General features: G+C 42.3%; 1 long non-coding RNA gene across 1 annotated transcript; it reads left to right on the forward strand.

The window, feature by feature from the left end:
* The first annotated feature begins 1,429 nt into the window (after positions 1 to 1,429).
* Positions 1,430 to 32,794, forward strand: LOC132363657 (uncharacterized). Its single transcript, XR_009502632.1, has 5 exons — positions 1,430 to 1,685; positions 7,574 to 7,769; positions 8,397 to 8,544; positions 12,917 to 13,174; positions 32,755 to 32,794. It is a non-coding gene; the product is annotated as an uncharacterized LOC132363657 (long non-coding RNA).
* The last annotated feature ends 39,295 nt before the right edge of the window (positions 32,795 to 72,089 follow it).

The raw sequence follows: 72,089 nt of genomic DNA on the forward strand, positions 1-72,089 counted from the left end.
AATATGGCCTTTGACTTCACGCCATATATAGCTGTTTCCTACCCTAAAGCTGGAACCACCTCACACTAGCTTTCTCAGAAGCCAACCACAGGACTCCTGGGCCAGGACTCAGAGCACAAAACTCCTTGGATTTTATCATCTTTCCCCTCCCCCAGCTTCCTACCTGTTTTCAAGAATCACAACCCTTTCCCCAGTTCTCCAGAGGTTAGGAATGGAAGCTGGGGAAGTCAGAGCTATAATTCTCTATTAAAATATGAATTATTGATGCTTCGCCTCCCATCCTACTCTAGAAGTGAAAGACAGCCACCCACTTCAAGGGTCTCGCTCAATGCAGATCTGTGGACACAGAGAAGCACTCCTAAGGGACTGCTTAGGGGTAGGGGTAACTAATCTGCAGATGGTCTCATTCCTGCCTGGCACCTTTCCATTGTGTGGTCCTACCCGGGCTTACCTAGGCCACTTGATTTTATATAGGAACCTATCATACTCTGAGTCCCCCCTGTGATTTACGTTTTTAAAATATCTTCTAACATGTAATTCACTTATTTATTAGGTATGTTCTTTATTTTCTTTTTCCTCCATGAGAATGTAAATTCTTATGAGGGCAAAGATGTTAGGTTTATTCACTGGGGCCGTGCCAGGCACATATTAGGCACTCAGTAAATATTTGTGGAATGAATGAATGAAAACTTCAGAGGAAAAAGCTTTCTATCGATCCTGGAAGGACCTTGTGGCCCTTAGCAAGGGCTCCAAAAAGCAAAATCAACCAAAACTTGGACAACTGACTGCGACTCTATCTTTCTTGCAAACAGGAAAGCAAAGATGGGGTGGAGGGGGGGGGTGTCCCCCAGCCCCTCTCCCCTTCTCCCTCGCAGAGGAGGCCAAGGCAGCGAAGGGAGGGCAAGGTCCTTCCCGATTTCTGGAATAGTGGCTGTGTTACCTGCTTGTCTTGCTCCCATTCTCTTGACAGCCCTATTCCTGGATTTTATACTGTGTGCCTGTTCTTTCCACATCATGGCTACTGTGAATAAATACATTGAAGAAGGATGAAGGCACCTTTTTTTTTTTTTTTTTTTTTGTCCTGCAGCATGACTAGCAGTTAGTGGGATTCGGTAGACAGGAAACACAAATATATTGAAACCGGGATTTGAAAGCTGCACCTTCAGTTGCAGGATCTCGTTCTTAAGAGGACGGATTGCAGACCGGAGGCGGGCGGGGCTGCGCGCAGGGATGCGGTCCCAGGCCTCGGAGTGCCGGGCGAGGGCGAGGGCGAGGGCGAGGGCAGGGGCAGGGGCAGGGGCAGGGGGCGGCGGGGGGAGAAGAGGGGAGCGCCGGCTCCGCACGTGTCCCCACGGCAGGGGGCGGCGGGGGGAGAAGAGGGGAGCGCCGGCTCCGCACGTGTCCCCACGGCAGGGGGCGGCGGGGGGAGAAGAGGGGAGCGCCGGCTCCGCACGTGTCCCCACCCCAGTTAGCTGGAAAAGGCCGGGTGTGCTGCACCTCCCGCGGTGGGTCGTCTCGGCTTAAAGCGGCAGCAGGCGACCAAGGAAGCGGATGGAGAGGCCGCGGGGAGCCGGGGATGGCAAAGCCGCTCCCTACCCGAGGGCTCGCTGCCCTCGCTGGCAAGGCGAGGGCTCACTCTGCAGAGGCGTCTCCGCGGCTTTTCCCAGTTTTGCTCCGAGACCCAGGTTGGTAGAGCGGGCTGGATGGGGGCGCGGGCTCCGCTGGCTGGGCGCGGCCGCAGAGGCGCCGCTGCGCTCTCCGCCCTTCTCCGCGCCTCGGCCGGCCGACTGGCCGGCTCCCCGGAGGCCCCTCCGCATACGCCGGTCTGCCCACCCCGCCCTTCGTGGCTCCCCCGTCCCTGAATTCCTGCAGCGCTTTCACAGTTCACACGGTCATTCATCTCTCAGTATGTGATATGTCTCCCCAGTTAAATTATAAAACACATAAACAGCCATATGCTCTTTTTTTAACCTTTCTCTTTTTCTGATTATAAAGTGCTTCTCTAGTTCCTGTTGTGTTCAACCCAAAGCGATGGCCAGCACAGGCCTCTAATTGCGTGACTTCAGGAAAACCCTTCTGGAATGGTTTTCTCATGTGCAAGATGAGATTTTTAAGGTCCCTTCCAGCTTTTAAATTCATGGACTTCCCAAGGAGAGCTAGAGTTGGTTTACTGGATAGAGCTGCTCTGGCTACAGTGGTTTGGGGTCCAAATGTTTTGTTTCTGGAGGTTACGGGTGGGTGGCATCTGTGAGTGGTCACCAGGAAGAGGAACCCACAGTGACTCCTGGCTTCTTCTCTCCTGGCCACTCACTATCTACCCAGCTCTTCTAAAACGGGGTCCCCAGGCCATACGCATGAGACCACTTTGATACTGACTGAGGGGTAGGAAAAATCCCTTCTCCTGTAAGTTCTATGCTGAAAAGGAAGAAATTTTTCAGAAAGGCTTTTTGCTAGGAAATTATGAGGTACAAAAACACAAAACCATGGAAGCATCCAGTCAGACCCCACATTCTTTGAATAACTTTGATAGAGGCCAAACATTTGTTAGCAAATTTTAGACAACCTTGAGCCCCACGTCATTGCCCTCAGCTGAACCATGAAGGAGAAGGTTGCTAAGCCAAAGATACTCAAACTTCCCCCCAACAGCCTATGTGGCCCCTTTCCAGACTCTGTACAGAGCACAGGGCATGGCTCTGGAATAATTCACATGGGAACTTGACTTCAGTTTTGCCTTTTTTTTTTGGCTGTCTGGCCTTGAAGAAGCTTCTTAACTTCTCTGATTCCCACTTTTCTTTCTATTCAGTAGGAATAATATCTTCTGTCTTGTTGAGTTGAGCGAATCTTAAATAAGCATGTTCGTGTATCATTCAGAGGTCTTCACTGAAACACGGGCTTACCCCAGTTGCCTTAATCACAACAGCAGTTTATTAAGACATGCAGAGGGACCACAATCTCTAGGAAGGCCTGGAGGCAATGAAACGGGAAGGCTTCCCAAATAACACTACCAGTGCTCCCGGGAGATGCCCAGGCCCCATCGCTTGACTAGTCCGAAGCCTGCAGTGCCTCATTAAGGCTTCTGACATCGCTGCTTCTGAGAGCTACACTTCTCAGGACACCGCCTTCGTTGCAGCCACGCCTTCCAAACCAAAGCCTCTTGTTCCCTCTGTTATCATCCCTGAAGATCTCTCTCTGGTCCTGGCAAGGCCCACCCTCTCCAACCCATTTTCCTCCATCTTGTTGTTAAGGCTGATTCTACCCTTGGATGAAATTCAAATTCTTCAAGAATAGAACAGTGTGACCTTGGCAGGAAGCACCGGTTTTTCCTGCAACCTCACCACTTTACCCCCTCACAGCCCTAAGTTAGTACCTTATCCCCCCCTGATATAAAACCTACACTATCTTTAGACTACCTGCTACATTGCCTTGTCTAGTCTGAGTCAAGTTCTGTTACCAGCTGAGCCACCACCTGGATGTTCTTTGATTCAAATTCAAATGCTTCCAAGGCCCAGACCAGTGGTTTTCAGCCGCTGGCTGCAGAATGAAGGAGGGTGGGACGCTGGGCCTTGGAGAGTCTGATTTAATTAGTCATGAGTGAGCCCAGATACAGGCATTTTTAACAGCTCCCCAGTTTATTTCAGCAGGGGAACTGTCTTCTAAAATCCCATCAAGGTTTTACTTAATAACACTGAAAGTTTTAAGCAAGGAGTAAAAATTGAAAGCATAAGATCAAACAAGAGTGGAAGAGGGTAATATACTCCCAGTCTCTAACAACTATCTGCAAATATTAACTTTTGAGTTAACAATTTTGCAAGTAGGGACAATGAATTAGGCTTTTGGGGCCATTTCAGCTTCTGGGTTTGAAATGTGAATTCTTCTTGGTCATTGTGTACCTATTAATATTGAATTTAAATAGAAAATGGGCGGGGGGAGAGAAGGAGTCTTTACAGGATGTGACACAATGCCTGGTAGTCTAGTCTAAGATAAGTGAGGAATGGCAGATTGTAAATTCTGTTTATCTCAAATGTTTGGTTCATTCAATAACAAGCCACCTTTTGACAAAGTGATTTGAGATAAATATATTGACAGCTGTGAGGATACCAGGGTGTTCATTACTCATCCCTGACTTCACATATCTCTTTTCAATAGATTTCCCTGTATATTCACCATTCTGAACTGTCAATTACAGTGATATGAAAGGAGCAGGAGGAGGGAATCAATATGCCTTCAATGATGGAATAGGTAAAATGTTATAGAAAAATGGAAATAACATCTCAGCATGACTCACATCATGTACCTGAATCACCAACATTGTGAAGGTGCAGGGTGGATAGCTGTGTGGATAACTATGAGAACAATTGTATTCTACTGCTGCTGCCATTGTGGAAAAACCATGAGAAGACTTACCCCAAACTGCCATTTGGTACACAACCAGGCAGAAGTGCAAGGGCTAAGGAACAGAAGGACCCCACCAGTTGTGGATACTTGTCATTCCTTTATGGCCAATTAACATTTTAAATCCGTGTCCCTATGGTTGGGAATCACCCATCTCCCACTATAGAAGCTGAGAGTGTCAGACACTTATTTTGCTTCCTGCCCTTGTAGCTAGAGCATGGGCATAGCTACCTGACCCAGGCCCCACCAATCACAGATAACCTCCAGACCTAGAATTAGAAGCCCAGTGATCAGAAGTGACATATGATGACATTAGGCAGTGGTTTTTAGCAGACGGGTCCAGCCTCAATGGCATTTGGAGCACAGGCTACAACATTGAGGGTGCAGTGCTGGCAGTGGAGAGACATACACTATGACAGAGCTGGCTTTTAGACCTCTCAGATATTTGATAAGCTACCCAATATTCTTTTAATAAAATTTTTCTTTTTTCCTTAAATGACCTTGCATTATTGCAGTCATGTAATTGCCACTCTACCTCAATCCTTGCCCCTCTGTAACCTATTCTCAATGGAGGAGCTAGAGTCTTCCCATGAAAACGTCAATCATAATATTTCTCAGCTCAGAACCCTCCAATGGCATCCCCTGTCACTCAGAGTAAAAGCCAAAGACTTAGAGTGGCCTAAAATGTTCTATGTGGCCCCTCTGACTATACTGTCATTACGGTCTCTCCCACTCAAATATGCTTGCCTCAAGGACTGTTCACTTGCTGAAATTCTCCCTGGAAAGTTCTTCCCCCAGAAATCCACATGACTCACTCCCTCATCTCCTTTAAGCCTTTGCTGAAATATGCCTTCTTGGTGAAGACTTCCTTGAAAACACTCTCCAAAAATGCAAATGCACCCCTTGACATTCCTTATATCCTTTCCCTGCTTTAGTTTCCTCCATAGAACTTATCAGCTTCTGTCATATTTTATACTTGCCTTATTTGTTTATGTTAATCTCTCAGCCCCCACTAGAGTGTAAGCTCCAAGACGGCAGGGATCTTTGTTTTGTTCACTGCTGCATCTACAGTGCCTGGAAGAGTGAGTGCATGGTGTAGATTAGGTCCTCAACAATTATTTGCTAGATGGATGGATGGATGGGTTGGCGGATGGATGGATGGATGGATGGAGAGGATGTTAATGATTAGTGAAAAGTATAAGTTTACCTGACAAAGGGAAAGCAGCAGGAATGAGAAGATGAACTTGCAGATGCAAACTAGAGCTCCACTTCCACTGGAGGGTACTGAGCTGAGAAATGTTATGCCATGTTTGATATCTTGTGAGGGATGGTCAAAGACATCTGAGGACTCTTTGCTTTTGCTTTTTAAGGAGTAGGCTGATTTTTGCTGGTTCACAAGGGCCAAGAGGAAACCAGCAATCAATCTTGGTTATCAGAAATTCTGATCATGGAACAACTGTACAAATTCATTTGAGGAAGATCTGGTCAGTATAATGGCAGTAATAGTAATAGTAGCTTACATTCATCGAGTGTTTACTGAATGCTGGGTACTTCTTTAAATGCTTTATGTAGACTATCTCATTTAATCCTTACAACAAATATATGAGGCAGGCACTACTTTTTTCTTTCCCATTTTGCAAATAAGGTAATCAGAGGCTAAACAATTTGCCAAAGGCCAGGTATCTAGAAAGATTTCATTTAATTATTTGGCTATGTTTTGAGATGAGACAAGAAAAAAAATGAGATTGATCTGGCTACCCAGGATTCTAAAAATGACCCTACAGAATGATAGATACCAAGTATGATGTTGTGGAACATGAGCAGGCAGATGGGGTTTGAACATCGGTTTTGCAACTCACTGTCTGCATGGCTTTAGACAAGTTACTTGTCTCTGAGTTGATTTCCTCATTTGTAAAATGTAAACTCATATGCTCCTTGCAGAGTTGTCAAGATTAAATAAAATCACACACGGAAACACATATAATGTCTGGCCCAGAGAAGGCACTCAAGAAATGACATTACTACTACTACTACTACTGCTAATACTATTACTATTATTACTGTTATTGTTATTATTGAAGGAATTCAGAGTCCATCCAGCCTCTTGGCTCCATACTTGTGAATGTCCCTGTGTGTGCTTTTCAAACATTAGCCAATAGCATTTAGAATCAACTAGACAACAATCTAAAAGTACAAATTCCTGAGTTCCACAAGTCTCACTCTTGGATGGAAAACTGACATTCTTTTAAAGAACTCTAGAAACAGAGAGAAACTCCGTGCCTCCTTTCTAATGTTGTATAAGCCAAATTCCTTATGGGAAACTGATGCCTCGAGCAGTGTGGCCTAATGGTTAAGGGAGTAGGGTCTGGAGTCCTACTGCCTTGGGGTCTTAGGTCAGATGGACCTCTTTGTATTTGCCTTTATGTGTAAAACTGGGATAATGATAACTCTTACCTCATAAAGATGAAGCTTAAAATAAACATGTAAAACAATTAGTAAGAGCTTGGCAAATATTAGGTTCAATAAAGGTTAACTATTATCATTTGAATTCATTTTCCATTCTTTGGGCTTCCACTGATGGAACAATTTAAAAAAAAAAAAAGTGGAGATTTTTCCACTCCCAAACTTTGCAAACAAGTATCCCTGTTTGGTCTTCACACGGAAAGAGACAACACGCTGAGCCCACTTCTGACAGGTCCTGTGCTGAAGAAGTTCAGGCCTGCTGAGCAGTTCCAGACTCATCTTAAAGAGCCTTTGCCAGTGTTTCATATATGTAAACTTAGGAAGGTATTCTTGATAGCTAAACTAAATCTTACAAATTAAAATTCCATATATGATAGTGTGTAGAAAAGAGCAGGTGCATTCGTCTTCCCAGTGCTCTGGGGATCCATCAGTTCCTTTCACTAGTCACTCTTACGTGCCAGAGGCCACTACAGTTTTGCTCTGCCCAGAATCAGGTCTGCATTCTTGGCATAACTGCTTTCCCTTATCAACTTTTAGAGGAAATGTGACCTCTGCAAAGACACCTCTCCCATACAGAAGAGTTCCTCTTACCCCTGCCCCACACCCAGATGGCTTCACCTTCACCCGACCATTTCCCCTCCCTCAGCCCTTTGTGTACTTCATAGCTCTCATCACAGTACATAATCACATAACTTATTTTCTGCTTTCTTGTTTCCAGGCTGTGCCCCTCCACATGCACACCTGTCTGTAGCTACCAAGAAGCCAGGGATCACATCTCTCTTGTTTCCTCCTTTGTCACCAGCATCTATCTCAGGGCTAGGTCTCAACACCTAGCAGCTCTCAACAAATATTGGATAAATAGTGAATGAATCTAAAGACGCATTTCCTCTGGACTCTTCTATCTGGAAGAAAAGGTGAGGGATGGACCTGAATAAACAGTAAAGGAACAAAAACATTAGACACAACCTCTGTAATTTCCCAGAGTGTGGCCATGAGTGAGCTTCATATCCAAACTTTTAAGATCCTTAAATGAAGACCTCCCACCTTAAATGTGAAAACCAGTAGCTACACAGAGGCTGGTGAAGTATTGAAGTCATTAGAAGGGATTATGTGTAAAATACAGTATGATCTTTTATTTTTTTTTTAAAAGAAAAAAGAAAAAACTTTGATGAAATCAAATCTAAAATCTCCTGATCTTTCTGAGAGGAGAGAAACTGGGTCCTTTCTTCTCTTTACCATTTTTGCCATTTTGATGTTTAAAGTCAAACTGTACCCTCGGCTTCCAGCTGAACCATCCTCTGTGCCCTGTCTGCCCTCATCCCCCTACCCAACCTATATGAATGAGTATTAGAGTTGGAGGGACTTTGAAAATAATCTTGTGCAATCCTCCTTTTTGTTGAAGAGGAAAGAAAGTCCAGGCCACACTGTGAGAGGGTCTCAGGAACCGGAAGGGGTCTCAGGTCGCTCGACTCCCCTGCTAACCCTCCACTCCTCCATGTCAGATTTATCTCACTTTGGACTTATCCCCTCTGACTCTCCAGGGCCGGATCCACCTTTCAGCCCCAGTACAATCATCCAGGAGGCAGCTAGTCAATATCCTGTCTACTCTGAAGACAAGAACAACCCCGCAGATGTCAGCCAGACCTTTCTTTTCTGGCAGCACTAAATGAGCCTTCCTTTCTCCAATCAGTAAGTCCAGCCAGAAAATTTCCAACCAGGAAGTGTTCCATCTCTGAAGACAGTTCTTTCACTCCTTAATCAATCTGGGTTCACTCTGTAAGTCTGAAAGGCAGTGAAAAGCCCCACAGTGTACATTCTAATCCTCAGAAAGCCTTGCTTTTCTCTCCCTGAGATGCCGAGGCCAGAACATTCTCAGTCCTCTTTTGCCCTACCCCCGCCTCCAGAAGGTGAGAGAACTCCCCCAAATGCTTTGGTGAAGAAAACAAGAGGTGTAAGTCCTGACAGGCCATCGAGAAGTTGAGGGAAGACAGAGTGCTCATGCACAGCCAGTCTGGGGCAGTGCCCTGGACCCACACAGACCCTGGAGTTTGGTGGACAGAGTTGAGTTGGTTAGTTCTGCCTTCCCCTCCTTTCTGTCTACCTGTACGGCAGAAACTGAGATGGGCTGAGAAATCCTTTGCTATAATCCTTTTCTCCCTAGAAACTCTGTTCACTCAACAACAAACCCCATGGGTCATTCACTTTTTTCACATGGTTTCATATATTGCCTAGTCCCAGTCTATTCTTGATTTTTTATCGGTTGGTTTGGGATTTTTTGGCCAGTGTGTTGGGAGGAGGCAAGGAGGATTTGATGATTTTTAAGACAAAGTGTCTCACCCTCATCTCAATCTCTAAAATTGTCTTTGAGCTCATTTTCCCTTTATCACTTGAGTCATCCACTCACCAGTACCAGTCTTTCAGTTGTTTGTTGATTTTATTGTTACTGTTGTTTATGGGTTTTTGTTTTTGTTTTGTTAATGTAAGAGAGTTATTGATTTTAAGATAAGGAGACCTCAGTCTCCAAAACTGCCTATGCCTGAAGTTATATTCTTCACAACACTCTAGTTTTTTAGTACCTTCACTGGTATCAACACCATGTTCCCTCAATCTGTGAGCTAAGATTATCTTTATCTCTTTTGTCTTTTCTCCACTTGGTCACCCATTCTTCTTAAAAGAGTTTCTCATAAGAACTTACTTTTGATAACTTCCAGCTTTGTATTAGTCATAAATTTTAGAAATTATTGGCATGAACTCTTGTCAAGATGGTGTTGTAAGTTCAAAATTTGAGGCTTTGTTTTGCTCCAAAGGCATTGTTGTGATACATAAAATAGAAAAAAAGGAAATAGAAAAGCATGGCCGGGACTTCCCTGGTGGCACAGTGGTTAAGAATCTGCCTGCCGATGCAGGGGACATGGTTCAAGCCCTGGTCCAGAAAGATCCCACATGCCGCAGAGCAACTAAGTCCACAAACTACAGCTACGGAGCCCACATGCTGCAACTACTGAAGCCCTCGCGCCTACAGCCCGTGCTCCACAACAAGAGAAGCCACACTGATGAGAAACCCATGCACTGCAATGAAGAGTAGCCCCTGCTCAACACAACTAGAGAAGGCCAGTGTGCAGCAACGAAGACCCAATGCAGCTATAAATAAATAAATAATTTTTTTTAAAAAAAAGGCATGGCCATGTTCCAAACAAGATAATTATCTCTATGAGCTATAATCAGAGGAGAAAAAGTGGAAAGTGGGACCATTGAGGTCTGAACCATAAGTGAGCAGAAGTGGCCAGGAGTTCTAGCTCCTGTGGGATAACAGGAACCAAAATACCCCTGAGAACCCAGGGACAGAAGCGAGGCCCCCTGCTGGTTACCAATCCACAGCCCCTTCTAAAGGGACAGTGCTAGGAAGCCATATTTTGGACCATATCACCCTGCCCTACTCCCTCCAAAACTGCTGACTGGACCAACGGTGGGCTCCTTACCCAAAGGCATCCAAGCCATAGGGCTTCTATGAGGGGCCATGAAATGAAAAGTTTCACCAGATGAAAAGGAACTGGCCCTATAAGATTCTGGACCCAATGAAGTTAAATTGGGAAATATGTGAAGAGGTAAACAATTTTCGGTGCGAACTAAAGCTGAAAGATCCTGAGACAGAGAGGAGACAAAAGGGCTCTGATGGATCACGATCAAGCCAAAGTCATGAGGAAGGAGAAACCCTGAGATCACAAAACTTACAAGCTTTAGAGTGGAAGATGAAGATGCAACTTGATAGCTGAAAGAGGAAACCAAACCCATAGAGAAATGTGGAGTCATGATAATGTAGGAAAGAAAGCAAAATCCTACAACTCGCACCACAGAGATCCAGAGGAGTGCTGGCGATTGCCGGGGTCTTTCTGATTTCAGCCTCCAGGAGACACAGCTCTGCGGTCATTTCTGCCCTTTCTCCCAGAGGCTGCTTGTTTGGCTCCACCTTGGTTACTATGAAGCTTGGCCCTGGGCTTGGACCTCTACTTCCCTGCTTTCACGCATAGCTTTCAGCTGTCTCCCTTCTGCCACTCCAATTACTTGAAGTTCTGTGTGTGAGACTATTCCTTACAAGCAAGAAAACTCAACCGAAACATATGTTAAGTCACTTAATCACCCCAACACCATAAGAGGTAGGAATAATATTCCCATTTTACAAATGAGGAAACTGAGGCTATAAACATTAAGCAGATGGATCACATAGCTCCTGGGCTGGTCATTTGCCTGTTTGCTCTCATACTTATTTCCTGGCCTTCCTCTGCTTTGCTGGCTGTGCAACTGTATTTCCTAGGTTTCCTTGCCAACTGGCTTCTGGCTCACAAAGAGGTTCACTGGCAAGAAATTGAAGAGCTGAAGGAAGGGAGAAGCCAGGATATTTTTCCCCCATGCTTTGGGTAGCATCTCTGGCAATAACTGCATCTTCTTCATGTCCCAGATCCCACAAGAGTGCCTTTCTTCCATGTTCCCAGTTCCCATCCTCCCTTTGACTCTTTAGGCTCCTACTTTTGCTATTCTTTGGGTGTTCTCATTGTCTCCTGTTTAGCTTTTTACTTCTTTCATTCCGTTTGTAATTTGTTTTCTGTATTAAGTCTCATCTAGTAACTGGCATGGCTCTGTTTTCCTGAAGGGACCCTGACTGATACAGCAGTTACTGAGTGGCTAAGTGAGGATTCGAGGTTCAGTCCGTTTGATTCCAGAACCCACACTCTGAAGAACACATAACACTGACAATTCAATGACAGACAGATTTCTCTGGACTTCAACTACAAACTAGTGAGGTTTCCTCCAGAGGAAGCTTGTAGAGAGGGCTTCTCCCTTTGTGTTTTTACTACTCAAAGTCACGTGCTAACTTTACAATGCCACCAATCCAAAAATCAAAATGCGGCCAGAAGAGTTCATTTCTAAGGGCTGCCTCTGGCACCACAACTCTTTAACTTGTTCTGTTCTGATTCTGTTCCCTAAACCCTCAGGGCCAGTCTAGTAGCTCTGGATTTGCTGCCAGAAGAGGAGTTCTCACAACACTGACTGTGCACCATTGAGGCAAGCTTAAATCTCATGTTGCGCAGTAGGTTTGCACTGCTTGAGAGCAATACAGTCTCTTCCTAACACTCTTAGTTTCTTGCCCCTTCCCTAAGCTTCAACCCTTGGAGACCCTATCCTTTCATGAAAATCTGTCCTCCTTGCACTCCCTACTTGGTCTAAGTGTTTTGTTTCTTCTCATTCTCCCTCTCTCTTTCTCTCTGTCACTCTCTGCTAGATTCCTGGATTTCTGACCATCTGATCTCCCAGGCCAGAACTTACCTGCTAAGGTAAATCATGTATCAATAGTCCTCTGTTGGTCAGTCATCAAGAACCACATTACTCCTGACAAGCCACCACCATCTGTTTAACATTGCACTAAGGTCTGCCTTACTGTACTGTATTGCATTTAGGGGAGCCTAGAAGTAGGTGAATATCAAATTTCTCAAAACTAGATACCCTGTCCAAGGGAGCAGAATGTTCAGATCATCTTCCCTGAAAAAAAAAAAAATCAAAGAAAGAATTCTCAACTTTATGGTCTTTAAATAAACCCATAATTGCTTCCCTAATTGTGAATGCCTCCTGCACTTGGTCTCAATCCTTTAAATACTAAATTTAGTCCATTCGTCTGTAAAGGTGGATAATTTCAGCATTCAAGTAACAAGTGTACGATGGAAAATATGCCAAACTCTTGAGGTTTGTACTACACAATATCCTGTAACGACTGACGAGTGACAGTCTATGTTTCACAGACCACAGTTGAACGGTCTGTACGATCATTTGTAAAAATAACTTAAGTCTTATAAAAATGGATGCTATCTTTGGCATCTCCCTCTTTCCTCCCTCCAGCTACCACCTCCCACATCCCAGCTGTCTCCTAATCCTATGAGGGTTCTTGTTTCCCCAAAAAGCTTCTGTGGCTTCTCTGTTCTTTCCCTTTCCCTCTCTAAGGGAATCTCAACATTACCAGGGACTAAAATGGATGGCCACATGTCACAGAGAATGAAATATCTTTTCCCAGCCCGTGTCTTCTGAGCTGACCTAGAAGCCTAGGAGCCATTCCACTGAGACAGACGAATGGACCACATGACCTGAGGAAGACTCCTCGCTAGCTCCTACTCACCAATCAGGTCTTGAGCAAAGAGTGACATCCTTGAAAAGATATTCTCCAACCTCCAGCCTAAGTCAGGGTCTTAAGAGTAATTATCTCAGTTTGTAAATATATCTTCCTCTGCATCATCTGGATAATTACTGTCTACCCCGGTAGGCTGTAAGAACCGTGAGTATTTACGTCCCAAATTGTATTTCACAAAAGTGGTATTAGTGGGGGTGTCTGTGGCAAGTAAATGTGGGAAGAGTCAAATTAAGCAAATTTCTTGACTGTAGGACTTCTTGGAGTCTTTAAAATGCTAATGTGTGTTATAACCACCAGTGTTTCACAAACCATACTCACCATGGAGCCTTTTCTCATAACGCACGTTGACATTTGGATGAACTAGTGTTCTGTGGAATATAGTTTGAGAAAAGCCAGTATAAAATGAATTACAATTTCTGCCTTTGCTCTAACATGACAGCAGACTGGTAATTGTAACTAGCACACAGGTTTCAAATGACCTTGGAAGCTACGGTGGAAAACTGTGACAAAATTTCATTTTTGTCACAGAAAGAGATAGTTGGGCTAAAGATAAGTTTGAGGAAGATACCCAAAAAAGGGAAGGGGGATAAGAAAGAAAGGTGGTTTACAGAATATGCAATAATGGAGTTTCAATTAAAGAAGAAATCATGCCAACTAGCTGAGTAAAAAGAGAACCGATAAGATTCTCCCCAGTACTTGATACTGATGAGTGAGAACTAGTATGGCACCTGCGGCTGGTCCAAGACAACAGGGAGAAGTGTGGGGACCTTGGGTCTTCTGGCTGGCCTTCACATAATAACTAGCCATATGGTCGACTTGTTCGTGATAATGTGAATTTCAAGTTCCATAGGGTTACATTATTCAGCAACACGGAAATGTACAAAATTACAGTTAACTTAAATAATATAAAATATATAAAAATATATTATTTTTAAGCTTTTGACAAAATCATTTAAATATTTTAAAAATGAAAACATATAAGTACTACTGTGAGCTATTGTTATATGTGTGACCTGGAGATAGATATTTATTGATATTCCAAAGGGCTGCTTCAGATCCTTTGTGGAAGTAGAGGTGTACACTTAATAAATAGATGCAGAAACAATTATTCTAAGCTTTGTGGCTAATAAAGTGATGTCTAGGAGGTTACTATGGCTACACATTATCTTTTAGAGTTAATCCAATGAGTAGAGATTTTCTTTTTGAATATACGTTCACAGCAAGACACGTGATCACATGTGAACAAAGCGAACTCAAAACCTTGTTTTGAAAATCAACTAGCATTTAGTTTTTCACTTTAGCCAATCAACTGAGAGGACAGTTCTTATGATGAGGACTCAAAACAGCATTAAGTAAAATTTACTTTTTTTTTTTTTTCATTATACAACTTTCTTATTTCATTTTTCTTGAATAATTGAAACACCAGTTTCAATTATGGAAACTGTTAGAAATTGGCAAAACAAGCTTGTGCATATTATTCTTACAACTTTAGAAATGATGCTAATCACTAGCCCCCATAAATCCCATATCTCAGTTAACCTTTCATGTGTATTCATATTGGTATATAATAAATACATATATGCTATTTAAATACAGTATACATAGTACTATCTGTAGTATATAAATACAGAATAAAGATGAAATTATACTATAAATGTTTTATAATCTATTTTTTACTTAATAATACATCATGACTATTGTTCCAGTTGACCAAGTTTTAAACTTTGAATACTCATAGCACTTGTTTTGCTTTGAATTACTCTCTTACTCTTTGCTACAGGTGTGTGATGCTTTCCAACTAGTATAAAGAGTGATTTAGGAGAAAAAAAGAGTGCTTTAGAAGCAAGATTTGGGTTGTGTCTTCCTAGCCCCTGATAGAGTGACAGGTACATTAAAGCTACCTAATAAGTGATTATAAAATTAAGTTAGTGAGTGGTTCAGTATATAGCTGACCACTATTTCATATTTGACTATTTCATATTTCATAAAGTATTAAGGTTTGGATATTTTACAAAGTCATCAAAAAGTCATATGGGCTATGTAAAACAAAAAAACCGGGTTTCCCTGGTGGCGCAGTGGTTGAGAATCTACCTGCCAATGCAGGGGACACGGGTTCGAGCCCTGGTCTGGGAAGATCCCACATGCCGCAGAGCAGCTAGGCCCGTGAGCCACAATTACTGAGCCTGTGCGTCTGGAGCCTGTGCTCCACAACAAGAGAAGCCGTGATAGTGAGAGGCCCGTGCATCACGATGAAGAGTGGCCCCCACTTGCCGCAACTGGAGAAAGCCCTCGCACAGAAACGAAGACCCAGCACAGCCATATATAAATAAATAAATAAAAATAAATCATTAAAACAAACAAACAAACAAACAAAAAAACCTAATTTGTTATAAACTCTATTCCCATTTGTATTCAGATTTTTATATACAAAAGTTAGTTCTAATGACTGCAACATTTACTACCTTTAACATCAATGGGAGCATCAATTATGTAAAAGGCTTAGTCTGGTGTAATTTTCAAAATCTGAAAATCTCTTGATGTTTTAAGGAGTTCCAATAAATAAAAATCAGGCTCACAAAGAATCAAATGGTCCAAAATACCAACACAATGCCAATGTGTTGGCAATGAATATTTTTCAGCAAACTATTTTCTGTAACAATATATTCTTCTTATTTTTTGACAAGGAGAAAGATTAGGAGAGAGACAAGTAGAGCCAACCTAGAACTGAGCTATCTCATAGACTTAATATTCTGGACCTCAAAATCTCATATATCCCACTAGAAACATTAAAACTTCTAAACCAGACAAATTTCTAACCCCAAAGTTAGCAGCTGCAAGGCCATAAAATTTACTTTTTTATGTATGAATAACAGAAAGAAAGACGTTAGCTGTTGGAGAGTCTGAAGACTTTCAGACATTTGCGTTATTGCTGAAAACAAACTTAATCCATAATTTAATGTAGACTATTTCTGGGTACATAAACACACATATATAGTGCAAAGGCAAAAAAAAGGAAGAGAACTTTGGAAAATGCTAAACAATGGGGATTAGGCTTTTCTCTGGTTGTCTTTTATGTTGACCCTGGAATCTATCTTCAATTTAAAAGATTAAGAGAGGTTTAATTCCAAAGGATGGTTGCCTTTTAAAAGGGTTCTTGGGTCTTGACACTTAGATGCAAAAGCAGAATTTGCATAGTCTGGACAAAGCAATGGTTAGAAGATTGTTTTAAGCCTCTGTGTTCCTGAGATCATGGCCATTTCGCTAAGTTCTGAATTGAGGAGACAGAATATTGGGTGAGAGGTCAGAGAAAGGTCACTGAGGAAGGGAATGAGGACACGTTGGTAAGGGGAGGAGGGCTGGCTGGCTGATCACGGGATCAAGTGCAAATCCAGTCCACTTTCTCGTGCTGCGGTCCCCTGTCTGCTTCTTCTCCATCTTCCCAGGCTCGGGGAATTCCCTCAGCAATCCCTTTTGGGTCCAGCCACTTCTACATCCCTGACTCAAGACCTATCCTCTATCAACCTTAACCCCTCCAGAGGGAGTACCCAGTTTAAACTTCCTCAAGGGGCCTGAAAACATGAAAGCTCTTTACTTCCCATCCCAGAGGTATATGTGTATGTTGGGCTGGGGAGGGGGCTGGGGGCGTAGCGGGGTGTTTTTCAGCACAGGCTGTTATGTGAGGGCCTTTCAGACTTTAGAAACATGGTACTGGCCTCTCTTTCCTGAGGGGGTGAGTAAAGAGACACTGAGACTGGTAAGCCTTCTCAACACCTCACTCTACTGTGTGAGGAATAAGACTTCTCTGTTCATTTGGTCCCAAGCCTTTAACCAGATTGCCTGCGCACTTAGCTGGGCTCCTGGGAACTTGCTGAACCAGCTGCTGTCCCAGTGCCTGCTCCACCTGCCTGCTCGCACTTTTTGCTCTTGCCTCCTCCAGCTTTTGGACATTGCCAGCTTGCTCCCATACACGCCTCAGGCCTGCTTGCTCTGAAGTTGTCCAAATGTACTCCTCTGGGCCTGGCCCCAGGATTCCAACTCTAACACAGTGCCAGAAAGGTCTCTCAGGCGCCAGGAACCACAGCCACCTTGGGACATTCTGGTTTCTTTCTGCGGAGGCAGACCAGATACCTTTCAGAAGACAGCCCCCAGAACCAGATGTGGCTTCTGCCTGTGTCTTCAGGGAAAGGAAATCTCTCCTTGAGGGTGACAGAGGCATGACTAATTTGATTTGTAGCCTTATTATCAGTTCCAGAGCATCCTGGGGACTTACTGTGGTCACCAAACCTTGGCCTCCTAACCCACTGCAGGAGAAAGTCAAGCTTCTCTCCTCCTCCTCTTAGGCTCAGCCTGGCTATTCACCCCAAAAGGGAAAGCTGGGGTTGGGGCCACAGGGCTTGAACCCAGCCTGGAGTTCTCCTTCCCATTTTCTATCTTTCTCACCCAAACCAGGAAGCTGCCACCAGTTGTGGAGAACACTGCCCCAGTGGTCTCCAATACGCCTTTCGTAGTCATGTAAGGCCTTTAGGTTTGACATCTCTTCGTGTAGGACACGTCACCATGGCAGAGCCCCTTCAGCTCAGCTGACAGTCATTTTACACACACTGTACACAAGCCATCATTGAAGATGAAACTTGAATTTCAACCAGCCCCCCATCTAGACCAGAGATGGGCCTGGGCACCCTCCCTGCCACAGACAGATGCCCAAGACAGGCAGGCAGCCTTATGCCCCACATCAGCCCTGGGCCGTCGTGAATCTCCTTACTCATCTTCAGGGCCTTTGTTTCAGCCCAGGGTGAGCAATAGATTTTTGTTCAAAGTTCAGTCAGTTCAGGAAAGTTATAGTATATCTTTATAAACTACCCTCTATTTCATTCAAAGTGAGCATGGCTTCATGGATTCCTGTCAGGGTGTGTATTCTTTCAAGTTAGTTTCTTTAATGAATAGGATAAAGCCAAAGGAAATTTGCCATGGGCTTTTTTTTTAAACATATTTTTATTTACATTTATGTATTTATTAATTTATTTAGTTTTGGCTGCATTGGGTCTTTTTTTTTTTTTTTAAGTTTTGCTTTCTTTTTTTTTTTTAATTTATTTATTTATTTTTGGCTGTGTTGGGTCTTCGTTTCTGTGCGAGGGCTTTCTCTAGTTGTGGCGAGCGGAGGCCACTCTTCATCGCGGTGCGCGGGCCTCTCACTGTCGCGGCCTCTCTTGTTGCGGAGCACAGGCTCCAGACGTGCAGGCTCAGTAGTTGTGGCTCACGGGCCTAGTTGCTCCACGGCATGTGGGATCTTCGTAGACCAGGGCTCGAACCCTTGTCCCCTGCATTGGCAGGCAGATTCTCAACCACTGCGCCACCAGGGAAGCCCCTGCATTGGGTCTTTGTTGCTGTGCACAGGCTTTCCTCTAGTTGCGGCGAGCGGGGGCTGCTCTTCGTTGCAGTGCATGGGCTTCTCATTGCGGTGGCTTCTCTTGTTGCGGAGCACGGGCTTTACGCATGTGGGCTTCAGTAGTTGTGGCTTGCGGGCTCAGTAGTTGTGGCTCGCGAGCTCTAGAGCGCAGGCTCAGTAGTTGTGGTGCACGAGCTTAGTTGCTCCGCAGCATGTGGGATCTTCCCAGACCAGGGCTCGAACCCTTGTCCCCTGCATTGGCAGGTGGATTCTTAACCACTGCGCCACCAGGGAAGCCCCGCCATGGCCTTTTAGACACCAAATGTTAATATTCACAAGTCTGAGAAGCAGCAATATGGAGACAACATTCAGATCTTTCATTCTGAAAGGCACTGTGGGCGCTGTGGAAAAGACAATGGGCCACTTTCTCCCTGCATACTGCCCATCGCTGGCCTGTGCTCAGGGACGACAAAGCTAGATCTCACATGGTTCCCAAGCCCCTGTTCGGGCCTTGTCTTCCTTCTCTAAAACTCCAAACTCTGAGGCATACTGGGGGAGACTTTGAGAATCAGGTACAGGCTTCCGGGACATCTGGGTTCGGGGCCAGGCCTGGTTCCTTCCATTCTTTATGGACCCTGAGCAGAAGTCGCACAGTCACCATTGAAGACCGGAAAGAAATATGTTACCAGGGAGAGCTTCGCCCTCCCTCTGTCCCTGGAGGGCCTACTGTGCACAAAAGGAGGTGTCCCCACGAGTTAAGGGAAGGAATGAGTCCTCCAAAGTGAGATTCCTGGATGTAATCTGACTTTTCCACTTAGAGTGATCCTCAGACTATCTTAATAAGTTTCCCAGTGTTTCAATTCATTTCATTTATCTTCTTAAGATAATGTGGAAAAAAGTTTTAAAATTACTTCAAGGCCCTATGCATCAACTAGATAAATGGTGAGGTCTGCAGAGGTTAATACCTTGTAGCATAATCTTGCTTTGGAATCCCATCAGGGCAATTGTGATCTGTTTAATATCAAGGGATGACTACAGGTCTCCAGGAAGGAGTTATCAACTAATTTCAGAATAGAGATAAAAGCCTGTGAAATATGCAAAGGCTCCTTTCTAATTAAATTATTCACTGAACAAATTTCCTTAAAATGTACTTTCCACATTTAGAACAAGTGCTATCCAACCCCTCAAGGAGATGGCAAGGGGAGTGACAAATGAGTCTTTGGTGATCAAATTTGGTGATTATCTGCTCACAGATGGTGTGGCAACAATCTGTAGGATTATTAAAAGGGGACTTTAATCATTTTTTATCGTGTTTTGGTCTCTGCCCCATCCATTCCACAAGCCCTTTAAAAAGATTTGACCCCAAACCATACCAGGGTAGTAAAAGGCTCTAGCTGCTTCCACTCAGGTCCAAGCTACCAGATCACTCTCCCAGATTATTGGAATAACCTTTTAAAGGGATTCCCTTCTTCTTTCCTTGTCTCCCTACAGTCTATTCTCAACATAGCAGTCAGAGTGATCTTGTTAAAATAGGAGCCAGATCAGAGAATTCCTCTACTCAAAATTCCCCATCTCACCCAAAGTAAAAGCCAAAACCTTCGTGGCCTTCAGGGCCCTTCCTAATCTGCATTCTACCCCGCAGCAATCTGACCTCACTCCTACTCTCCCCAGCCACCCCTCTCTCTTTGCCTGGTTTCTTACTTCCCACAGATTTTTCTAATCATCATCTCAATGACCCCTTCCCCTACCACCTTGTTTAGCATCACACCTCTCCAATTTTCTCTATCCTTCTTCCCTGTGGTGTTTCAGCACTTTTAGCCCTGTGGTGTAATATATACTTTGTATAGACATCTTATTTTATATTTTTCCCCTATCCCCTACCCCCGCCCCACCCCACTAGAACATAAGCTCTAGAAAGACAATCACTTTTGTTGGTTTCTTTACTGCTTTGTCCAGAGGGCCTAGATCAGTGCCTGCTACATGTTAGGATGACTTGGGGCACTTGGAGGCCGTGTGCAAGATGAGTGAGCAGAGGGCAGAGAAAGGAACACACATGGGTGGAGGGGGTGTGTGGAGCAGAGCAAAGAGAGACTATGAACCCTTGGGAGACAGAACAGTAGCCTTGATCCTCAAGTTACCAGTTCCCAATTCTGAGTCTGTTAGATCTCTGACATGTCATTTGTTTCCTGTCTTTGTATTGTCCACGTATGTCCACAGTATTACCCACTTTATCTTTACAGCAACACTCTTTAACTTGAACCAGTCTGAAAGGGAGACTAGAAGGAGACAACATTAGAAAAGGAATAGGACTAGAGCTAATCAATGAATTTGGTAAAGTAGCAGGATACAAAATTAATGCACAGAAATCTCTGGCATTCCTATATACTAATGATGAAAAATCTGAAAGTGAAATTAAGAAAACACTCCCGTTTACCATTGCAACAAAAAGAATAAAATATCTAGGAATAAACCTACCTAAGGAGACAAAAGACCTGTATGCAGAAAATTATAGGACACTGATGAAAGAAATTAAAGATGATACAAATAGATGGAGAGATATATCATGTTCTTGGATTGGAAGAATCAACATTGTGAAAATGACTCTACTACCCAAAGCAATCTACAGATTCAATGCAATCCCTATCAAACTACCACTGGCATTTTTCACAGAACTAGAACAAAAACTTTCACAATTTGTATGGAGACACAAAAGACCCCGAATAGCCAAAGCAATCTTGAGAACGAAAAATGGAGCTGGAGGAATCAGGCTCCCTGACTTCAGACTATATTACAAAGCTACAGTAATCAAGACAGTTTGGTACTGGCACAAAAACAGAAATATAGATCAATGGAACAGGATAGAAAGCCCAGAGATAAACCCACGCACATATGGTCACCTTATCTTTGATAAAGGAGGCAAGCATATACAGTGGAGAAAAGACAGCCTCTTCAATAAGTGGTGCTGGGAAAATTGGACAGGTACATGTAAAAGTATGAAATTAGAGCACTCCCTGACACCATACACAAAAATAAACTCAAAATGGATTAAAGACCTAAGTGTAAAGCCAGACACTATCAAACTCTTAGAGGAAAACATAGGCAGAACACTCTATGACATAAATCACAGCAAGATCCTTTTTGACCCAGCTCCTAGAGAAATGGAAATAAAAACACAAATAAACAAATGGGACCTAATGAAACATAAAAGCTTTTGCACAGCAAAGGAAACCATAAACAAGACCAAAAGACAACCCTCAGAATGGGAGAAAATATTTGCAAATGAAGCAACTGACAAAGGATTAATCTCCAAGATTTACAAGCAGCTCATGCAGCTCAATAACAAAAAAACAAACAACCCAATCCAAAAATGGGCAGATGACCTAAATAGACATTTCTCCAAAGAAGATATACAGATGGCCAACAGACACATGAAAGAATGCTCAACATCATTAATCATTAGAGAAATGCAAATCAAAACTACAATGAGGTATCATCTCACACCAGTCAGAATGGCCATCATCAAAAAATCTACAAACAATAAATGCTGGAGAGGGTGTGGAGAAAAGGGAACACTCTTGCACTGTTGGTGGGAATGTAAACTGATACAGCCACTATGGAGAACAGTATGGAGGTTCCTTAAAAAACTAAAAATAGAATTACCATATGACCCAGCAATCCCAGTACTGGGCATATACCCTGAGAAAACCATAATTCAAAAAGAGTCATGTACCAAAATGTTCATTGCAGCGCTATTTACAATAGCCAGGTCATGGAAGCAACCTAAGTGTCCATCATCAGATGAATGGATAAAGAAGATGTGGCACATATATACAATGGAGTATTACTCAGCCATAAAAAGAAATGAAATGGAGGTATTTGTAGTGAGGTGGATGGAGTTAGAGTCTGTCATACAGAGTGAAGTAAGTCAGAAAGAGAAAAACAAATACAGTATGCTAACACATATATATGGAATCTAAGGGAAAAAAAAAAAAAAAGGTCATGAAGAACCTATTGGCAAGATGGGAATAAAGACACAGACCAACTAAAGAATGGACTTGAGGATATGGCGAGGGGGAGGGGTGAGATGTGACAGGGTGAGAGAGTGTCATGGACATATATACACTACCAAATGTAAAATAGATAGCAAGTGGGAAGCAGCCACATAGCACAGGGAGATCAGTTCGGTGCTTTGTGACCGCCTTGGGGGGTGGGATGGGGAGGGTGGGAGGGAGGGAGATGCGGGAGGGAGGAGATATGGGAACGTGTGTATAAGTGTAGCAGATTCACTTTGTTATAAAGCAGAAACTAACACACCATTGTGAAGCAATTATACTTCAATAAAGATGTTTAAAAAAAAAAAGAAAGAAAAAGAAAAGGAATAGGCAGGCCAGAGCACCTAGGGCCTTGCAGGCCATTGTAAATACTTTGGCTTTTGCACTGTTTGAAATGGGAAGCTGTTGGAGCATTTTTTTGATCAGAATAGTGACTTGCTGATTTTCATTTTAAGGAGCTCCCTTTGACTGCTCTCTAGAGAGAACCATCATGGGGTGGCGGCGGGGTGTGGATTATTAGCCAAGGTTCTCCAGAGAAACAGAACCAATGGGAGAACATATATATATATACACACACACACACACACACACACAGAGATTTATTTTAAAGAATTATCTCACATGATTATAGGGACTGGCAAGTCCAAAAATCCATATTGCAAGTCAGCACCAACACCACCTCATACCTGTTAGGATGGCTACTATAAAAAACAAAACAAAAGAAAACCAACAACAACAACAAAATCGAAAATAACAAGTGTTGGCAAAGTTTAGAACCTTTGTGCAAAAAGGTACAGTCACTGTGGAAAACAGAATGTTGGGTTCATCAAACAATTAAAAATTGAATTACCATACAATCTATCAATTGCATTTCTGGGTATATATCCAAAGGAATTCAAAGCAGAGTCTTAAAGAAATATTTGTACGCACATGCTCATAGCAGCATTATTCAAAATAGCTAAAATGTGAAAGCAAACCAAGTATCCATAGATGGACGAATGGATAATCAATATGTGGTGTATACATTCATAATATACACATACAATTGACTATTATCCCGCCTTAAAAAGGAAGGAAATTCTGACACGTGCTAAACTATGGATGAAACTTGAGGACATTATGCTACGTGAAATAAGCCAGTCATAAAAAAGACAAATACTTATATGAAGTACTTAGAGTAGTCAAAATCATAGAGATAGAAAGTGTTTTCTAGGATCTCTGGGAAGGGGGGACTTAAGAGTTATTGTTTAATGGGTACTGAGTTTCAGTTTTACAAGATGAAAAGAGTTGTGGTAATATTACGGTGGTGATGGCTGTACAACATTATGAATGTATTTAATAACACTAAACTGTACACTTAAACTGGTTAAGATGGTAAATTTTATGTTATATGCATTTTACCCCAATTTTTTAAATTGGGGGGAATAAGAAAGGTAATGTTGCAGTTTTGAGGCCAAAGTTAGAAACTCAGGCAGAATTTCTGTGCTACGATCTGGAGGCATTCCCTCTTTTTCAGGAAGCCTTGGTCTTTGCTCTTAAGGCCTTCAACTGATTGGATAAAGCCCACCCACATTATGGAGAATCTGCTTTACACAAAGTCTACTGATTTAAATGTTAATCACATTTAAAAATACCTTCACAGCAACATCTAGACTGGTATTTGATGAAACGCTTGGGCACCACAGCCTAGCCAAGTTGACAAATAAGATTAACCGTCACAGAGGCCACAGGCCCTGCACAAGTGGGGAAATTGAATTGACTCCCTGGACAAAGCTGGAAGTTGAGGAAATCTTTGTCTGCAGTTCATAGACTTGGTTTGGAAGCAACTGCCAATCCCTGTTACTGGTAGAAGAGTCAGCCATGAAAAATCAGAGCCCCCACACTGCTGTGCATGGAGCTGTATGGCTAGACCTTTCCCTGCACACACACAGAGAGACAGACATAGACACAAAGAGAGAAGCACAGAGTTGAGAAACTGGCAAACATCTTAGGACCCTGTCAGGTGATCACAAAACAGAGCTGAAGGGCTCTCTCCATGACCCAGGTATGCATAGGACACTGAAGAAGATGATTTCCACTGTACATAAGCTGAAGCAAATAAGGAAATGCAGTTTGCTCAGAGATAACCAGCAGTGCAAAAACAGGAGAAATTATACCCAGAGAACTACAAGTATTAGATTAATCTGAAAGTGATTTTCAAACAAATATGTTTAAAATATTCATCAAGATGAGAAAAGATATAGAACTCATTAGGCAAAATGGGGCATTCTGAAGAAACGAGCACAGAGATTTGAAAGGGAGCCAAATAGAAAGGCAAATAATGAAAAAATATTTTTAAAAAGAGAATCTCTCTTATGGGGAAAGCAGCAGCAGCTAGAAAGGGTTTAAGTGCCACCCAAACAATAAACTACCAATTATTGATATAACTGGACTACTGAGGAGAAAACTCAGCTCACTGAGGCATAAACGTTAATTAATTTTTTTTTTTTTAGTTTTCCTAATTACTCCTAAATAGGCTCTCTTGATACCCTCCTTTCCTATTTATGGTAACTGGTCCATAAATGCCCCTTTGCCAGCTTCTCTCTGCTAACACTCTTAACCACCTATAGTGTTTGGAGCCATCTCAGTTTGATATTTAAGTCTCAATCTTACTTACTTTAAAACTTCATTCCAATCTCAGCTCTTCCTCTCCCCTCAGCTCTGGGATGAGAGTAAATGAAATCTGTTCTTCACACTGTTTTCTCTTTTTTTCTGCCTTTGAACCTTCTCCTTCTCCACCTTTCTGACTCCAGGCCATACTCTTGCCTACTGCTGGTGGCCTCTGCTAATGGGTGTTCTACACACAGATGGCACTCCAGGTTTTCCTAGGGTGGGGTTCTGCTTCACTCCAGCCCCTCCATTGTTGAACCTCTTTCCCCAAAGGGGCATCTGTATCTCCCTTGGGACCCACACACTGCGATTCTTCTGCTGGGTTGGGCATCCCATCATGTAACCCTGAGGCCACCTGGCAGCCCCACACCTCCTGCCTCTCCACTACCCTCTGAGCTCCTCTTTATGGACACAGGGATCCACTTCTACATCCTTCCAGCCTATAGATGGGGTGGAGGTTCCTTCTCTTTTCTTCCTAAGCATACTGACTGTTCGTGGAACTTGAAATGCAGAGTTCTTAGTGCCTACTGTGCTCACTTTTGCTTTCTCCAAAATCCTGGGACAACAGGAAAAGTCCCACGCAGCATCCTGAGCCCCCACACTGTGCCACATCCTGCACTGACAGAAAACCAGGGCTCAGGGAGGTTAAATAACCTGCCCGACTAGTTGCCCGGGGAACGTGGATCTTTCTGACCCCAACACCAATACTTTCCAGCATGTTTTGCTATAAAGGAGAGTATTCTAAGTCTAGAAAAGAGGTGGAGGAAATTAAACAACTTCCTACCCTGGGAGAGTTACCACAAAACTGCAGTAGGAGCAAAGCATTAGTAGAAAAAGCAAGGGGTGTGCAAGTCTTGGTCCATTGTGTCACCCAAGCTTCACCCCCAGAGTCCTCTGATCTGAGGAGTTTGGAGTAGTGAGATGACGGTAACGTGCAGGCACTGAGGCTCCTGGGGGAACAAGAGCAGGAGGAAAGAGGAGAGGACTGTCTTCGTCCTTTAAGGAGAGGATGCAGGGATCCCGGTCCCCCTGCTGTCTCTAGGCCTGAAGGGAGGAAGGAAAGGTCCTTCTGATTTTCTTCCAGGTTGTCTTCATAGCTCAGAGTACCAGGATTGGGAGGATGGGGCAGTCAGGAGTAAATAGTAGACCTCTGACTGGCATTTCCTTTAAGCTCTCATTCAGGAAGTTAGCAGGGCAAACCGGTTGCAGGAAGGTAAGAAACGACCATCTTCCTGATAGCCCAGAGCCCGTGGGTAGAGTGGGCGGATTCATATCCGTAATTTTCAGGTGAGGAAATCCAGGCTCAGAGAGTGAGCGTGACTTGCCCAGAGATGCACAGAGTCAGGACTTAATCCAGGTTGCCAAGACGAGAGTTTCACCCACTTTTCCAGGCTGGCTGCCTTCACTGCTTTACCTTCTGTCCTGTGTCCCTCTTAGGTTTTATTTCTTAGCAAAGGAGACATGGGGTGGGGTGGGGGGGAGTGTAAGGAACACAAGTGATACTCAAAGGAAATAATATATGTAAAAACACTTGGAAAACTGTGATGCAAGGAAGCATTGCTATTAAGTGTGGGAATGGTTTATAACATTTTCTTTCCCTGTTTTGACTAATAATTTTAATTCCCCACCTTCCCTGAGAATTGAACATTAAGGTAGGAGAAATGTGACTTAGGCTGGACAGAGGAATGCTGAAATTGGAACATGATAAAGAAAGATTGCAGAGACCTTCTAGCAAAGAAACTGGGGAAGGAGCCCATCTCTAGGTGCCTTCTCCTGAAAGCAAAATAGATCACGAAAACAGGTTGTGGAAGAAATTCGGATCATTCAATGAGGAGCTCTCAAAAATGGTTTTCCATGAAGGCAACTCTGATTTTTTAAAAGTGATCTACTTTGGGGGTACCACCCACCCAGCCAAGAAAGAGTATTGACGAGGAAAAATATGAAAGCTTCAGGAAGAATTTATCTGCCCTGTGAATGAACAACAGGCCTAATTTGGGGTCCTGTGTGAAAGAAAAAATAGCATGAACCCAAAGGGAAAGGCCTGAATCAAGAAAGTTCCTCACTTTCCCCCAGAATCCTCAGCCCCCTAGAAAGGGAAACAACACAATCCCATTTAAGAACATTTTAAGTGAGAAACAAGACCAATCATCATCTAGCTGCTGAGAACCATCTATTGAAGGAAATGGGGCATGTTTACCAGACTCAGACAAATGTGTGAGTGGTTATCTAAATGTGACCCCTAGTGTTCAACTTTCATGGCACTCACAGAGGAAAATCTAGGTGATTTGATGGGCTAGAAACCATAGAACCATGAAATGCTAGAGCTGGAAGGCATTAGAGAGCATCTAATCCAGTTTCCTATTTTACAAATGAGTGATTAAGGCCCAGCAGTGATTAAGTGACTTCCCCAGATAGATAGTGGCAGAGCTGAACTGGAACCCAGGTCTTCTAAGTCCTGGTCCAGTACTATTTCCTGTATCTTTGAGAATATTTTCCATAAAATGCAGTTGGCTTTATGTATTTCATTATAGGACCTATGGAAGATCATGAAAACTCAGTGTTTATTTCCTAGGGGCTGAATTATAAAGAGGATATTGACATTATTTACTTCATCTGAAGCACTGCTAATCAGTGACTGAATCTTAAATTGTTCATGCTAAGAATTGTTAAAAAGATTTAAAGCCTTTTCCGTATTTTCCCCATCACACACCACACATTTAAGTGACAGATTATGCCATTTCTTCTCAGCCTAAGGTTTATAGTGATTTTCAAAGGAAAGAAATCACACCATGTAACAGGAACAATCAGTCAGGGTGGGAATCAGATGCACCAGGTCTCCCAAGATTCCCCACCATGGCCATTTGTATCAACAGCTGTTATTTTCTATCCATTTCCTGTCCTTTTCCTCACAGCCTGCTGAGTGAAGCCAGAGGGCATCATGCCACCATTCACGCTGGTTCTCCTAGAGACCCAGATGACCCAACCTCAGCTGGCTGCTCACTACCATCCAGGAGTATTGAGGTCACTCCTTCCCAAGCTCCTTCCAACAGCTCTTCCCCCTTCCAGTGTCCCCACTTCACTGAAAAATAATCAAGGCCATTCAACATGACCTAACAAAACTTCCCTTTTCATCACTCTAAAATGCCTCTTTATCGTCTATCCTTTTTTCAAAGGAAGAAATGTCCCTTTTCTTTTCCAAGTTTCTGTTTGTGCTTGTGAATCCTTCCTAGGACATTGTTCCATCAATTATCAAAGTTCCTGTCTCATCCATTTTCCCTTCTCTTCTTTCTGACTCCTCTCTTGCCTAGAAAAATGCCCAAATTTCCCTTAAACTTAGAACACAAGCTTTTAGCCAACTCCTTTTAAACTAAACCCCATCTCTATCCTTCCTTTTACTGCCAAACTTGATCTACTCTCATCACCTCCTTAACTCCTTGTAATCTCAATTTTATTCCAATTGCCTCCTGAAATCATTTTTCTAAACAATAGAGATTTAATCATTAGACCCAACGGCCTATTCTTAGTTTTTAATTTTCCTTGACCTGGCTATAGGGTTTTGTTCACTCAAGAACTATTTACTAAACATCTATTTGGCAAGGCCCTGAGCTGAGCCCTGTGGGGAATAAAGATGAGTGAGGCCCTGCCAGGAACTTATAAACTAGTAGAAGAAATAAACACAGAAATGCATCAAGTGAGTGCTTTTTCCTTACAGTCCCAGCAATTTGGTTATAAAATACAATGATTTTTTTCACATTATTTTGTGTATATGTCTAATCACCGAAGTTAGAATAAAAGTTCCTTGAGGAAAGGGACCTTTTCTTCTGTCCCCAGTTGTGCCCTGCATAGACCCTTGGCCCTGATAAATGTTTGTGGTAGTCAGCTTCTGCAACGGCCCCAGAGATCCTCACCTTCTGGTAGTCGTGCCCATGTGCGGTCTCTTCCCATATTGAATAGAGCTGACCTATGCCACCAAAAGGTTATTGAGGAAATTATGGTTTGTGACTTTTGAGGTTTGGTCATGAAAGACATTATGGCTTTGCCTTGCTTTCTCTTGCAAGATCATTCACTCTAGGAGAAGCCTGCTGCCATGCCATGAGAATACTCAAGCAGCCCTATGACTGAAGCCTCCTGCCAACAGCCAAGTGAGCTCTCTTAGAAATGGATCCTCCAGCTCCAGTCAAGCCCTCCAATGACTGCAGCCCTAGCTGACATCTTGACTGCAATATTATGAGAGAACCTGCACCATTACCTCCCAGCTAGCTGTTACCGAATTCCTACCCACAGAAACTGTGTGTGACAATACATGTTTTTTGTTTTAAGATGTTAAGTTTTTGAGCAATTGTTACACAATAGATAGTTAATTCAGATTTTAGTACCCGAAAGTGCAATGGTGCTGCTATAATAAAAATCTGAAACATGGGTATGGCTTTGAAACAGGGAAGCAGGCAGAAGTTGCGCGGACTTAGAAAAAACTATTAGAGAAGCCTGAAGAGCCCCGAAGGGTCTGACAGTAGAAGCTTGATAGCCTTTGAGGAGGCTGCAGGTGAGGCTTAAAGGAAAGAAAGGAAAAAGCTATTGGAAATTAGAGGAAAGTTGATCCTTCTTATGAAGTGGCAAAATGTTCAGCAACATAATAGAAATTAGAAGATATACCTGATGAACTGGCTGATCTAAGGAGATTTCCAGTCAGAGTGTTGAAGCTGCCACCTGGTTTCCTCTTGCTGCTTATGGTAAAATTTAAGAGGAGAGAGATAAGCTAAAGGAAGGACTGATAAACACAAAAAGCCCAGGAAGTGTTTATTTAAAGTTTCCCGGTTTGCCCTTCTAGGAAACTCTTCTGAGGGTACTCTTAGAAAAATATGGTCTAAAGATGAAGCCAAGGAACTGACTATTAAATCCTTTAAGATCTCAGAAAGATCCAAGGTTGTGCTTGGAGAACTATTAAGTCAACAGGGCTTCTAAGAAGTTTAAGGATGCTGTCCCTCTACAGTCTCAGAGAAGCTCAAGAAAAGAAGGGCTTATCTTGAAGCAATTTGTGGATGTTGCTAATGGAGTGAACCCCAATAAGACTGCAAACCTACAAAGTTTTATCAGACCCACAGATTGTATTTCCAGAAATATAGCCAGCTTTCATTAAAAGAGACAGAGATAGTATAAGAGCGAAAGCAGCCTCTCGACTCAAACTTCTACAGGAAGAAACAAGCTGAGAAAACTATACAGCTGCACACGAGTTACCTTTGATGGAAAAGGAAAGATGACTCAGAGGGTGGAGCTAAGAGTCACTGAGAATCATTCTGGGAAGGAATGGCACTATCTAGTGAGGTCTCCTATGAACAGCCTGTGACAAACTGAGGCTTCCTGCCAATAGTCATGTGAGTGAACAATCTTGGAAGTGGATCCTTCAGCCTCAGTCAAGCCTTTGGATGACTGCAGCCCCAATGATATCTTGACTACAACCAGAATCACTGGGCTAAGTTGCTCCTAAATTCTTGACACTCAAACACTGTGTGAGATAATAAATGCTTATTTTTTTTGTTTTAAGTTTGTTTTAAGTTTGGGGGTATTGTGTCATGGAGTCATAGATAATTAATATAGTGTTCAATAAATATTTGTTGCGGAAAGTAAAGAAATAATATCTCAAGAAGGAATATAACCAAATCCCCAGTGTGCCCCTTAATTAAGTATAAAAAGTCTCCTAAAATGTATCCAACTAGGCTATTGGAAGGGAGAAAAATGGACTCTTAATCCATTTCTTCTGTATAGACACCTAATACAATGAGGAAGCAAGCAGAAGTATCATGATTCACTTTACCAGTTGACCACTGTCGTCCTGTTACTTGAATGCTCAAGGAGTGACCAATGTATATGTGGAGGGGCACGACAAACAGATCGTGACCTAGGAGATCATATTATATAGGAGTTAATGCTCATCATCCTCCCATTCTCCCTTTTTTCCTCTCTTTTAGGTCTCAATTTGTCTTTGTCCTCATTTCTTCATTTTCTGGGATTATGTGAAAGAACTCAAGTATGGTAGGTGGAGTGATATAGCCAGGAAACCGCACCTTATCTTTGTACCTTTAGAAGCATTCCTTGGAGCAGGAAGGGTTTAAATACTAGATCCTAAGAGAGCAAACATAGCTGCATTGTTCCAAGAAGTCAGTAAGATCATTACTGACTTCAGTAATGAAGATATAATCCTGCTTTTCAAATGAGTCCACTGGAATTGATGGAAAGTTATCTCATAGGAAGAGTATTGTCACCAGATTGAGAGGTTTAAGGGCCCAATGGGAACAGTGCTTTCACTGGGTCTGTATTTGTGGGTCTGGCCCTGAGTTCTCCAGAGTTCATGTCATTGTCTGAAAATTCCTAACGTAAATTGTTACCTTGATGAATACAATATCGTTGTTGTTTTACTTCTACTGAACCCAACAGTACCACTGAGGAATTATCCTCTGAGCTGAAAGATCCTAAAATTAGGCTTGTACTTTGACTGAAAACAACAAAAGCCCTGCTGAAAATGGCTTAAGCAGATAGGAGTTCTCTCAAGTGAGAAAGTGCCCAGGAGTAAACAACCTGGGCTCCTTTTGGCTTCCTCTTCTGCCATCCTTCAAACATGGTTACTCCAGGTGGGCATCCTGGTCACCTTCCAAGCAGGAAGAAAGGAGCAAAATCAGAATGGGCAAGTCAGTCACAACTGTCCCTTTGGAAAAGCTTCCCCAGAACCTGTATCCAGCAATTCCCATTCACATTTCAGTAGCCGAACTGGGTCACATGACAATTCCTACCTGTAAAAGATGAAGTTTTAGTTTTCTTGCCTCTTCAATAGAGGAGAGCAGGGAGAAGGGAGTTGTGAGTCTACCACACCTCGGGTTAAAGGAGACCTTGGGTAATTCTGTGACTCTGTCCTTCTGCCTCAAACAGGGTTATTCCTTAAACATAATTCTCTCCATTAGAGTATGTAGTGAATATTGGAATACAGAAAATTGTCTCTTGCCCCTCTTGCCCTTCAGAGCAGAACAAAGCAGTGAGAGTTCTTTTAGCAAACAGATACCTTGCAAGTTACTTCACTGGGGGTCAAACCTGTCCTCTCAGCAGCAAAGGTGATTATTTTTCTTAATTACCATTGCTTTGCATCTTGTTATGTGAGCTGTCGGCGTCTTTATTTAGCTGATGACTTTCCACGATCATTTTAGATTTATTTGGGACCTAATTTACTTAACACAGCTTTTGCTGTGCAAGTTAATCAGGGGTCCCAAAACTCTTAATTAGCTCAATATTTTACAGTGAATACCACCCTGAAGAATGCTTTACAAAAATGATGACAAGGCACAGGGTCTGTAGCTTTCAGAATCAATAAGTTACCAACTAATGAATTAAGAAGGTTTTGAACTTACACTTCACTACAGGGTTCATGTAGCAGATGCACAAATAAGCATTTGTAAACATAGCTGGTTCTTTATAGAAAACTTCCATTAACCCAGCAGCTGGGTATAGGAGAATCTCTGTAGTCTTACGAGTAATGATTAAAGAACGTACCCCATTCAATAATTAAAATGATCTTGTATTTGCCACCATTTCTTCAGCTATTTCTTTTGGGACAAACTGTTTGTTTTGTTTTGTTTTCATGTTTCTACCAGTCCTGAGTTTTGATATTGGTGGAAGTCACTGAAGTAGACAAAAATGCCCTGTTGAAGTATCTCTCTCCATACATCAAATAGAGGTAAGTTCAAAATGGATCAATGGAACAGAATAGAGTGCCCTGAAATAAACCCACCTAACTATGGTCAATTGATCTTTGACAAAGGCGGCAAGAATATACAATAGGGAAAAGTCAGTCTCTTCAGCAAGAAGTGTTGGGAAAGCTGGACACCTGCCTGTAAATCAGTGATCTACAGGCCCCCTCATGCCCTACTCAAAAAAAAATTCAAAATGGCTTAAACACGTAGATATAAGACATGACACCATAAAACTCCTAGAAGAGAACATAGGCAAAACATTCTTTGACATAAATCGTACCAATGTTTTCTTAAGTCAGTCTCCCGAGGCAATAGAAATAAAAGCAAAAATAAACAAATGGGACCTAATCAAACTTATAAGCTTTTGCACAGCAAAGGAAACCGTAAACAAAACGAAAAGACAACTTACAGACTGGGAGAATATATTTGCAAACTATGCGACAGACAAGGGCTTAATTTCTAAAGTATACAAGCAGCTCCTACAATTCAATAACAAAAAAACAAACAACCCAATTGAAAAATGGGCAGAAGACCTAAACAGACATTTCTCCAAAGAAGATATACAGATGGCCAATAGGCACATAAAAAGATGCTCATCATCACTAATTATTAAAGATGCAAATCAAAACTGCAATGAGGTACCACCTCACATTGGTCAGAATGGCCATCATTAAAAAAGCTACAAATAACAAATGTTGGAGAGGGTGTGAAGAAAAGGAAACCCTCTTACACTGTTGATGGGAGTATAAATTGGTGCAGCCACTATGGAAAACAGCATGGAGGTTGCTCAAAAAACGAAAAATAGAACTACCATATGACCCAGCAGTCCCACTCCTGGGCATATACCCGGAGAAAACCATAATTTGAAAAGATACATGCACCCCAATGTTCATTGCAGTACTATTTACAATAGCCAGGACATGGACGCAACCTAAATGTCCATCAACAGATGAATGGATAAAGAAGATGTGGGATACATACACACACACACACACACACACACACACACACACACACACACAATGGAATATTACGCAGCCATAAAAAAGAATGAAATAATGCCATTTGCAGCAACACAGATGGACCTAGAGATTATCATACTAAATGAAGTAAGTCAGACAGAGAAAGACAAATACCATATGATATCACTTATACATGGAATCTAAAATATGACACAAATGAACATATCTATGAAACGGAAACCGACTCACAGACATAGAAAACAGACTTGTGGTTGCCAAGGGGAAAGGGGGGTGGGAGAGGAAAAGACTGGGAGTTTGAGATCAGCAGAAACAAACTATTATTATATATAGGATGGATAAGCAAGGTCCTATTGTATAGCACAGGGAAATATATTCAATATCCTGTGATAAACCATAATGGAAAAGAATATGAAAAAGAATATATATACATATATATGTATATATAACTGAATATGTGTATATATATAAAAAACTGAATCACTTTGCTGTACAACAGAAATTGACACAACATTGTAAATCAACTATACTTCAATAAAAATTTTAAAAAAAGAAACAAAATGCAGGGACCCATCCTCATGTAATTTACAATCCAAGACTGAAAATACAAATGTAGAGGAACACAGGGAAGTCATAAAATAGACACACCACTTAAAAATGCAAATATAGTTGCCCCCACCAACTGTGAGCATCTTGCACCTACCTGCTACCTTCACTACTAAATATCTAAATAGTGCCCTGAAAAAAAGTAGGAACTCAAGGAATATTTGCTGAGTAAATTATTTTCATAGTGATAGAGAGTAAAAAGGAAGGGAGGAAAGATGAGAACAGGCAGAGTACCCGGCCTAGGGTAGGCAGGAAATAAATATGCTTGCAGAAAGACTGGGATTTTTCTTTTTCTCCCAGATAAAGAATTGTAGAAAACCTGAGATTTAAAGGAGCAAGAGAGTACATCTGTCTTGGGCAGGGGGGTGTTTGAGAAATGAGGGAGACCAATCCAAGCTTCTGGGCTCTAACCTGGAAGGCACAGAGGATGACATGTGAACTTCAGGAGAAGCAGAGAGAGAAGCTAGGGAGTGGGGAGAGGTCAAAAGAAGGGAAACACTCCTAGACTCTGAGCCTCAGTTCCTTCATCCTTAAAATAAGAATAAGTAATATTTGCTCTGCCTATTTCAAAGTGGTATTATGAGGATTAAATGAAATGCTATGTGTAAAAGTGTTTTCAAAACTTGAAAACACTATATTAATACAACAGGTCCTTTTAAAGATATTTTTGGCACTGGAACAAGTAAGCAGGTGCTATCATGAAGGGAAATGCGGCATAGAGGCAAGTCATAAAGGGGTCATGGCCCTTGGGAATAAATGGCTCAAGCGCACTTTAAAGGGTCACAGGAGGAATCTCAGATATCCTACATTTTTAGGGCCCCAAACTTCCTGAAATGTTTTCACATAAACTGTGTTTATCGCTAGTGAGACCTTGTAAGGAATAAGGAGGTTTCGACTCCAGAAGTTAATGGGCTTACCAGGCACAGACAACTGGTTAACAGCAGGGTTAGGACGAGGCTCAAGCTTCCTGGCTCATAGTCTAAAGCTCAGGCCACTCCAGGAAAACCTTCCAGCATGATTTAAACCCATCAGCACCAGTTCCCTTTGTTTCAAGGTACAAGTTAATGAGCAAGAACAAGGAGAGATGATATTACTTCCCTGGACTTCTGATATCTCCCCTAAGAACAATTTTCACAGGGAAAGTAATGGGCACCATGTTTTGTCTAAATTGATTTCCTTTTTGCAAAGCCGAATCTATTTTCAGAGGAGGAAACTGGGTGCTTACGACCTCCCTGTGGAATTCTGTGCAGGGATTTAACAAGATGAGAGCATCACAATGGGCAGGCTGACAAGGCTTCATAATGAGAGAGCTAGACCTGCATTAGACTGCACAGGGGTCCCATCTGTTGGAGAGGTTCTCTGCTTTGAGCTAGATTTCTTTGTCTTGCAGCTGGGCAATACACTGATTTAGGTTGTCAGGCTAATGAGTTTGTCTTAATCAGGTCAGACTGCTATAATAAAAATACCATAGACTGGGTGGCTTAAACAACAAACATTTATTTCTCACAGTTCTAGAGGCTGGGAAATCTAAGGTCAAGGCACCAACAGGTCTGGTGTCTATTGAGGGCCTGCTTCCTTGATTGTAGGTAGCTACCTTCTCCTGCACCCTCATGTGGCTGAGAGAGGCCTTCTCTCTCCCATCTCCTCCTACAAGGACACTAATCTCTTTCACGAGGGCTCCACTCTTATGACCTAATTACCTCCCAAAGGCCCCAGGTCCAAATACCAACACATTGGGGATTAGTCTTCAAGATATGAATGGGGTGGGCAGCACAAGCATGCAGTTCATAACACAGTTATGAGCTCTTCCTGACCTTGCCTATTTGACCTGACATTGACCTTGTCTGATTTATATCCCTCCAAGAAGTATAGGCAACAGCCCATTTTTATTTCAATTACAGAGATCATTTTCTTTCCTACTAAGATAAGAGTAGGATGAATATGCAATAAAATAAGTAGTTTTGTGAAGTAGGCACTCAAACTAATAAACGCTTGTTGCCTGGTAGAGGTGACCTCCTTCTTGCTTCACGGTATAAATAACTAACATTACCCAGGCAAATCCATATTATAAACATTTTATGAAGGAATTACACATGCGTAATTTATATGTGTACACATATTTGTGGATTTTTGTGAACCTTAGAAAACCAATTTGGAAAGATATTTCATATTGCTTTTATGGTCTACACCACACAATTAAGCACTTAATTATACACTAATTCTTTTCATGTTAGTTTCAAAGCCCTTAGAAGTTGAAGATCATGTACTAAACTTCTTTTATGACCTCCACAAGAGCTAACACAATCTTAAGCATGCAGAAGGTGTTAAGAAATATTTTTAATTGATTGATTTCAACAGATAAAATACTAATCCTTAAGTATTAACAAATAGCTGGAGAGGTAAGGAGAGTCCAGTTGATGAAGAGCTGTAAATGTCATGTCAAAGAAGATGACAACATCTGCAGCTTAGGAAAATGACTCTGAAGGCATGTGGAGGCTAGAGCTAAAAGGAGAAAAGAGGTGGAAAGCTGATGATAGCAGGGAGATCTATTGGAAGCTGCTTAAATGGTCCAGGTGGGGAAATGTCTGAATAATGGCCATGACAAGGATCAAGGGAAAGACAAGACTGAATCAAGAGATATGTAAAAAAATACAATCAGTGGGAATCTCACTGGAGTGGAGAAGAAGGGAATCTGCAATGACTCCTAGGTTTCAGGCTTCGATAGCTGTGTCATTATCCAAAATAGGAAATGCAGCATGATAAAGAGGTTGGATGCGGGAAGAGGTAAAGAATTTCAGGTTGGACATTTTGAGTTTGGGGGGAATCTAGATAAAAATGTCTAGTTAGAAGATATAAATGTATGGGCCATGGGGCTTCCCTGGTGGCACAGTGGTTGAGAATCTGCCTGCCAATGCAGGGGATGCGGGTTCGAGCCCTGGTCTGGGAAGATCCCACATGCCGCGGAGCAACTAGGCCTGTGAGCCACAATTACTGAGCCTGCGCATCTGGAGCCTGTGCTCCGCAACAAGAGAGACCACGATAGTGAGAGGCCCGCGCACCGCGATGAAGAGTGGCCCCCACTTGCCACAACTAGAGAAAGCCCTCGCACAGAAACGAACACCCAACACAGCCATAAATAAATAAATAAATTAATTAATTAATTAATTAATTTAAAAAAAATGTATGGGCCAGTCTACAAGAGAAGAGGGAAGTTTGGAGTAGGGATTTAGACTTTGAGGTTGTAAGAGCATGGATGGTAGTTGAAGGCACGGATGTCATTAAGAATACGCAAGAACGGATATAGAGGGAATGAATAGAGGAGGATGTTAAGATCTAAGGCAGGCCCATGAAAGAACTTGAGAAAGAGCTACTATAAGCTTAAGAGGTAAACCAGGGAGGTGGGAACACAAGATGGTGACTGCAGTCAATAGAACCAAAGGCCCAAGGCCTCAGAGAGATCAAAAGCTGGGGGAGAAAAGGAGATCTAAAGGATGATTGGTGATTAGGACCCAAATAAAGCTAATGTCAGATGGATGACCGTGTCCAGGATGTAGCCATAGCAGAAGCTTGTCCAGGTTGAATCCTGAAACCTCATTTCTGCAACATGACCCTTCACCTGAATCTCAACTTTCTCATTTTTTTTAAAATTCACACCTTCTTCCTCTCTCATAATCTCACAATTTGGCCATAGTTTAACTCACTCTTACATGCTATTTCTCTATCAGCTCCTAACATAGGTTCTGTTGTTTGTTTTGACTGGGCTAAAGGAGCAGTATCTGTTGGACAAAAGAAAAAAAAAAATGAGGCTATTTGACAAAAGATAAAGCTGGGTTTCTGCAGACACAGCAGGAACTGTAGGGTACAGTCTTATTTTCCAGTCTTTTTGTAAGTGTTTTAATTAGATGCCATTTGCTGATGATAATTGCTGTGTGAGGGATTGCAAAGAAAGTTAAAAGGATACACCTCACACAATCACAGCAGTCATGCTGCACGTCAGTGTAGGGAGGACAGGATACTGGTCACACCACATTTGCACAGGTCAGATGGTATATGGGGATGGAAACTTTACCAGGCATGCTGGGAGGAATGGATGTTTAGCTGAAAAAGAGAGGAAGCCAGAGGAACAAATAATTGACAAAGTACTTTAATATTGCTGCAGTTAAAAAGTAGCAATAATGACATATTGATTGAGCCTGTATCGGGCACTGAACTCTACATAAGCTTTATGTGCATTATCTTGTTTAATACCTAAACACCCCTAAGAGATAAAATAATAACTAACACATAAATCACTTACTAAGTGCTTTACAACAACCTCATGAGTTAGGTACTATTATTATCCCTGTTGTGCAGATCAGGAAGCAAAGGCATGGAGAGGTTAAGGAAACCCATTCTAAGTCAAGCTATTAAATGGTGGAGCCTGAATTTGAATGATGCAGTTGAAAAGCAGAGTCCAGCTCTTATGCAGAAAGTATTACAGTATTATCATAGGCATCTTACAGGTGAGGAAGATAACACACAGAAACTATAAGCCACTGAACCACAGACACACAGCTAAATAGTGATGAGTGGAATTTGAAGACATTGGAAACGAATTTGCAATTAGGAGGCAAATTATGGTTCAATATAAAAGAGGTTGTCTAATATATACACTACCAAACGTAAAATAGATAGCTAGTGGGAAGCAGCCACATGGCACAGGGAGATCAGCTCGGTGCTTGGTGACGACCTAGAGGGGTGGGATAGGGATGGTGGGAGGGAGGGAGATGCAAGAGAGAAGAGATATGGGGACATATGTATATGTATAACTGATCCACTTTGTTATAAAGCAGAAACTGACACACCATTGTAAAGCAATTATATTCTAATAAAGATGTTAAAAAAATAAATAAAATAAAAGAGGTTGTCTAACTACCAAAGCTTCATAACAATGAGATAGGCAGCCCAGTGGGGTTCTGAATCCCCTGTGCCCAGAAACACCCAGGAAAATAGGTAATAATATAATAGTATCTTCGATTTACATCCACTTTATCATTTCCAAGGTGCTTTATAGGGAGACTCCCTTTCTTGGATTTGGATTTAATGGCCCTGCTGGTTCCTCCCCACCTACTCTGGTTAAGGACTTCAAACTGCAAGCAGGTTATCTTGACCTGCCCACTACTAACCACTGTCACTGACACTTGAGTTGGTTTTAAAAGGTCCCAAAAGGTTTTTGACAATTGAGCAGCCTTTGCTGAACCATTAAGCTATATTTGTGCATATGTGCTCTTCCTTTATCCACCTGCTCATCCAACTAATGGTTGTTGAACATCCATGAAGTGCCAGGCGCAGTCTAGGCGCTAAGGGTGCAGTGAGGAAGAAGGCACAGTCTCTGTAGCCGCAGTTGTCCGCAGCCCACTCATAGTCTGCCCATCCCGGAGGTCACCTGCAGACAGGTCCCATCCAGGCCAAAGGCTTCCGGCCTCTCTGTGCCTCAGAGTGCTCTCTGGCCCTGGCATGCTTGGCCCACGCAGAGGAGCGCCCCTCAGCCCATGCAGGGAGGAAGTTAGTGGATATGTGCCCCAGCTTCCTTGCCCTTGGGTGGGACAGTGTGAGGTATGCTCTTTACGGACTATTCAAGCCCCCCCCCCCCCCGCCCCCAAGAGAACGGAGCCCTACAGCAGAAATGTCATCAATGCTCCTTCTACTGTCTCTCCTCCATTCCCTGTCTCATCTCCTCACTTACTCACCGTGCTTCTTCGGATCATTTCCTAAGTAAACTAATTACACCCAAATCCTTGTCTCAGGTTCTGCTTTGGGGGGGAACCTGTCCTCCAGGGGCTTTTGACTTAGTGGTTAGCACATGTGTATTATTATTGAGGCTGCAGATTCACTTGAGTAACCACAGTGAGAAAATCAGAGGCGCCTTCCTTAGGAAGGATGGATGCATCATGTGGCTGTCCCCTTCAGTACCTTTAGGTCAGAATTTAATGTGGAAATTAACACCCAGGGACACCTGCAGGGCAAAGCTAAGCCAGAGCACCCTGCTGAGAAGTGAAGCTCTGGCACATGGAGATGGCATTTCCAAGTGCTCTGCAGGCACCATCATCCATTGCCCGCACAAGAGGAGAGAGGGGAGAGTACAGGAGGAAAAGGAGAGGTTGTGGTACAGTGCCCTATAAAGGCCTGATTTTAGCTACTGATTGTCCATGTCTGCAGTGGGAAGCACACTCTGACTCAGCTGGACACTTCGCCCCCGGACACAAGATCACTCCTGCAGCAGCTTTGGTTGTCGGCTGCTGGTAAACCACTATACACCCACGGGAAGCTTGAGACATCTCGGACTTCATGTCCCCAAAAGAGAAGCATCAAGAGGAAAGGAAAATAACATCTGACAAGCAGCCTAATGTCCTTTTGTACCAATGTCCTTGAGACACAGATTTAAGCAGATTAAGATCACAACCATAGCCTTCTCTAAGACCAACTAGGGTTCCCTTGTCAGACATGATTTTTGCCAAGAGGATCACAGGGTGAGCTTTAGGGTCTGCTCCCTACTGAATTTCAGTTAAGTTTAAGCGTGTTTAGCAAACTGTTGGAAAAGGTTCAAGACCAGTCCATATCATAAGCTGATTTACATGAAGGCTTTTATTGTTATAGGGAGGAAGCTTTGAGCTCTGCTCTCTGGGAGAAAGAAAGCAGACATGGGGTGTCTGTCCCCTGCCCTGCCCCCATTTAAGTCCTATGGAGAGGATTTCAGGAAGAGGCAGAAGGCACTGTGGTCCTGAAGCACTTGATGGCTTGTGGAGGGCCCCTGCGTTAGCAGTGGGACACAGTGCAGGGAAGATGATCCTCTCCATTTCCTCCTGGAGCACAGCAGGGAGGTGAGGCTGGAGGAAGCGTGGGACTGTGAAGTCATCTTCTGGGGTTTCAGGCAGAGGGGGCCCGGTGGTAGAGAGAGCCAGCAGACACACCCACTTCGCTCACTGACTGTGTTTCAGCAGCCAGGCCCCCTTCATATGGATGAGGGCTGCAGACCACCATGATGGGACCGGAGGGGAGGCCCAAGACCACTCTGGAGCTCCTATAAAATACCCCTAGGGATCCCAGAAGTAACTGGCAGACTTTTTTTTTATTGGGGTAGAGAAAGAATTTGGCCTCTTTTACATGGAGGTAGGAGTTAAATTTGCAATTTTCTAAATCAAAGGTTGGGGAAACTGGCCAAAACTTGTATTGGTACATGGCGGAGAGGCTGACCCAGTCAAGTGCTGCTCTACAGCTCCTGGGAAATGATAAGCAGGTCCACGTCGTCTTCAAGGGTCCCAAACTGCAGTCAGATCCAGCCTCAGTAGAGCCTGCCACCTCTAGGCGTGGACAGTGAACTTTCCAAAAGCCATTTATTCAAAATTTGACTTTAAAGGTTTCCAGCTCATTCTGGGGGGTTTTAACTCTTACTATAAACTTGTTTTGAATTTTGCACTTTTATTGTTAACTATTCTATGCATAGGTGCAAAAGCAAGGACTTTTGTCACTCTGAACTTGAGTTGCCAGATTTAATAGATAAAATATAGGACATCTAGGTAAATTTTAATTGACATAAAAATTTACATTTTCTTGACATACAATGTAGGACATCTAGGTAAATTTGAAACAACAAATAATTTTTAGTATAAAATTAGTATGCAATATACTAAAGATTATTCATTATTTATAAAAAATTCAAGCTTCACTGGGTGTCCTGTGTTTTATCTGGCAACCTTACTCTGAAAAGATCTTTCCCTAGAGAGCAGAGCAGCAAAACATCTGGAATAAAGGAAAAGTTCTGTGGTCCTTTTTCCTACTGGGTAAAACTGAAGTGGCTGACTAATTTGTCTTTCTTGAAATGCACTCTCCATTTACTTCCCAAAAGGATTGAAATGGCATAAAATAAAAGGCACAGACAATCAGCCCATTAACATAGAAAAAGAAATTCAAAAGAAATAGAAAGGGATGAGGAAGTTTGAATTCCAAAAGCCATATGGTTGTGGTTGATCTTTACTTTGCTTCTCCACTGCTTGGCAGCCCAAAGCCAAAAGAAAACATGATCTGATACAAGAACACAGGCGATTAAGGCTTTTGTCTGGTCCCAATTCTTAGAGGACTTTATCATATGGGTCATTATATATAAAACAGCGTGCTAGCCAGTGTGGTCCAAAGGGAGGGCAGCTTAGGGAGTGCAAGCACCTGGAACACCTGGCTTGAGGCTCAGCTCAGCCTCACACTGTCACTTCAGTTCTTTCACTTCATTTATTCATCTATAATATGACTTGCCCCACTAAACATATTACAAATGTAAGATATTATCACTAGAGCTAGGACTAAGGATACCAACACCAGCAATAATAAAAGTGCGTTCTACGAGGGTTTTATAAAACCCACATAAACACTCTTCAAATGACTGTTATTACATTAACCCTTGATTTAAAAGAATAGGAGACAATATTAAAATGTAATTCAACAAGGGCCTTTTTGGCAAGGCAGGTCAAGAAACCAAAGTCATCCTGGCTGACCATCTGCCTCTTGGACTTCTCAGACAAGTGATGCTCAGGGCTGTGATGTCACAGAGCACAAGTATGCCAGTGAGTCTTTCCTTTACGATTGCTAGTAACCTCTACAGCCTGGAACCTGAGAATAAGTTGTCTTGACCTAAAAGCAAGCCACAAGCAAATGGGAGTGCCCATCCAAACACAGGGCAGGGCTGCAGGCCGAACTTCTTTCAAGGAATTGGCAATGGTTGGCCAGAGTGTAAAAGAAGGAAAGACATGTGTCTGTGGATACCACTGGATTTGCAGACAGGCTATGGAATGCAAATGCTTAGTCACTGAGAATTGGCTGCCAGGAGCTGATGGCATATCAGTATGACTATCACAAGCTTCCTTCTGCATCAGCCACATTTGTATGGCGCCCTCTTCTCTTTCGAAGGGGAGGGTCAGAGGGCTCCCCTTTTGCTCACAGAATTCCTAGAGAAAATATGATTCATTTGAGAAATAACAATATAATAATAATAATAACAACAGTAATAGAAGTAATCATTATATGCTGTGCTGTTTTATACGCCTGACTTCATTAAACCCTTGTAAAAATGTTCTATTATTACTCCCATTTTACTGTGAAAAACTTGGTTGAAGATGATCCTTTCTACCATGTGAGTAGGGGAAAAAAGACCCTGGGACTCTGGAAAAGAAGATTGTTCCATTTTCTGTTCTTATTTGCAAGGCTGGTTTACTTTAACTGGGAGAGTTGCAAGACCTGAGGACCAATTGATTATTCACAAATTTAAATAGTGATTGAGTACCTGCTATGGTAAGAGCTTTAAGCCAATCTCACGAGGAATGCACAGATGGCTCCTGTCTGCACATGCTTACGATCTAGTCTGGTCTACAAATTAACCAAGGTAGAATATACATGCCCTCAGAAAGGTGTGACCTTGGGTCACATTACATCCCTTCTGACCAACAGCCTTTGTGGTGGTGAACTTGAGTATCAAAGGCAGCCAGGGGTGCCTGATAGGGGAGCTTGCTTTGTACCTGGACTGAGTCCCCCAAGAAAGGGAGGGTTTAGAGGCCAAGTGTAACTCTCAGGGCCTCAGATAGTTGGTCCTGCTAGCAGGCCATTTTGCTGGCACCTTCGAATGAGGTTCCTGATTCTTCTAGACACATGCAGGCTCTTCAAATCTGGGGGCTTTTGAGTGACCTCGTCATTGAAGGTCATTGGAAACACTGTCTCATCCTATGTTCTGTCAAAAATAGTTACCGTCACCCCTTGGGCAGAGAACAGAGGAGAAGGTGTGAGGGTGGGCACCGTCACTCGTTCTGAAAATGGACAGCACTGGTCAGTGAGAGTGAGGATGGCTGGCCACAGAGGTAGGGGGAGGGGTGGCACTTCTCTCTTGACAGAAGGCGTCCCTTAGCTGGACCTCAGAGCCAGGGATCACCACCAAGAGCCATCTGGCGGAAAGACCAGTAGGCCCTCCATGCGACCACATAGCCCCACTGCTGGGATTCGGGGCAACCTGAGGCTTGCTCAGAGGGTACCCCTCCGGCTCTCCCTGTTTCCCAAGCCAGTGGCCTGCCCTATGGAGCGTTCCTCCTTTGCTTTGTGTACGTCTTGCATTTTTAAACAGCAGTTTCTCAGAACAGATGCTTCTTCCCTCGTTCCTGGTGGCCTTTCTGCACCAAAAGCAGATTGCCTGCTTCTGTCATCTTAATCAAGAGAAGGAGAGAAACATGCTAATCATGTTATTTTCCTTTCCTTCTGCCTGCAATTGGCTGTGTGAGCCAAGGGCCCTCTCTCCTCCTCAGCTCTCCTTGTGCTGAACACCCCAAGTGGGAGATTTCCCTTGGTACATCTCACCAAGCCTGCTTCCCCTTTGACCAGAGGGGTTCTTTTTAAACGGACACTTTTTTTTTCTAGATCTCTCTTCCTTTGACTTCCTAGGAATCAGGTTGCCACGCAGTCACTGGTAATGTCTTGATTTCGACTTCCCCTGTAGGTTAAAGACCCAAGACTGGATTGAAATCCATCAGCATCAAAATTATGCTCGTGCCTCCTTCTCCCAGGGCTGCTGCATCCCACAACTCCAGGGGGCATCATTCACACAGGGCTGTGTATCCATCTGATAGTCGCACAATGTGATGTACAGATGTTGTACAAAACAACCACAACACTAAGCCATAAAACAACCGTAACGAAGTGCATCAAAATTCTGGGGCTTTTTCTCATGATGATGACTTTAATACTTGTTTTGAAATATCATATGGATTCCCCTCCAACACTCTTTGTTTAGTGCCATAAACTCATGAGTAGCCCACCCACTGAGTAATCCAGCACTGAGCAAAGTCACCAGAAGGCTCTTCACAGCCCCCTGCTTTGGCAGATGCCCCCATGTACCAGAGAATGGGAGTGGGCATATTTAATCCTGAGAAACAAAAGAGTAAGATGAGTGTTAAGATTTCCCCACTAGAAGAGTGATGCATCTGAAAGAATCTGAAATGGAACAGGCTAGAATCAAACCCTTCCCTCAGCCTTGCAGAGCTGTTAAGTGATGTCATGCATAGTGGTCATGGGGATTCTCTGCCTCTTATATACATAATTTGCACCAGACCTACCTTTTGGGGGCAGTGCTGAGAAACGATAGCCTAGCAAGTCTCCTCCCCCTTCCCAGCAAAGCAGAAAGGTAGGCTACAGCAGCGGTCCTGTGTCAGGGTGCAGATGTGTCAGTTGGTGCCTAACCAAGGAAACAGAAACCAAGCAAGTACTTAAAGCAGAGAGGATTTAATGCAGGAAGTAAGTTACAGTTTTCTTGGCTAGGGTCCCCAGGAGAGCCAGAGACAAGGATTCCCGCACAAGCAGTTTCACTGGGAGGTGATCCCAGGGAATACAGGTAGAGAAGTAGTGGGATGGGCAAGGGAAGGAAACCAGTCTAAAGGGTCCATTATCAAACATAATCCCAGTGTTGAAAGAGAGCCCAATCCCAGGGAACCCTGGAAGCCAGTGTAGCTTCAGGGTTATCCCCACCCCCGTGGGAAAGGGAGCTGGGGTATTTCTGTATCAACACTCCTTCTGAGTTGCGGCTACTTCTGGGAACATTCATTCTCCAGCTTGTGCTAAACACAGGTTGAATATTCTCCAATGGTCAGACCCAGACTTGGCCAGCGAGTCTCAGGTATTCCAGTAAGTAGCCTTGGCTTGTAAATTTGCTACCTAGAGGATAAGTGTAGCATGCTCTAGTGTCTGTTACAACAGGTGACGGAAGAGCTGAGAAGCCAAACAAAAGACAGTGAGGCCACCCAGAGATGTGCAACAGCAGAAAGGGTGTACCGCTTCTAGGCTGCAAAGACATCAGTGGGAAGCCAGGCTCCTGGATCCAGGGGTTGGGACCACAGGCAGTAAATGGAACGAAGAAGAGAAGGATGGTCCTGCAGGAGCAGAACAATGGAGAAAGCGCAGCCACTGCCAGAGACACCGCCCAAGGCAGAAGCAGGAGGCAAATACCTTGGCTCTTCTCTTCCTCCCTCCAGTCTCTCACCAGAGACCAAACCTAGCTGGGAGCCAGCTAACAGGGGAGTTGGAAAGTGGAGTCTGCAAGGGTTGGTGACCACCCCCTCACCCTCCACCTTCTCCAGCCCCCTACCCCCACCTATGTTACAGAGCAAAGCAGAGGAAGAGCAAGGAAAAGATCTGAATGTAAACTGGCCTAGGATAGCACTGGAGTGTGTGAATCAGTTTCCCACACCACCTCCTCCGTGCACGTGCCCCTACAGTAATACGACGAAGAGGAGTTCTAGATAAGGATGTATCAGTCCCCTAGCAGATACAGGGACCACAAACTCCTTGGAACCTGTGTGATTGGCCCAACCTGTGTGATTGGGCCTCCATCCTAAGAGGATAATAAGATGATAACCCAAGCATTCATTAACCACGTGAATCATTCAGGCTGACCCCCAAATCCCTAAGAGTGCGGCAAAGGACCGCGGTGTGGTGTGGGATCTAGAGGAGTGCAGTTCTAATTTCCACTGTAGGGATTTGGGGGGCCTCAACAGTGCTGGGGGAGCAGTACAGAGACTGCTGTGGTGAAGCTGCAGTGTTACCAGGAGTCCATGCACGGTTTAGCCACATTTTCTAAACTATATCCTGCTAAATAAATATAATAACTGAATATTATATACTCTTCTGATAGATTCAAAATGTGTGCTAGCATATTACAGACTCCGAGAAGTCCTACAACATTTCTCAAAACTTCTTTATGTCTAGAATGCCACCCCTTCCCATTTTTCTCAACGTGGAGTGCCTTTTACAATCTCAAGGGAAAAATATTCTGTAGCACAAAGTTTAAGAAACACTAAACTACAGAATTTGCAGTAAGAAGAGTGTTGATATCTCTATGAGAGTATATTTATAAAGTTACTGGTAGGGTCTTTAACTAAAAAACGTATAATAAGCCACTAAATATCATAACGGCCACCAGTGTGCTGAAGCCAGCTTGCACTGGCTCATGTGAACCAATGTTAAATTTCCTGGAATTTTAAGAGCCGGTTGATAAAAAACAGCCATTATTAAAAATAAAATCATATGAACTTATAATTAAATGTTTTATTAAAAACAGAGGTAATAAATATTCAAAACTCATTACTGTGTACTTAGTTTACTATTATCTGTGTTCTGTGGATGATTTATGTCTATTGTATCAGTATAGTGGAAATGTTATATAATGGTGAGCTACTGTGCTTCTCTCCCCAACTGCGTGTTCAGTGATGTCACATTGGTAGCTTGAAATCAGTCACGACGGGAGTACTTACACTATGGAAATCAGAAAATGCTATAACTCAGGGCTTGATTTATTATTTTATCATTTGTCTAGACTTACAAAAAAGATAGAGAAAATAATAATGTAGATTAAACTTGAAAGCTGTCATTCTATAGACAATGCTCTGTGAATAACACACACACACACAAAATGAGGAAATATTCTTCCAGTATTCAAAAATATAATCCAATTCAGCAAAGAAATTGCTAACATCACTGATGAATAAGTGAATTTCTGAAATGCATAGTGCCAAAACTGAAAGAGGTTTCAGTTTCATGGATGTAATCTGTACAAGGGAAAGAAATAGTTGAACAACAGATTACATATCAGAGAAATGATGATAAGTTGATTGGGAAAAGAGTTAGAAGACTGGGATGCAACTCCATGTGTTAAATCATGGTTCAATTGCAACCATAGCTTGGCTGCAGATTCAAGAGTTCAGCAAAAATCGATTAAAGCATTCTGTGAGAATCAATTGGCTATATGGAATTTACAGTAAAGAGTATTTTATATTTTATTATTATTTGTAAATTGTGCGCTACACATCCTTTATATCAGTAAAGCTTATTGGATGGTTCCTTTTTCCCTTTACCAGTACACCATTGATGAAGTGCATTCATTTAAAGGTGATTCTGCCCCACAGATATACTATATTAAGAACCTGAAGATGTCATCTGATCCAGATATCTCTACACGTAGCAAAGTATTGTCTCTCATCCAAAGAATCACACTCCAGTGTTCCTTTCAATTCAGTTCGGCAAGTATTTCTTGAGCACCTATTGTGTGCTAGAGAGGTTTCAGTAAATTATAGAGTCTTAGAGTTTAAGAAACATTTGAGCTTAACTTTCTCATTTTTCAAGTTGAGATAAAACTCACATAATATAAAATTCACCATTTTAACCATTTTAAAGTGTACAATTCAGTAGGGTTTTTTTTTAAGTTTATTCACAATGTTGTGCAACTCTCACTACTATCTAGTTCCAGAACATTTTTATCATCCCCCAAAGAAATCCTGTACCAATTAAGCAGTCACTCCCCATCTCTCCCTCCCCCTAGTCCTTGTCAAACACTTATCTATCTTCTCTCTCTATAGATTTGCCTGCTCTAGACATTTCATGTAAATGAAGTACTACAATACGTGACCTTTGTCTCTGGTTTCTTTCACTAACATGTTGTCAAGGTTCACCCATGTCCTGTGTCCTTTTTTACAACTTTATTCCTTCTTGTGGCTGAATATATCTGTGGTGCAGATATACCACATTTTAAAATTCATTTTTTTTCATTCATCAGTTGACGTACATTGAGTTGTTTCCATTTTTTCCGGCTATTATGAAGAATGTTGCTAAGAGTATCCATGTACAAGTTTTTGTTTGAACCTGTTTTCAGTTCTCTTAGGTATGGAATTGCTGGGGTATATGGTAACTCTGCTTAACTTTTTGAGGAACTACCGGACTATTTTCCACAGCGGCTCACCATTTTACATTCCCACCAGCCCTGTATGAGGCAAATGCCTCCGTTTTAAAGTGAGGATTCTGCGGCCCAGGAAGATTAAGTGACTTGCATAAAGTCATGAGAGAGCTAGAACTACAATCAAATCACCCGTGTATGCTTGGTGCTCCTTTTACCAATGGCCCACTCAAAGGCCAATGCGAGATGCTCTTTCTACTGTATAAGTTAGGGTAGGAGAGCAGTCATGGTAGAAAAAAATTTTCAATATTGATGAAAACAAAATGGACGAGTTTTCACAAAAGCTGAGTTAACCATAAAGTTAAATTAATCAGAATCCCCGCTTTGTTGCCCTCCCCCACCCCACGCTTCACCCCCACTGACCCAACTTCTCAAAGTTCTGCTCTACAAAAGCCAACTCTCCGGTAACACACTGGCCTCAGCATAAACACTCCAAACAGTAAGATCACTGCTTACACCCACATTTAAGGTACTTTTCTGAGAGCTAACACTTGACTCTTTACCCTTCGTTTAGTCCTTGTTCTGTCATTCTTTTCCCAGGCTGTTATGAAAGCAGCTTCTCAGGTCTCAGTGCTTCCTGTTTCCCCCACTGCTGACACCTATATCCAATCTGTCCCCAGACAGCTACCCAAACAAAGACTAGTCCCATGGTTCTCCAGTTGTAAATAACATCAAGCATTTCTCAGGGTTCAAACTCTTCCCAACTTAGGCCCCTCCTCCCTTTTCAGTTAATATCTGCACCCACTCACTCACTTAGTGCTCAAGACAGACCAAAAGAACTGAGATCTTTCACCATGTCCAGCATCTTCATGCTTTCCAGATTTTTCCAAATCATAGTTAATCCAAAAAACAAGTGTCAGTCCAGGTATGCAAATGAACACATTTCCTGCTTTTAAAGATCAAACTCACAGCTCCCATCATAGGTGAAGTTCCCATTAAGCAAATTATAACAATAGAATCTGATAAATAAAATAATAGATTTGCAAAGTGCAGAAGTAGAGCAAAGTGGGAAATTATTAATGCTCTCCAGGAGTAGTGCACAAAAGGCTTCACAGAGGATGTAATAAAGGCTTTGAAGGATGAAGAGGAGTTCACCAAGTAAACATGGAGGAAGAACAGTCCAGGCAAAAGGAAACAGCCATTGAAAAGGCAGAGTGGCAAAAACAGAAAGACATGTGAGGGAATTCATGGGTAGTTCTGGAGAGCTGGGCGAAGGAGGCAGGCTGGAGAAGAGCAGGAATTGGACATTGGAAGGTCTGTGTGTGCCAGATAAATGGCTTGTGTGCTAACTGAGGAGTTTACACTTTGCTTTAAGCAGAGGAGGGATAGTTGGTGTTTAGCTAGCTAACTCAGGGGTTACTTTAGGAAGTGGATTTGAGGGGCTCCAAAGAGTGGAGGCAAGAAGACTCTTACTGCAGTCCAAGTAAGAGATGATGAAGGGCTGGCTTAAGGCAGTGGGAGATCTACCACCGCTTCCTCACCTGACAAGCCCCCGGAGGAATGAACCACTGCCTCTTCGGTTATCTAGGCTTTGTACAGATCTCTACCTCAGCACTCCCCCCATGGAATGAGTTCTCTGTAACACATCATCTTCCGCCCACCGCCAGACCACAGCTCTGGGAAGGCAGCAGCCAGGATACCTTGTATCCCCAGCATTCAGTTATCCTCTCACTTCCTACAGCTAACTTTCATTAGGGTGCAGATTTGGGTCAGTCGGTTTTGGGTGGAGGTGAGAATCTGCATATCTAGCAAGCTCCCAGTCACATGCTAGCAAGGCCTTAGCACACAGACTTGTTGACTGAACAAGAGCTGTTCCTGGAACTTAGACTTACAGAGCACAGTCCTCCTCTGCTTCCTGGGCTTCAAAAAAGGGCTTCACAGCACATGCCACTGGGTCCTCAGACAAGGGGAGAAACATTCTGGTGGAAATTCTCCCTGACCAAACCCCTTATCTTCAGTGGAAATGCACTCCATTGTTGAGTCAGAATGGCGAGCAAGTCCAGATCCTTTGGATGGACACAAGTAACAGGGGGAAGAACCAATTGGTCCTCAATATATTAATGAATGTCCTTGGTAGGCAGAGGGCCCTTGAATAATTGATGAATGGGACCGTTCAGTGTTTGCTGCAGCTCTGGCTGACACTGCTCATTATGGGCGATGAGTCACTCTCTTCTATGGAACAAATTGTTCCCAAAGTCTAACTCCATTTCCCTTGCCCCCTTTTTTTTTTTTTAAATAAAAAGCATGCACCTGTGGAATTCAAATGCATGCAACTGTGTCCAGAATAGAAATGAGAGAATTAATTCATGTCCTACAGCCCATAATAGAACAACCTCAGAGGACCCTGCCAAGGGGCTTAACTTTAGGAAAGACTTCTTTCCTCAGAGAGGAGGAAAGATATAGATGTGTCAAATTTCTGCCGGCTGCAAAGATTTCAAAAGCAGGATGAACTGAAATGAGACCATCTTCCCCAAGAAGGCTTGTTATTTACTAGGTTTGGCAAGGGGACAATTGGTATTCAAACTGCATGCCTATATTTTAGATTGTGCATCTGGAAGCTAATTCAGTGTGTCTAGCTCCTCTTAGCCAAATGTGTCTAAATGCTTAGGGTTGCCTTGTGAATTGGGACAGAGAACAGTTTAATTTTGCTCTCAAAGTCTGATGTTTTAAGAAGCACACATCAAGCTGCTATGCCTCCCCTATATCCCTTCTCTGTCCTCCAAGTTTGGAAATTTCTGTTTCATCTTTCCAACTTATGATTTTGATGAAAAGATGCCTACTTGTTTTGTAAAATTAAGTAAAACCGAAAATTTCACCAGACACATTTCTGTGGTGGTTTACATGTGTGCAGATTCAGCCCTGATGAAATCCTTAGCAAGAGAAGAAGGTAATAGCCTGGGACACAAGGGTCTCTTCTTTATACAACTAGAGAGACTTCAAAACTGAGAGAATCGGGGGGTCCAGCAAAGCCTAACTGTGCTGTGGTCCAAGCATAAGCCCTGGAAAATATCAGCCACTCCTTTCTAGTCCCAAATCCTGCTCAAATTTGCAGATGTTAATATGGCTCAGCCCAGTCCCCAGAGTATAATCTGGATTGGGTTGGGCTCAAAAGCTGAACCCAGCTGTGGCTGTCTCTTGACTGCCTCCAGCAAGGCCTTGAACTGACCTGGGCTCTGGGCCACTATAAAAGAGACAGATTTCCCTGCCAGATTGGAACAAACCAACCCCGAGAATCCCAGAGACCCAGAATGACCAGATCTTGGTGGAGCTGGACCTCCCAAAATGAAAGCAGGCTTCTTCACCTCACTTTGGTTCTGACCACATTCTTAGGACCTAATGAGTCAGTGGCCCTTTGAGGGTGGGAGATCTTTGCTTTAGAATCTTTGTCCCCCTACTTTCCTATGAGATTTTCAATAGTTGGCTACGTGTAGAAGCTAGAAATGTGATGGAAAGGCAGAGATCCTCAGTCTCTTCTCTCTCATTCTTTGGCCCCTCCATCATCTACTGCCTATTGTTGAAATTTGGACGGGCTGGCAAACTCTTATTGCCTTCTGTGATGCTCATTTGGAAGAAGCAGTGTCTGGACAGCATTCTTTTGTCTTATGGCTGTTTCTAAAGCGAGTGAGGACATTGGTCCAGATTCTCACATCCTCAATTTATCTGCGAGCTCCTGCATTCAGCTCCCGGGCCTCTGCTTGGACATTGCAGGCCTCACCCCTCGCCTCTGGCTTCTAATGTCTTTTTGATGAGACCAAAAGGGTGGTCTGCTCTTCCTTCATTCCCACCTCTATTGTTGTTTTCAAGCCCAGGTTCCCTTTTATGTCTGGAGGTGTCCTGCATACCACAGAGATGGCATGGACAAGAAAAAGATGAAAGCACACGCTGGGGAAGGACACCACGCCAGGCAACGCTGAGGGCTGCTCCTCCACGGTCCCCTCTCCTGGCTGCTGCCGAGTAGCCTTTCCTTGGCCACAGACAGGGAGAGCACTTCAGGGTACTTAGAAAAGTGGATTCTAGATGCCAGCGTTGGGGGAGAACCTACAGGTCGGCAAGTCACCATCTACCTGATACTTGAATCCCACCTTCACTATCCTTCCCTATAGCCGTGCAGGAGGTTCTTGAATAGCTTGTATTAGACTGGATATTCTGAGAAGCAAATGTCAAGCAAGGATTAAAGGTGCAAGGATTTTATTAGTGGAGGTGCCTGAATGAAAGAAATACAATGGGAGCCAGAGAAGGCTAGGAGAGCACATGCAATTCGGACCCTAAATGACAGACAGAGGGAGCAGATTGGGTGAAAGCATCCTAGACTGTTGTGCAGTTCAAGGAAGTTTCAGCAAAACCTTTGGGAGGTTCTTGAGGCCAAAGTCAGCTGGCAAAGTAGTCCCATGTTTCCCTGGAATGGGTGTGCTTTAGCCTCCCTGCCACAAGTGGTCACTGGCCGGGAGCAGCCTGTGGGAGACATGCCCTCAGTGCAGATGCAGCTGTGGTATTTGTTCTTCCCCCAGGTCTCCATGAGCTCAACAATTTAAACTGCCCTGTCTCAGCCCAGCACTCTCCCAGAACAGGAAAGAAAGGACAAGCAGACATCTGAGTGGAGCTAGGCCAGAGCAGAGAGAGGCCATGCTTGGAAAGCAGGGAGCTGCGGAAACTCAAACCTGTCTCCCGCAGGCACTTGGGACAGCCATTTGGCCCGTGCTCAAGACCCAGGGATCTCAAGGCTTCAGCTAGTCCTGGTTGAAAGGGGAGGGCTATGTTCTGGGACTACAGCATTTTATTTCAACCTAAAAGTTTAGCTCTGTTTATAATAAAAACCCAATCAACATAAGCACTCAGAAATTCCTCCCTGAAATCCATTCCCAATTTTCACCTAACCCCAAGTGATACATTTAAAAATGCTGATCAGAATTTAGGGATGTGGGCTCCCACTGGGAACAGATGATTTGAAGTGCCCACTGGTTCAAGATCACACTGTTTTTCTTCTTATTGGTAAAAACAGTCACAATTCTAGGACTGTTAGAAATGGCTCTTTTGGAAAACCCCAAGGAAATGACTTAAAAATACCATGAAATGGTATAAAGTGTCATAGAAATGCTTAGTGACAGTGTACAGCATCATGGCCATCAGACTCTTCAATTTATCTAAGAAGTTCCTGCATTCAGTCCCTGGGCCCTCTGCTTGGACATTACAGGCCTTTATCCCTATCCTCTGGCTTCTAATGTCTTTATGATGAGACTAGGGTGTTGCCATGGAAAACATTCCCAGCTGGTGGACCAAAGTCAGGCTGTTTTTAGGTTGGAGTCTGACTGGTACATACTATCTTGTGGCCAGGCTTTGCTTAACCATATTCAGAGATTCACACCACACACACACACACACACACACACACATGCGCGCACCATGAAGAGAGAAATCAAATGGGGAACGGTGTCTGCTGATATTCCATGATTTTCTTCCCCACTCAATTCTCATTTTGATAAAATGTGAGATCTGAAATATAGAAATATTTAAGAATTGTAGAATCTCCTGCTTCTCTTACATCTTATGTGTGGTGTGTCCAACATTACACACTGAGCAACTAGAGGAAGAAAATAAGAAAGAGGAGTTTTGAAGAAGGAAAACTATGTTTTAAAGTGTAGATTCTATTCCAGTAATGGATCAAAGATCCATACAAGGACACAGATGATAGATTTATAGGAAAATGCAATGATTTTTAAATAGTGTCTTTTGCAACAACATGGATGAAGTTCAAAAATATTAAGTTGAGCAAAAGAAGCCCCAAACAAAAGAATATTCTCTATACTTTCATTTATATGACATTAAAAACTAATTTTTGGCAATAAAAGTCAGAATTATGGTTTTCTAGGGAAGGGTGAGGAGTGGATTAACAGGAAAGGACCATGAGGGAAACTTCTGGAGTGATGAAGAGGTTCTGCATCTTGATTTGGGTGATGGTTATGCAATTGAATACATTCAGCAGTGGGCTGAGTCTGGCTCTCATGCTCCTGAGAGGCAATTCTTAAATAATCAGGATAATTTTGAGAGCCGGTTGTTAAACCATTGCTAGCTTGAAATCAGCCATGGTGGGATTATTTAAACCAGGAAAATCAACAAATGTTACAAATCAGGCTTTTTTTTTTTTCTAGAGAGCCAGCTTATCAGCACATCTCTGAATACATTTGTCAAACTTCATCAAAGTATACACTTAAGAACCATGAAGTTTCCTGTAGCTCTAGTAGCAATAAAGATGGAGGATAAAATAGTGTTTTCAATTAGTGATCTAGCCCAGTGGATCCTCCTTGACTTTCATGCCCTCATGTACCTTTGCAAGTCCTTCTGTTTTCTAAAACTGAGGGTCACCATGATTATAGAAAATAGCTGATTTGGCACTGGGTACTCTTGAAGCTGATGAGCTTATTTAGTTCATATATCACTGCTTTTAATACAACATTTATCCTAATTTTTACCCCGGCTAGTAAAATACACTTACACACGCAAAACATATAGGTGTGCCCCACTTTTTAAAATGTTAATATGTAAAAATCTTAACATGCCAAACAGAGCAAATATTATATCACTGAATATTCACTTAGTTCACAAACTGTTCTTTTTAATTGGGTAAATCCCCCATAGTTTTTATGTCTTATTTTCCTTATCTTTTGTGGGGGATTTTTAACCATGAAAAGGGCACATTGGCTATGTTGAATTCAAACAGTACAAAAAGTTGAAAGAAGATGCCTCTCCCCAGACTCCATCCTGAGTGCCACTCTCTAAAGGTAGTCGTGGTTAAATGTTAGGATTTAACTGTCCCATCTTTTCCTATACCTACCTTATACACAAATCGAAATACATAAATATATATACACACAAATACTTTTTTAAGAGCAAAAATTGGATTACGCATAATGTCACTCAACCTGGTCTGTTTACTTAATATTCCATGGTCACCTTTCCTTTTCAGTGTAGATTAGCTCTACCTCATGCTTTTTAAAAGCTTCATAAAATATGTACCACTATTTATTTAATGTTTCCTATTGCTAAACATTTAGGCTTTTTCCAGACTGTAATCATTACAAGATGTTACACTGCACATCCTTGTATTAGGTTGACTCATTTAAGTTGCTGTTTTTGTATATCAAAATGGTTGATCACAGTAATTTCATATAGTTCACATTATACATTTATATTTCTATAGGATTCACTTCTTGATGTGGGATTGGTGAGTCAGAGCATATGTGCATTTTAAAATTTTGCAGCTACCACCATACTGCTCACCTAAAAGGTTATGCCAATTTATATGCTCATTTCTCCATGCCCTTGACAACAATAAAAGCTTTTAATCTTTTTCATTTTTGCTAGAAAATTACACCTCACTATTTTGATTTGCTTTTCTTTCATTATTATTGAGGAGGCCGAACATCTTTTTGTATGCCTCCTGCTCCCGTAGCATTAAAATATCATTTGATTATCCTACAGCTCTCCAGACGCACTCCTATTTTAAAAAAGAAAATCAAATCTGTTTTTAAAGGAGTTAAAGAAAATATGCCACATTAAAATAACCTCTTCAAGGAAGCCGGAATGGATTATTTTTCTGCCTTCAATTTTCCATTTGCTTCTGTTATGGACACACAAGCGTGTATTGTTTTTACCCAGAGTGAACTGCTTTGACCTCATTCTTCTGTTTTCTGAATTTGAATCACTGGGAAAATCCACTGGGCTTTGGCTCTGAGAAGCTGACGGTAGGCTCTCCGCAGCGCTGCTTGGCTATGCAACCATGTGGCCTGCCTGCCACCAGGGGGCCTCTACAGCTCTGAAAGACCTCCTGGCCAGAGCTCCATTTTCTCACTGCTAAATAAGCTTCGTCTCTCTATAACGGAGAGGCAATTGCTGGCTTCTGCTTAAGCAGACTAATTTGCTGAATTAAAGTCGTTTGGCTTCCACCATAGCAATTAGTATGCAAATTACCGGTATATTACCTGCCTAGTCATAAATTACATTGACAAACTTAATATTCACAGATTCAACATATCAGTGTGGGTAATTTTTCTATTTTTCAGTAGTTGTAGACCAGGGCGATTCATCACCTTATTGAACCATTATATATTAAATCAACAGTTGAAAAATTGAGCATTTTTCAAAGCATTTTGTTATGCATTTATTTCTTTCATCAAGCAGTAAAGTGGAACATTAAATATGCAATGTGTCTAAGAGTACTAAATGGCTGGTGAATACGTCTAAGCCTAAAACAGTTCTTTTGTAACTTTAAAAAAAGAGACACAACAAGGGGAAATCTATACCATAATACAACCTATTGACTCTCCTTCACCATCATTAGAACCAAATATTTCTTAGTTTGGGTTCCCGTAAGCGTAAAGAACAATTAATCCCCAATATGTGGTTCAAGCTAATGCTGCTCACAAGCAGAAAAGGGCTGGTCACTAGGATTCAAGGTTCATAAATTGTCACCAAGGTATTTAGCTATGGCGTAGCATCTGAGCTTTGGTCATTAACTCATTAAATTGATTATACCCACTTTTTTTTTACCCTGAGTAAATAAGGTATTGAGCCTTAAGATTGGGAAAGGGCTGGAACAAGTCCAAGAAGGGGTAGACAGGTCAAATCCAAGCATGCCAAAGCAGTCCTTCCTTCATTCACCCAAGAAGCAAAGTGAGCCTGTATTCTGTGCCAGCTCAGTGGGATGAATCCTATCCCCAGGGGATTTAAGGATTGTAAGAGTCAAAGTCCCTTAGCTCTGTACCTGCTGATGGAACAACACTAATCACTGAAGAGTCATGGGGACCCTCCTGGCACCGAACTCCTTCCCTCAATTCCTCTCTGCACCCTCCAACAAAATAAAACTACCTTTGCTTTAAGATTCTAACCTTGCTGCTAAGGCAATCAAAGGACATATATAGTATTGATCGATCAAGCAAGGAGATCTGAAAAAGGCTACTAGAGTTGGTTAGCAGGAATATACTGAGAGAGATCCATTCACAAGCTGTGTGGATTATCCCAAATTGTAAATAAATCATGTGGCTAACATCTTATATTTGGTGCTTAACTTTGAAAAGAATTTGGCTTGCACATAGAATATTTTCTTTCAAATCCAACAAAAATGTCCCCTGTGGAGACGGTGTGATGATTACTCTTAAATGTCAACTTGACTGGGTCACAGGATACCCAAGTAGCTGGTTAAACATTATTTCTGGGTGTGTTGGTAAGGGTATTTTCAGAAGACATTAGTATTTGAATTGGTGGACTGAGTAAAGCAGAGGGCCCCCCCCAGGGTGGGTAGGTATCGTCCACCCACACTGAGGGTATCAATAGACCAAAAGGAGGAGGAAGAAGGAATTCACTCTCTGCCTTACTGCTGAGCTAGGACATCGATCTTCTCCTGACCTAAGCATTCCTGCTTCTCAGGATTTTAGACCCAGACTGGCATCTACCCCATCAGCTCTCCGGCTCTCAGGCCTTCAGACTACACTACTGGCTCCCCTGGGTCTCAGGCTTGCAGATGGAAATAAGCAGGAAAGACCCTCCTGTGTGACTCGGGAGAAGTGACAAGAATGATATAAGCAAAGGGATAAAAAGACGAATACATGCATTTAACAGTTTCCTCCTCCTTTCCACAATCAATCAAAAGCTACAGAGCATGGGGAGAGACATAAAAAGCACAGGCTTACACCAACCACAGATCATAAAGTCCCTGTGCACTGACTGGAAGCTGAGGGCATTTGGGCTGTTACCACATCAAATCCCACCATCAGCTGTGGTTTGTGGCCTGCCTTCACCTAAAGGTGAGAGGTGGGGAACTACCCTCTTTCCTTAAAGGAAAGAAATATCTTTGCTCCCTACATTGGCTCCTGAGATTTTGTCTTAGCCTGGTATAATCTGGGGTCATTATCAACGCTTAAACTTTTACTTCAAGGGAAATCAGACTCCATTTCCTCAGGAGGTTAGGTCTATTGACAAGTGCCCTGGGAGCGACTTGAGGCCTGGCCAGTTCTAAGGTGAACTGAGAGGTTGCTGAGTTCCAGGATGGAGCACAGTTCTCTCTGCTCACTCTCAGCTAGAGGTACAATCCCAGCCTCACAAGGATGTGGCTCCAGGGGCCAAAAGTGACCCCAAATGACAGTGACCCAAATTGCTGGAAGGAGGCAGTGATTGAAAAGACCCAAAGGGTTAATACTAGTTTGTAAATAATAGGAAAAAAATATTCCCATTTCTCTATCTTTACATGTAGACCAAGCACAAATTTTAAAAATTTAAAAGAAATAGATGGAGTATATATGTTGTTAAAAATATACATATATATACAAATTTTCCAACTATTTTGTGGAGACAAATTAATTTTATCATCTATGAGTTTCTGCCCCTCAATCTTGGCCTTGCTTACCCGCTGTGTCATTGATAGAAGGGCAGAAGAGTAAGAGGAATATTTTCACTTTCTCTACTTGGTCCAGGAGTTGGATTACAGTCACATGGTTCTAGAACTGTGGAACCAGCGGATTTGTATTTTTAGAGGCAACTGGCAAAGCATATATGAAAAAGAGGTCAAAAGTGATAGGGCAAAGCACAGGCAACTTGCAGTCACTTCCTTTCCTGGTGTCATCTTACTTTGCAAGTGTTAACCATGGAAGCATTTCTTGTCTCTCTTTAGACACAGGGAAACAAGGCAGGCAGTGATCAAGCAACTGGCTTGAGTCAACCCAGCAAGTTACTACCAATGGTTGAGGATTCAGCCTTCCTAACTTCAAATCCATCCTCCTGCCTTGACCCATTGCCATTTCCTCTTTAATCAAATGCACATTGTTGAGGCTTATGAAAGTGAAACTTCAGAATCCAAAATACATTTCCCAAGAGTAACATAGTCATTTGCTGCAAATTTTTACGAGAGCAATATACACTTTTTTAACATCCAAAGAAAAGATACTGGAACTTCCTGTTTCCTTGTCTAACAGTAATTATTGCTGTCTACCCCTAAGCGAATGAAGGCAGTTCTCTAAAAATGGAGAGGGATACAACCCAAGTGCCCCACTCATTTAGTGCCAGGTACTTCATTAGAGAGGCCAGAATAAGTCACAGTAAGGAAGCTTTGTGTATTCACCCAAGGGAATAGACCTTTAAACAAGTTATAATACAGACATATATACAGATATACAGACATACATGCATATATATACATATAGTTATATATATTGTGTATATATAGAACATATTTATGTTAGATTAGATTAGATTAGGTTAGATGAGATTAGATTAGATAAAATAAAAATAAGCAGCAGGAAGATAGCCTTGAAAGTCAGGCCATTCACTGCCTTGAGGCAAAATTGTTCAAATTCTTCTGTCTTCCCCTCAGTCTATCAACAACTGAACTCTGTGGACTCAGCTCAGAGAGAAAGAATTACTGCTACATGGAGGAGATACTAACACCTACCATTATAGCTTAGCCAGAATTAGAAAGAACTAAGTCATAATGTTGGGGAAACCAAAGAAATGCCAGCTCTTTTCCTATCTTGGAGAAATTGGAAAGGGAGCAGAGGAGAATTGAGAGAAGTCAAAGGGGTAAACAGTAAGATCTGTTCCTGACTTCTCCTCTATGAGCCTTGGCCTGCAGAAGCAGGGGTGTTAAATACATTGAGGGAGCACCAAGGGCAAGGTTATCTTTGCTTAGTTCCCACATTGGATTCTGGGAGTAGAGGTCAAAATGCATGATCACATAGAGAGAAGTCTAATTGGCACTCATGAGCTAACCCCAGCTCCTGCATGGGATGGATATTTGATGGAGCACAAGCTATGAGGTCCAGTGTGGTAGGACAAGCTGACCTAGAAACAGAGGCTGGGATGAACCATCCGCCCAGGGTATTGGATAGAGAAGTCATAGAAACCCTAGGATTTGCCTCCTGTGAGAGCTGAAAGAAAGTTGAGTCATCCAGAGGGTTGGTTTATCTTTCTTGGGAGCACATACAAACCAAAAGAATGGATCATAAGTTCATTGGTCATGTATAGCAAATCTGGAGGCCACCAGAGCACCCAGAAAGCCAAAAGCCAAGTGTTCCCAGGCCATCACGTTAGAGGCCAATCATGAAGGAGACAGTGTAAACAGAGAACTGGCATGAGGCCAGTCATTCCATCTTTGCACAGGCTGTGATGACATAAAAATTCCCCTCCTACTTGAATATCATCTTGGGGAAAGAAGCAAGAAAAGGTGAAAACAACCTTTAGAGACTGATGGTTTTTATTCCAATGACATTATTTCCTAGAGAAACAATTTAAATTTTCATATCAGACTAAAGTTAGTGTAAAGGTTTGGCATTTAGTTACCAAAAAACTGAAGAAGTTCTATTCTCTCCATTCAGCTGAGTTATACTGTATACTACAGTTTGCAAATATCTAGTATAGTATGAGTTCTACCTCCTAATCTGCTATTTTCCTACGATACTGATGCATCCTATATTATTTTTATTTCATATCAGAAGGGTGTGTACATACCTTGGAACACCAGTTTTTAAAAGCAGATCCAAAACTGAGAAGTAATGATGTATTACGCTTTACTGATAAGACCAAATGCATCTCAATAGCTTGAAAGAAATAAAATGCAGATCATTTTACTTCTGTCTCCTTTGTAAAATAAAATTATATTCAGCCTGAAAAAAAGTTCAGCAAATATGATAAGGTGTCCTAAATATGTTCAAATCTACTTGCCAAGAAAAAATGTCTTCCAAGATATAAAAAGAACTTGCACACCCAACCACAGTAACTAATGTTTCTTTTGAAAAATAGGAAAACTAAATGTGGTCACATGTAGAACAAATGTTCAAAGAGGAGAAGGCTGATGCTATAAACTGGAAAGTGGTGACCTTGATATCAGTCCCAAACCAGAGGCTAGAATGGAGAGTTAGGACTGGACCATGCTTCCTTAGCACAGGAAATGCTGATCAGTTAAAAATAACACAGATTCACAATGAGCAAATCTTGCCAGAACACTCCTTCTTGCTCTCTGCGGCAGTAATGCTAGCCTCAATAGCAGCATGGCTTAGAAATTCTGCACTTTAATTTTAGCAAGGGATGTGGCAAGGTCTTCATGATGGACAAGAGGAAAAAAAAATGTGAGCTGAATCACAGTACCATGGATTTGTAACGTGATCAGAGTGGTGATCAATGCCAACTTGATGGAGGCTCTGGTGTGGACTGAGAGGCTCTGTCCTTGGCCTGGTTCTATTTTTTGAAGCAATGACTTGAATGAGAGTAGCGATGGCAGCTGATGAAATACATGGGTGCATGCAGCTTTAAGGAAATGGCTAATATATCTGGGAACAAGACCAGGATCCAAAAAGATCTCAGCTGGCTAAAAGGAAGGGCAAGTGTAACCTGATTTATATTTACTGGTTCTGCTCTTTGATGATGGGTCCTCTGCATTCTCCTTCCAAGAAATGTTAGCAACAAAAACATCATGCAATTTTAGAAGGTCAAATAGCCTCAAGTTCAAGAGTATCTGCTTTGGAGTCAGACCTCTTTAGGCAAGTCTCTGCTTGTATGAGCCTCAGTCTACCCACAATAGGGGCTACGGGTACTTACTACGTCATTGGGTTCATGTGAGGATTAAATGAGATGCAAAAGATGCAAAGCATTTAGCACATTGCCTTGCCCATAATAAGCACTCAACAGATAATAACTATATATAGCTATACACACACACAGTGGCTTAGCAGGAGCATGTGTGAAAAAGACTTGTGGTTTTAATTGACTCCAAGTTCAACATGAGCCAATGATATGATGTGGCCTCCAAAAATAACTGATTCAACTTCAGCTGTCTTTAAAGAGCCATGGTAGGCTGAATATGTGAAGCAACAATTCTTGCCAGATTCCACATGGACAGGTCACAATTGAGCCCCATATTCTGCTCCCAATATCTCACCATTGGAAAAGACCTTTGTAAACTTAAACTCATCCAGCTAGGAGAGCCTAAGACAACAAGAGAACTTAAAACCCTGGCCTATGAAGAACTGGACTTGTTTAGCCTGGAGAGAATATACTTAAGGGCATCATGACAGCTGTTTCAAATATTTTTAGGACAGTCACATGGGAGAAAAATAAACGTTGTTCAATGTGAAGCCAAACTGGCATTAAAAAATCTTTCTACACAGGAAATGCCAGGGGTTTGGAAGAGGCACTAATTGACTGAAAATATAAACAATAATAATGAAATAAGAGGTTTCACTTTACTTTGAAGAAAGTCTACTTCAGCCTTGAGCCTTTTTTTTTTTTTTTTTTTGATCATTGGGCATGGAGGACCATGTCTCTGAAAAAGCCCTTTCCAGAGATTTTGATCAGCCTTGTGGTTAGGTATACACATCACCATCCCATTTTCAGGGGATGAAAATTAAGTAAAGGAAAGGCACTTCAGTAATTTTCCCAGGTCTGAATGGAGACTAGAACTCACCACGCCGTTTTTCTCACTGTTCACACCTCTGCTGAAATCAATGGGCTTTGATGTCTCTTATCTCAGTTAGCCATCTCCTTAGAGTCATGAATATGGTGATGGTTGGGATAACATCCCACCACCCCGCCTCTGTTTAAGCTGTATTTATTTGTATACACTTGCTTTTCAAAATTCAGTGCCCTAGAAGAGTGTTATGAAAGCATTTTGCTAGAGATATGCTCTTAGCTACCATGAAACCCAGAGCAATACATCGTGACTTCAGCTCAAGTGTGCATGGTTTCCTGAACACCATCTCTAATTCTCATTTGTGCATTGCCCCGAATACTCTCTCTGTTTTAAAATAAGCTATATTTCTTAAGGAACCAGAATCGAGTGATTTGTATTCTGGTCACAATGTGGAGCTTTGATGGAATGGGCTCAGATTTCTCTCATCTGATCACTGCATCTAAATGAGAAAAAATGGAATCCCATTCACAATGCAAATATTACAGAAAACCGGAAATCATTCTGCCTTATAATCAAAACCAGAAAGCTGTTATTGTAGCTCTGCACCATTTCCAGAGACTCTTAATTCACTGCAGAAACCCTGTCCTAAAATGAAAGTCTGGGCAGAATGACATTGTTTCTGCTAAAGAGCCACATTGTCTTAATGGCATCATTTCCAAAGCCATGGATGAAACTGACTAACAATAGCTGATTAATTTGGGTACTTTGTCCTGGTCACATATTTGTTTCAGAATAAAAAATTAACTTCAGTCAAAGCCAGGCAGAAATGAAGTAATTAGGACAATGACTGCCCTGGTGACATTTATTAGAGATGGGAAATTAGAGTGAGTGCTTTCTTGAGTTAATATTATATTTTACAATCACTATGAACTTCTTGAGGTAAATCTAACACTAGGACTGTTGATTCTGAAGTATTTAAAGTATTGTTTGAAGTTTCCCTCAAGGTTTTTTTTTTTTATATATTCTTCTACAAAACGTTATTTGGCAGCAAGCTTCAAAGGATCCAACAGTGATTTTCAATTATATTTATTATTAGCTCCATAATCAGCCAACATATTAAAAAGAGCAAAGGCAGTAACTTGGACCACTTGTGCATTGGCATCAAGTTTCAAAGTTACATTTGGCTCTTAGAGAGGGTAACAGATTTGGTGAAGATTTGATCCCAGTTCTGTTTTGTGTTGTTTTGTTTCATTTCAGTTTTCTACCAATGGTTTCCCAAGTTTCAGACAACCTTGTTACCTTCACAGGAGGGTAAAAATCAAATCAAAATAGTTTAGGTGTTTTTCTTTAAAAAATGTTTCCTGGGTCCTTATGCCGCCAATCTATTTCTCTTTGTTATTTTCCTTGGATTTTTTCCTTTGGTTTTAGGATTCATTTTAATTACATCATTTCTAAAATTATATGAAATTACATTGTCTTGAATTTCTATAGTGTTGATTGCTATTGATATAGTAAAACACAAAAAATGTTTTGATAATTGTAGGTAAATTATATCACTCTGAATTGAAAGTCTTAAGGAAATAGGATCAGTGAGTCAGTAGGTTAAAAAAAAAACCACAACACTCTTTTTTTTTCAGGGTTTCAAATAATAATTTCTAAGTATCATCTCCAATTTTAACTGGAGACACAACTTTTCACCTCCAGTTCTCACACTTCTGTGCCATTGCCCTGCTATGAGTCAGTTTCCAAAGGGGGGACTGGGAATTTATTCCTTGGAGAAAAGGATGCTGCTTATACCAATAGCCACCTCAATCAAATGTTCTGGAATTCAAAACAACCTTAATGACGTTATTCACAGCAGCAGAATGTTGTGTTCTTTAAAAACCAAGACAGTATTGTCATGGGGAAGGAACACAGACTGGCACACTGAAAGGAAACAATGAGGAGAAGGATGGGGCTTGAGACTGAAATTGAGAGGAATGTCTGAAGCTGGCGCCCTCCTCTGGATAGGACAGGTTCAGCTATTGGTATCAGTTTCTCTGTGGTCTCTAAACGAACAGCTTCAAGTTTGCTAGCCTCTGCTAGAGGCTCTTTCACAACTTCCCCATGACTTATAACTGCAGCTGGAGTGGTTGTCACTGGACCAGAACCAGCCACCACTCTCAAAGTTGGCCACAGGCTAGTTACAGAATTCAGGCAGCACGGTGATCATCCATGGACTTAGAGTAAGTTGAGCATGTTGAAAAGTATAGATGGTGCTTCAGGTTTCATTTGCCCCAAGGCAAATGCTCAGAGATGCCCCAAGGTCAAGAGAACCTCCCATCAAGGTGGCTGCCACTGACCATGACTTTACAGGCAACTTGTGCAGATTTGTTGGGAGCATGAGTGCAGATGGCTTATCAGGTCCCATTCTTCCCCTGGCCTCTTCATAATATTGGAACAAGGTCTTAGCTCTTCATCTGATTTAATTCTTGGAATGTGATACTCAATGTACACTAATGCTGAAATGAGACCATCTTGAACATTCTCAATTATAAGATGGTAGGGGCAAGACCTTAGTCAGCAAAATAGGGGCTAACGTTTTTTTCTCCTACTAAAATTGTAAGATATTACGAAGTGTGCTGGCAGACAATTCACAGTACTTTATAACAGCCACAAGGTTACATTTTCAAAGTATATATCCCTTGCTTTATTGTCATTACCGGCTATTTTATTTACTACAGACACCTACAGGTTGAATTAGGCAGCAATATTAGGTTAAAAATGAAGACACAGAAATTCAGGTTAGCCAGAAGCCAGTGATTTTCCAGTCACGAATCAAAGCCCAGTAGAACTATTCAATACATGGAGAAACCAACCACCTCCCAGTCCTTCACTCTCTTATTTCACTCACGTTGATGAGGGTCAAGAGCTTTGGTTACCCTGAAAGCAAAAGTGGAAGAGAAGAGCAACGGAAGGCTCTACTGGTTCAAGTAACTTATTACCATACAGAAATACACTTTTGAAAAAGACCATCAGGAGTTTAGATCAACAGAAGTAGAGGTTGTTGCCAATGGATCTCTAGTCTCTGGTCCACTAAAAAACTCAATATGACTTGCAGGAAGAAGGATCCTCTGAATCTGAGTTCCATCTCAACTGATAAAGAGATCCAATGGTGACACAATGTCCCCCTCACCACCACCACCTCCGCCATCCAGATCCAAAAGCTGATAGAAAATTACATAAAGTCTATGGATAAAATGAATTTAAAAATGTTAGGACTAAGAAATTGGTGAGTACTTGATACTTTGGTTCATTGAGTTCTCTGGATAAAAGGTACCATTATAAAGTGTACATTTATACTATTAATACTAGCTGCCACAAAATTTGTCTACTAAGTCTCTCTCTTTCACTTAAAAATATCATTCTTGGTAGATAAACAACAAGGTCCTACTGTATAGCACAGGGAACTATATTCAATATCCTGTAATGAACCAATAATGGAAAAGGGTATGAATAAATATATGATATATATATTATTGAATCACTTTGCTGTACATCAGAAACTAACCCAACATTGTAAATCAACTATACTTCAATTAAAAAAAAAAGATTTAAAAAAATGTTGTTCTTGGGAAACATTTCTAAGTCTCCACTGGTCTTGAACTTTGCAAGGAAACCTGAGGGTCCTTTTTACATGGAAACACAATAGGTTGTCTTTACGTTTGGTCTGTTGTTTAATTTCAATGACTTTAGCTTCCAAGGTTAGCGATGCAATTTTAGGGCAATGCCAGTGGGAAGCTTATTCAACGCTTTGTCTGTTGTGCTTGAAAGCCATACTGAGTGAACTTGGCCTAATACTGTGGAGTTGGAATTCGATAGTTTCCTTGTAGTGGAAGGGAAAACAATTTTTTTTTGCATATAAAGTCTGTGACTAATTCTATAATGACCATTGCAGAGCAGTGATCTCTCCCTACATAGAGACTGTCGCTTTAATTCAAGGGGATTTTCATGTAAAAATGCCTGTTTTAAAAAGAAAAAACTAAAGATTTCTTTCTCCCTAAGAATCTCATCCAAAACCAAATCAAAACAGAACCTTAAAATAGTTCTTGAAAATAGTTTTTAAGGTCAGATAAAGGTTTTGTCAGACCAGGAAGATGTGAAGGAAAATATTTTAAACCATCATGGGACTTTCTAGGAATAGAAAAGGAATGTTGAGTCCCCTCTGTGGTTTTGACACTCTTCTCTTACAGCAGGGCTTTGACGCTTGGGGCCTTGTTACAGGCCCACCTGTCTCTCTCTGAAGACTCATGTGACACCCACCCCAGGACAAAGTTGAACTGAGACATAATTTCTGCACTTGTAGATTTCCAGTTTACAGGGGAGTACAGATTGGCTGATGCGTCCACCCTGTCATAAACATCGCGGATGATGTCTCTTCCCTGACATACTGGCACCTAATTTACCCCATTAGCAAACAAAAAGAAAATGTAAATAAAAACCTCAAACCCACATGTGAACGAAATGCTTGGTTCATATTCACTTACATACATTCATGTGCACATACATGAGCAAGATGTGTCTCATCCTGGAAGCATTGTGCTTTATAGTTTGCAAAAAACTTTCATGCCCATCATAACAACTGTGACATAGGTGGGATGCTAGTGGAGAAGGCAGCTACAATTGCCTCCATTTTTTTTCCAGGTAAACCTAAGGCTCAGATAAGTAATGGTGATTTTTCCTAGGGTCTCTGACCTGAGTCAGGATTTTAACTTGGATCATCAAGCCCTTACTCCAATTACCTTAAACCTACAATTCACTTTGTCTCTGTCTCTAATTTTTACTTTCTCTACAACCTCTGGAATTTTCTTCCTATAGAACTAAATAGACAGATTTGAAGGAATCCAGGCTTCCAGAATCTGAGAGAACCCATACTACAAAATGATGTGAATCAGAAAAGATTTGCATTTCACTTCTTGGGCCTAACTCCATGCCAAGGTCATGGAATTCCCCCTTTTCTCCAAGTTTAGGTTAGCTGTGCCTCTTGTAGACCACAAATTCCATTTTCTTCCTCCAACATAAAAATTGAAGTAATTCTGCTAGATGCTGAAGAGCTTAAGGAAAGCATCTCTTAGCCACCAAACATCAATACACCCAACCCAACTCTGGTATACTGATGTATTCAGTCCCTGAAAGTTCTTGAACCCATATGCTGAATTTTTTATGTATAGAGCAGCATGACTCTTCCCCACTGAGGAATTCTGAGGACAGAGAAAATATTCAGGTACAAGAACAGAACCACTTCTGAAACAGTTACGTCCATTCTGAGGGCAGAGAGCACTTTGGTGCTCAGGTAATAGTGTTTCTGAGAGCAGCAACCTAGTGAATGAATTTCTGAGTGTTAGGCTCAGGCAAGAGCTAGTATCTAACTGCTTCTTCAGTTTTAAATGCCACACACAGAAAATTGCTAATAAGGATATGGGAGCCATGCCCCCCTCCTTCTTCACCACCTGCTCCTGAGGCAGTAGCTCATTTGTGGGAGTTACCCCTGCCAGCAGGACTCTCTGTATGGACCCCTCTATGGCAGAAGGCAGAGAATGGGCATCCCTTGGGCATTTTTCACACTGTGTTTTTCAAGCTGGTACTCCTAGGGGATGATGAAAAATTGATTAGCTTTTCTAAGCATAGCTGGAAATGATTGATGCCAAAGGGCTACGCTGTGGCACCTTCTAGTGACACCTTGTTGTGAGGAATCTCCTGGCCTGCTTAGCATGACAGCCCCAGATGCCAAACTCCAATGTTAGGGCAGCCCAAGGCAATAGCTCAAAAGCTTCCATGAGGCTCCTTTGTCAGATTTACCCCTTGATGACTTCCTTCTTAATAAGGAAAAGCAGGACAGCATTGCTGTGCTGCTCTGTACTTTCAAAGGCAAAGGGAGCCAGCCACCAAGATCCCCTTAGAGGCTACATGCTTGCCTATCATATAGGAGAAGCATATTGAAATCAGGTAAATAATTCATAGCTAATAAATGAAATAAATTTACATTTGTATAAAGCTGTTCACATCACCAAGCACTTCTACATTCATCGTGCAATAACTAAAACAAGTTTCGTTATCCTCACTTGATAACTGAAGACGTTGAAGTTCGTGGGAGGTTAAAAAACTTGCCCCAGGGACTTCCCTGGTGCCTGAGTGGTTAAGACTCCACGCTTCCCCTGCAGGGGGCACGGGTTCGATCCCTGATCAGAGAACTATGATCCCACATACCTCGTGGCCAAAAAAAACAACACAAGAAACGAACACAAACTTGCCCCAGATCACACGACCAGCTGATGGCAAGGCCAGCGCTAGAATCCCAGTCTTCTGATTCCTGAATAGAGGTGATTGCCTGTACACAGCATGTGCAAATATTTCTTAACAATATTCAGCTTACATTTTTATTATCCTGCTAGAGGAATTTTTCTCATCTCTGTTCTCGCTCACCAATTGTATTGCCTCCAGACTCCCACGCATGGAGCATACAGCAAAATAAAAGGGCACCTTCCTGGAGAGGGGAGGTGGGTAGGGATCAGATGCTGCCACATGTCTGCTGGCTACCTTGGGGGAACCCTGCTGGGTCTCCTCTCCCATTTCACACTGGCAACTCCTCAACATACCAAATGAATAAGCTTGGCCTTTTCTGAGCTTTGTCCTTCTGGCCCCCAGAGTGTGCTGGATGTTTTAAATGGATTGCATGGGAGTGAGTGACTCACATGGGGGATGGTAATGAAATTCTGGAAATGAATATCTACAGAAAAGCAGAAAAACTGCAGGCCCTGCAGCACTCAAGGATGCTGAGAGCCTATCTGCTGATGCAAGAGAATTACAAGAACTCTTAATTTGGACTTATTAAATAAAGGGGGTAGGAAATTATACAAAATATATGGTACAGTAATTTGTTTTTTAAGGAGACTCTCTTCTCTCTCCTCTTCTTTCCCTGTCTTCCTCTGTCTGACTAGCTACACACACACACACACACACACACACACACACAAACACACGCATGCACAAATAGACGTACATGCTCAGTAATTCTATTACCAGTACAAGATGAGCTCTTCTCTTTACTGTAGCCCAAGGGGATTTTAGCATAATGACTAAGGTAACAATTTTTGAATAAGAGTTCTTCAGATTTGAAGAGTGTCTTGTTTCCAGATTACAGACTCAAAGCTTTGGCAAACATCATGCCATTCTGAAATCCTCTCGGCAGCTCCATGGGAGTGAGCAGCACACACAGTCTCTCCATGCTGCAGTGAGAGGAACTGCGGGGAGAGAGACTGGAGGCAGACTTGTGTCATGGAAAAGTACTAGCCTGGGAGCTGAGAGGGCTGGGGGCTGGCTCCAGCTCTGCCACTAACCAGATGTGCAAACGTAGGCGAGTCCTCTGACCTCCCTGGGACTCTGTGCATCATCTGGCCACTGAAGATCTTGCCAAGATAATCACCCAGCTTTCTTCCAGCTCTAACAAGTGTAACAAGACATTCGAACTGTACAGTACAATTTACAAAGCCTTTTCATGTTTATTAACACAATCTTCACTACAACTCATCTCATAAGTTGAGGAAACTGAGACCCAGAAACAATAAGGGATTTGCTTGGGGGTCATAGAGCTAATAGACAGAAGAGCCAGATTAGGGAACCAGGTTTCTGACCCCAAAGCCATGTTCACATCATAACCCCAGGCTGCCTCTGAAGGAAAGACCCTCTGTGCTTTCACTTCCTATGGTAGAAAAGTGAGATTTTTCAAGAAGAGTTAAAACCAAAAAAAAGTGAGTTTTCAAGTTTACCAATCCAAAAACAGTGACTTTCCAAAGGCCAGATCTTGAGCTACCTCTGGAGAAGGGTAAGATTTGACCTCACTGGAAGCTAAAGTCCCCTGGAGAAGACCTCTGTGAAATGTACACAGCCCACGTCCATATGCCCATGCGTTCAGCCTTATGTAACGGGGGTGTCCCTGGGAACATTCTCTTTATGAAAATATATTTGGTCAGGCAAGTTATATTTTGAACAAATGAAGCTCATCTGCACTTTAAGATGGTTGGTCATCTTAGAAAGTTCTTGCATAGTTTGAAAAGAAAGAGAATATTTTCTAATCCAAGAGCTCTCTACTGTTCACATTCCTAGCTAAGGACCAGAGCAACTAGACAGAGAGGGGAGACTTTGACCAAGAGGAACAAATGGGATCAGCGCCCAGCAGTCGTGCTGCTCTCCACCCTTCAGAACGGAAGCACTCAGTCCAGCAGCTGCTGGCAGTGTTGATTGCTGGGTCTTGCAAGCTCACAGCTGAGCCCTCATACCAGTGACTGCCTAAGCTGAAGACAGCTGCCTAACCCAAAGCCACACCCCAATTCCCTGGGGCTGCCTGGGAAATAGCATTTCTCATCAGTACACAACAGTATAAAAACCTGGCCCTTTGCCTCAACCGCAGATAACTCTGCAAGGCCAGACCAGCTCC

Source organism: Balaenoptera ricei, chromosome 3 (genome assembly GCF_028023285.1).
Source record: "Balaenoptera ricei isolate mBalRic1 chromosome 3, mBalRic1.hap2, whole genome shotgun sequence".
NCBI lineage: Eukaryota > Metazoa > Chordata > Mammalia > Artiodactyla > Balaenopteridae > Balaenoptera > Balaenoptera ricei.